This window comes from Melospiza melodia, chromosome 5, assembly GCF_035770615.1.
Source record: "Melospiza melodia melodia isolate bMelMel2 chromosome 5, bMelMel2.pri, whole genome shotgun sequence".
Lineage (NCBI taxonomy): Eukaryota > Metazoa > Chordata > Aves > Passeriformes > Passerellidae > Melospiza > Melospiza melodia.
Window position 1 is genome coordinate 16,830,427 of NC_086198.1, and position 72,089 is coordinate 16,902,515.

At 37.5% G+C, this 72,089-nt stretch overlaps 1 protein-coding gene across 1 annotated transcript; it reads right to left on the bottom strand.

The window, feature by feature from the left end:
• Positions 1-770: 770 nt before the first annotated feature.
• On the bottom strand, positions 771-38,438 carry TACR3 (tachykinin receptor 3). The gene is made up of 5 exons (XM_063157998.1): positions 37,963-38,438; positions 25,083-25,271; positions 23,216-23,366; positions 5,731-5,927; positions 771-2,875 (listed from the first exon to the last, which is right to left on the bottom strand). Exons 1-5 carry the CDS (start codon positions 38,436-38,438, stop codon positions 2,560-2,562), a joined length of 1,329 nt encoding a protein of 442 aa, XP_063014068.1. The 3' UTR covers positions 771-2,559.
• Positions 38,439-72,089: the final 33,651 nt, after the last annotated feature.

Here is a 72,089-nt window from a genome sequence, read left to right on the forward strand (position 1 = left end):
AATGCTTGTTCAGAAATAGTAATTCGTATGGAAGCTGCTGTCAGTCACAGCTTTTGCTGTGCTACTTGTTTAAGTGTGTAGCCCTGCATGTTCTTGGGGGCTGAGACACAGATTGATTTGCACCACATTATCACTGTAATGTTTTGTTAAAGCAGTGCTGTGATTACAGGGAGAGATGTCTCAATTTATTTTACAGGAATATCCTGTAACTTCAGAAGAACTATAGGAATGGTGAGGGTGTTTTGATACCTCTAGCCCATGAAATATAGAGATATTATCAACGGATTAGTTGTTCAGGACGTCCTATCATAAACACCTAAAGTGAAATTGTTTCACTAGAGGTACAAGTGTGAGGGGGCCACCATTGCTTTCTTGATATTTGACAATGAAAAATCCTAAATGTTACATGAAGATGATATTTTATACATTTATGCTGCTGTACTTTTATAAACAGCTTTTTAAAATTTATAGTCTACATTTAAAAACAATAAATTTATCAACACTGATTTTGTAATAGCCATTGTTAGAAAAGACTGTTTATTTAACAAGTATACATTTTCTCTATTTATGTTTCTCAGAAGTTGTACATGAGCAGACAGAGGACTTCACAGCATGTGTTTGTAGTACATCACCATCAGGTTAATATACTTAGCATCATTTTTTGTTTGTATGTGACTATCCTGGATCTTCTTAAAAGAGTTGCTAAAAACCTGGGAAGATTTAAAGTTCTTAAAACAGAGTATTTAAAGGGAAAAAATTCACAAGTATTTTATAGGCATTGCATGACACTTGCTGGATTACTACACACTAAAAAAAGACAAGGAGAAATGAGAGCATGACACTTGCAATGTTGGAAAATACCTGTTTTTTTAGAGAAGTAGTCTGTTGAAAAGCATGGACCAACATTTAAAATGGAAGTAATTAAGGAATGGATTGTTTCAGTGGGTTTAATATCAGGCCATAGATAGAAAAAGTGTGAGACTGGAATTGTGATTCGTTTTTGGAAGAGTACAATATTCTGTGATCAGGTTCTTCGGTTTTTCTGTACATGGAGAATTTAATGTATCAGGTTTATGTATTTGAGGATATTTGACCTTAGGATTTTGATTTAGTGATACCACAGTGCACTGCAATCACTATACAAGTACAAGCTAACGCTTAGCAGAACGTAACAATTGACTATGTACATGAATCACAATACAAATATGATTCTTGTTTTACTGATCTTGTTTGATATGCTCATGGTCACAATGCTGATCATCCCCGGTTGCTGGGATGTGGACTAAAGCCAGCTCAAGCCTTTCTCTCTCCAAATGTCGCTTTATTAATTGCTTACCTTTGGTACTGTGTTGGATTCAGCCAGATATACCCTGTCCTGTGCTGGTTTGGCTAACTGGGGAAGACATTCACACTCGTGTTTGTATTTTCATTAACTGTTTGACAACAAACATTCATAAAACCAGTCTATCCATACAACTGACACAGTCATTTAGCTAAAACTAAGGCTGCTCTCTGGTCCCTTTTTTTGTTACAATCAGCTTCCTCTGCAACAGTGATGGTAAGTGGATTTTGTCAGTGGAAACATGTCTGTGTAAGAATGCCTAGAATATTTTCAGAGGCAGGCACAGGAGTATTTTTACATGCATCAAGCTATGGAAAATTTGTGAAAAGAGCCCAAATTAGGGTTTTTTTCCCAGTGGACGTTTGTCATCTTGAGTCTTGTTACTTTATCTTCTGCAGAAAAGAGTCTGTTGCCACAGTCTTATTTTTTCATATATGAATCTCCAGTTTAAAATCTTTTGGCCTTTCTTATGTCAATCAGAAAGGTTCTGTTAAGGTCACTGAGACAGACCTTACCCATAGAACTAAGATACAAAGCTATGAGAGATTCATCCAAGCAACATATTCCCCTGAAAGTACAATCCCATTAGAATCTAATGTTTGCTAATATGCAAACTTTGGTAGAATTAACTTATCTCTTAGTCATGTTCTTATATATATTTGCAAAATTACTGTTGCAGACAGAGCTGAACTACATTCACGTGAACTTAATTTTATCTGTTTGTCTGGGAATGGAGCTAAATTGTGAAACAGCTTAATAGACTTGGGGCTCATTAGGTGTTCATTATAAATACATCTTTATAATCAAATATCACGTAATTTTGTTACTGTAGAATTAATACACTCGTAATGGAAAACACAGTACATTTCTGCTTCAATAAGTAAAGGAGCCTGTTACATTTTGGTAAGTCAAACATAAATGCCACTGGTCAGAGACAACTGAAACAAAGTTTTTAATGCCATTGGTTTATTCTGGATAATCCCTACAAACACTCTTGTGGCTGAGGTGCAACTATGCTTTTGGACGGAGATACACACATGTCTTCAAATTCCTTTTCCTCTCCAAAACAAAAAAAGGGAAGAGATTTCCCAAAAGTCTCACAATATTTATAGGTAGGGTTTATTAGTGGAATCTGGTTTGCTTTCCTGTGGTATGGATTCCGAGTCCCAAAGTGGGAGAACATTGTCCAGTGTTGCCCTTGTAGCAAAGAGAAATGTTTAGGAATAAACATCTGCTGATGTATGCAGTGAACTGATGAGGCTTGAGGCCGTGGAGACAGTCTTAGAATTCCTCTGTGAGCAACCATTGAAGTTCAGGTCTTTTGGAGCTGCTCTTTTCTTATGGCTGGCGTGCACGCTGTCTCCATCGTTGGTGTCCAACACCACGGTCATGCTGGAGTCCATCCTGGACACAGCGTAGAGGCTGCTCTGCCGTGTGGGGTGGAACCTGGCTGCCTTCAGCTCCAGCTCCTCATAGCTGGACACCTCAATGAAGGGGCACCAGCGCAGAGCTCGCTTGAAGCCAGCTCGGAACCTACGAGGAAAGAAGCCTGGTGAAAGCCTGGGCTTGCAAGGCCCCAGGCCTTCATCTGAAAGCACAGAGTGCTGCCAGGGTACTGACTGGCCAGTTATCCTGCCCCTAGGCCTGGATGGGCTGAAGTCAGAGTAGGACAAAAAAGATAGTGGTAACAACTCATCTCAATTTGATTTTCTATATGCTGTCCTGCATTTTAACAGTGGTGTTTTCCTTATAATGAATTTCCTGTCTTTTGCCTCTGCAAAGTAAACAAACACTAACTTTCACAGAACTGTCTTCACAGAAATTGTTTTGATTTGACCTCTAATGAGATCTGCACCTATATCTTTCAGCAAGGAACTTCGTAACTTTTCTGTCAAGTGCCATCCCAATTTCCAAATTTCAATATCCCTTCTGTGTTTCTCTCTAACAGGGATGCTTATATGGGAATGAGTTAATGACTAATAATTGTTCATGTGAAATATTTGGAAAATAATTTTTAATAATTAAGAGGATCCTAGAAAGTTGAAATCTAAATGTGAGCAATCTATAAACAGGCATTTTGAGGCTTTAGAGCATCAGTGTTTGCAATACTCCTACAGAGGCAGGGATTCACCATAAAGACCATTGTTACATTTTGTATGTATGCATTTCCAGAATAAAAGCTTAATATATTAATTAGAAAAGCAATTCTCTGTGTATCTGTGTATAAATGGAAAAAGAACACATTTTCACCTTGATCTAAAGCTTATCTTTCTCCCTTTTCTTGCTGCTCTTGTTCTGTTTAAACAATCAGCTCTGTTGTTTATCCTGTCTGTAAGTTTTTTGGAGCAGTGATTAAACTACCACAGTGATGACTGTAGGTAAAAATTCAGATCAAGTGTTTAGTTAAAGTTAACAGATCTCACAGAAGTGACTTTTCCTTCCTCAAATTTTTAAGTTTGCCATGGAGTTCTCACATGATGACAACCAAGCAGGTAGGTTGCTATTCAGCATTCTCTGTTTACATGCAGTTCATATTTTGGAAAAATACCGAAAGAGCCTCTAATGGAAATGGATTTAGGGACCGGAATTGTAAAACCAAACCATCTTTTAACTGTATTACTTTTCTTGGCACCTTCCATCCTCTTTCTAATTCAGGGCATGTTTTTTCTTCATCTTGAAATAATGCTCTCTTTATCTAGATATGTAATATCCTAATTAGCCTGGAAGATGATGCTGGGAATAGATGTTCTAACTGTCTGATACTAGATCCAGCAGAGGCATGAATTGATCTGACTCCCAGCAACAAGCTCTGTTTTCCTATTTAATGAAAAGGAAGCAGATATTCTGGTATCTTCATTTAAATATGGAACTTAATTATAAGAGCACTGACACCAGGATTTCATTCTTGCATCAAATTCTGAATAAGGTGACCTTTAGTATATCTCAAAATATTAATTTTTCTTTGACTGTATTCTTGAATCCAGACATTTAATTTTGCAGTTTGCAAGTGTCAACATAAGCCACATCAGAGATATTATTTTTTTATAAATACTTTTGTAATTGTGCCATAAAATGTTTTTGAAGAAAATGGGATTGGTTTAGAAGTTTTATGGTGGTAACTGAAAAAATGAGCCCTCATTTTTCCTTGTCTTTGATTTTGCAGACACTGGACACTTAGTGAAATCTGGTTTCTGTTGAAATTAATGGAAAATTTGCCATTTGAGTTAGTTTTGTTCTGCCATGCTAAAACTTTACCTTGTCTTTAAACAGTTGTAAGTGATGAAAAGCTCATCAGAAGGCTCTATGAATTTAGTCATTGCCTTGTGTTTTTAAAAGATCATGAATGGAATTGTTGTATGTTATCCTCATCAAGAAGGATGATGCCACTGTTTTTGCACCAATAAAAACTTGTTAGGATTTGTTCACTTCATTTTTGATTAGATTCCTTTTGACAAGTACTACATGATCTTTAGTTGGGGTTTAGGAATACCGTGCAATATTGCTATGAAGTTTGACAGTAATTAAACTTTGCACTGGCTGCGAAGTCAAAAGAGATTTAAAATAATATTTAAGATTACTTAATCAATACTGATTCATACTGACTGAGTTTGTGAAGTAATTAATTGTTCCTGGTGTTCTTTATCCAATAATGCTAGAAGAAATACTTGTGAATAGGATGGCTAGGATGATGTTTGTGTAGATCCTGGTCTTATAAAGTGAAATGAAAGATTTGAGTCTATTCTGGAATGCAGTAGTCTCAGGCTAGCAAGTATCTGTAAAATGTCACCAAACTCAATAGGTGCAGTACCTTTGAAATTCAGAGCATAATGTGCTGCTATCAAACCCTACTGTGATTTAGTGTTAAATAATGAGAATATAAATACTTGTATAATATTTATCAGCCTATTGCAGATCTTGGAGCGCAGTGTAAATCTAATGCTGAGATCTACAGAGCACAGTTAATCACGTTTTGTATTGCATTCTTCCAGCAAAACAAAATTTGGTATACAATTGGTGAACATACAGCTTGCACTCTATATCACTAATTAACATCTTCTTTATTTTTATATTTTGCAAACCAAAACCATTAAAATGCTATAGATTTTTTAAAAAAAATTTTGGGGGTGCACATGGAAAGGACTGGTTTCTGAAAACTGCAATTTGCTCTCAAATTTCAAGTAGCCCAGAATGTTTACTGGAAGTCTGCCTCTGGGTTTTTGGGGCTTCTTTTCAAGTACAAACCTTAAAAAAGGTTTTTTTTTTTTTTAAATTTTGTTTTTTCCCTGCTAACTGGAATCTGTTTAAGTGAAAAATCTGTGTCTTTTTTCCATTTAAGCAGTTTATGTTCTTAGTGAAGTTATGCACCTCATTTCATAACCAACTCTTACCTCTTATTAAGACAGCAGTAGATAATGGGATTGTACATTGTAGAGCTCATGGCAAGCCAAAAGCTGGCTAAATAGATTTGCTGAATGTATTTCCACCGGTTTAATTGTTGATAGATGCCAGTGACTATGAAGTAAATGTGGTAGGGCAGCCAGCAGATGGCAAATGTCAGCACAACCACAATCATCATTTTTACCACCTGAAAGAAATAATAATGGTATTAAGCCTTTTTAGTTTGGGCTAGCATTTCAACATCCGTTAATAATTTTCTTGTAATGAATTTTTAAAGTTAGTCAAAGGAGAGCTGAATATGCTTTTATATAGTTTTTCCTTTTAATCTGACTCTATTATTTTTTTCTTGACTGGAGATCCTCTTTTTGTGAAGAAACATAGCAAGAAAACCTTTCCTGACATTATTTGTATTGATTTTTGCAAGTAATGTATTTGGCTATATTAGATATCACTTCTTTTCTGTACATGTAACCATGGCATAAGGTAACAGAGTGTTTTATTCAGACACGTCATTTTGGCCTTTATTGAACTTGCTGTCTATTTTTGTTGTGGTCTGCAAGTCTATTTCTTGTCCCAAATTTTTAGATGTGATTTGAATATCGCTAAGTTGTAGGAAATGAGCAACTGCAGCATCCTGTGTAATTTCAGAGCCTAACAATTCCCTTGGCTGGTGATCCTTATTTGTTGTTTTCCGCAGGCATCACAACATCTGTTAGCTACCATAGTTTCCAGTGAGCACAAATGAAGAGGGGCTCTGCTTTGTGCTCCAAACACGTGAGGACAACTTGCAACGCATGTAAAAATTTCACTCCCGTTATTTCTCTTTTCAGTTATGTCAAATACTAGTCCAGCTACCATTTTCAGCACAATATGTCACATGTTTACACCACAGGTTTTCTTTTTGTAGCTGAAATGGAACTAGACATGATAGATCCATGCTGGGAAGTCTCTTGTTCATTTGTACTTGTGAATACTGAGGAATAACAGGGATCTCTATGAACAGTTCCTGTATTTTCTCTGTACAAAGTGCCATTTCATACTGTTTTTAGTTTTACCGAGGGAAAAATCCAAACAGCTGAAATTTGCCATACTTACATGTCTTTGTTTCATGTTTTTATGAAATTCCGACTAACATAATTAAATGATTTTACATAAAAATGTTATGGTATCCTCCTTAACTCTCATTACATCTTCCTATGGGAAGCATAAAGCAATTTTTCCTTTAATAGCTGGCACCAATTAACAATCTTTCTTGCTGGATGGGACTGTAATGTGCAAGATTTTGCTTATAAGAATGCTTATTGTTATATATATGCACTGATCATCATTTAAAGGCAAAAAAGAGGCATCTGGCCAAATATAAACATTTATAATAATTGGTTCTTCTGAAGCGCTTTTCATCAGTTAACTATAAATCATCCTGTGAGTAGGAAGATCAGTTTAATAAAGGAAGGCAACACACCAAAACATGATATCACTTTTACCTTTCACAGGTATGTCTGTGTATCTGTGTCTAGGCATATATAGAAGTTTATGTGACTCTATATGTGATTTATGGGGTAGGGGGGAAAAGGTTATTTATGATTTTATGTGGACAGAAATTTCTGGACTAAACTATGTATGTGAAGTGATGCATAAGATATGTTGTCAAATCAGTCTATCATTAAATGGCATTGCTATTTCATTGCTTTTGACGTAACTTCCACTGTTCTGCTGGGGACTTACACCTCTGCCTTGCACACATTGTATAGATGGAAGTCTTAATTCTGTAGTTTTACCATGTTACTTCAACTCCCTGTCATTGATTTACGGGTGCCCTTTGCATGTTGTTGTGTTTTTATAGATCTGTCAGGAATGATAAGTGTTACTTCAGCACCTTTCAGGACTTCTGTAATTTCAGAACACTTGAGAGTCTTCATTATTTATTTTGATATTTAATTAGCAGGCCTTGCAGTTCCAGCTGTGCATGTGAAACTGTTCCTAGAATTAGGAATATCATAGGTACTGAACGAAAGGATTTTGTGTCCAAATTTTCAGAGTGTAAACAGGTCAATCTGTATTTACAGCTTACAGTTCATCTGTGCAGTGCTTGAGAACCAAAACAGTAAAGCATCCCAGCAACAAATGTAGCTTAATCTGGTTGAGTTTAATGTGTTGTAGTTTAATCCATGTCACTCATGCCCCAGAGGTGCTAGAAATCACAGAAAGAGTCCATGTTGCCTGTTTGGCATACTCAATTGTGTAAATTTTTTTCCAAAGGAAAGTTGTTTGTCATTTTTCTGACATCCAAATGCTCATTGTCTAGTTTTCTGTGAGATATTGAAGGGCAAGGCAAGAAGAGTCTAGAGTCTGCTTAAAGGTCTCCTAAAGCTAATAAACCTTCACAAGCTGTACGAAAACCAGCTTTTAGATTTCAGCTGATGCACAAATTAAATTTGAAGGAATGAAGTTTCAGTTTAAATTACTATTAAATACAACATTTCAGGTTTTCTTCAAGGGACCAGAAATCCCAAACTAACTTTTACCCTGCAAAGAAAATCCAAAATTTTTCTTGTCACAATTTCAGGCAATTCAGTTCTAATTTTGAATGTTTTAAGTTTTGAAATGAAAGATGCCAAATCACCCCCAGAGAATTGCATCTTTCCCTGCAAGGTTACTCTTTTGTTTAAAACAAAATACTCATAGTTTAAAAGAGTGAGATTCGTATAAGGCTTTCTTTGCTGTTTCTCTCTGGAAATCCATGATTAAATATTAAGTCATCATCCTTCTGAAAGCAGGAATTTCTGAAGCAAATAGTCAAACTAGATAACAAGCTACAGATGATTTTAGATGGACATTAGTGTTTGATTTAATTTGTGAAGTAATGAGTCACTTGAATGACAGACAGTGAAGCACATTACATTCTTAATCATTCAGGTTTGCATGTCATTTTAAGTATTTATATAGTACAGTGCACTTATTGTCATATTTCCTAGGATTAGATAAGGGAGATGTTGGAAGTCTGTGTGGTGTAAAATTGTTGGAAACAGAAGGCAATTAAGGTTAAATTTGAAGTCAAATGCAAAAATTGTGAGAGGAATCAAAAAGACCTAGTCTGTTCTCATGTCATCATCTAAGAATGACTATGTGTTGGCAAAAATGGAGGGAAAAAAAAGAATCAGGAGGAGGAGGGAGATTATTTCCCATGTCCTTTTCCCTTTCAGAGAGAGGCACACACTGCAAGGCCATACCTTGCATTTTATGGCTGCAGTTCTTGTCTGTAGTGTTGGTCTTTCCAGTATAAAGTTTCATTTCTTCATTATATCAATAACTATGAACTGAAAGTGACTTCAAGGTCTTTAAACCCAGGGCACCTTGAGTTTACTTGGAATAAATTCTGATGAACAACTGCCTGTAAACCAACAGAGAAAGTAAAACAAACAGGCCCAGTAAGAATTTACCACAAAAACTTGATTGTCTTTTCCCAGTACACTGTGGTGTTTCATGAAGAAACCCCAGTGAGACTTTACAGGTCCAACTGTCGAATATAAAGGACCTTCAGTTGTTTTTTGACTGCTTAAACCTGTGACTGAAAAAAACCCAACTCTTTTTAATAGGTCTGTTCTGTTTCACTTTTTGAGATATTACTATTTTTCAGTTGCTTTTCCTTCTGTTCTGAGTTGCATAGAATTCATTAGAAAGGTTTTCTCTTGTGCATTAGGAAACATTTCTAAAGCAAGAAAATGACTGAATTCAGTTACTTAGCTTAAAATCTAGCTCTGTTCCTGCCACCATTTCACCATAGAGCTTTCCAAAATGTGAATTGCAGTCAAAATCTTTTGTCCCAGTGGCACCATTTTCTCCTGGTGTTCTGTTCAGTCTCCCTCTGTGTATATTGTGGGCAGCATGACTGGAGGAAAGAGGATTTTTTTCTGTTCTAGGCAATACTTTTGTTAAATGAGTTGTACTGAGTCTCCTAGTTGTGCAACCTTCATGCAAGTCTTGAGGCTCGATTTGTAAATGTAAAATCAAGGTATTTATTTTTATACGTTGGTTTTCATCAACCAGTTCTGCTGACACTGATGCACTGCTGCCTATGTCTAAGAAAAACTCTGTCTAGAAAAAGCTAATTTATGTGCTTTCTGGTCTTTATCCATTCCTTAAATCCTTTCTGAGTAAGAAACATTCTTTCATTAATGAATGTAATGAGAAAAACAATGTATATGAAAGAGCAAAACTGATGTAAGTTCGTTGGAATTGGAACTTGCAAGTTTGCTTTTGCTGTGAAACATTTGGAAAAGTAAAAGTGAAAAGGAGCTAATAGATTCTGCTGCACTTAGAAAAACCAGCAAGTACATTTATTTTTCCATACTGTTTTTATTTTGCATGAAGAATAGCTAGAAGAGTAGTCTGGTTTAAGATGTAGCATTGAGAGCAGCTCTTGAAATATTGGGAATAACATATACTGTTCTGAGAGACTCAGTTGCTGCTGGAGGAATATAGCAATTCACATTGCAAGGCAATGAATTGCCAGCAATACCTAAGACTTGGACCCTGCAATCATTTCCTTTTCAATCTTCTCTGCAGCTCCTTATTGCCTTTCTAAGGCATCTTTGATACTGCTGCTTATACAAGTACAGGAATTTGGCTTTTGATTTCATTTCCACTTATGTCACACAGAACAATTACTTTCAGAACTTTTACTCCTGGGTGTTATGCAGATATGAACGAGAAGCAAATGATTTAAGAACCCATGGAGTGTAAGAATGTCTTGTTTACCCTCTCCTGGATGTTTTTTATTCATGAACACAGCTTAAACGCAGTTCACAGATAATCCCTGGAATCATAACTTTGGCCCTGTACTCTTGGGAGAAGTAAAATACCACACTAATATTTCACAAAATATTTCTCCAAGCATGTTAGGATGCAGTCAGTAAATCCACTTCCCAGTCCTGGGGACATACATGGCACTTAGGCACCAGAGAGAAAGGAACACCAATATGCCTTTTGTTCTCCATGAAGCTTATTTGGAGTAAACTATCTCTCTTCTTCAAGAAATTTAGGATTCAAAGGTAATTCTTCTGGCAATAGTACAGAGATGGAGCTGACTTCTGAGGTACCAAGTGCTTTGACTCACTCAGGGATTTTCTGTATTCTTTCAGCCCATAGGAAAGGATGGATTATCAATAGTTGAAGGAGACGCACATTTAGGAGGAGAAAGTATGAGAATGCTTGGAAGTCTTTCAGCCAGACAAGGTATTTGCCAATTCCAGTGCTCCAGATGCTTGAGTCTTCTGACTTATGTTTTCCATCTGTTTTTCTCAGCTACTTGAAATAAAGACACTGTTTTTAATTTCAATTTGCATAATCCCTTGGTGCAAACAGAATTAATAACCATTTACTTTTTAGTTAAACTCAGAAGTTGAAAAATATATTCTTGTCTAGAGTGAAGTAGTTTTAAATTAGTTTGCTTTCTTCCAAATTCCCCAATGTCGGACTCCCCTCAAACCAAAGCAATTCTGACATTTTTTATGAATGGTCTTAGCTACTGCTGGTTTAAATTATTTCCCCCCAAAGCTTCATACAACACAGAAGGTTTGACAGGGATTTTGAGTTTCTCTCAGCGTGTCAAGAAATATCCGTTCCATTGCAAAGAAGAGGTAAATATTTTGCTCAGAGTTTTATTTTCCTTGAGAATATGTGATTTTACAAGCATCTGACTGGGGGTAAGGAGGAAAAGTTCCCACAAATTTTGCTACTTAATCAAAGAAGAGATGTCTCACTTTCGCACAGGAGATTGTTGAGTGTTAGGCAATAGGCTCATGTCTGCTACTCAGCCTAAGAGAGTTTTCTGTAAGCTAGACAGCAAGTAAAGGTAGGTGGCCTTGTATCATTGTCTTGGTCTTAAGCATTGAGTGGCATAAGAAGTTTATGTTCTTTAGAAAATGACTCTGAGTGCTTGTTGTGGGATTGGTGTTATTGGGCATGAGGGCATGATTATGCCCCTGAGATCTAGTTCTTGGAAAAAGTAGAAAAACTGATTGAGTGCTTTTGTGCTTAAGATTCATACCACCACTTATTTTACAATATTTTCCTTTTTACTGGGAGTGAATGATGGGGCAAATTCATTTCCATGCCTACAACCAAATATGTGATTTGGTGTGGGGGGAAATAAAATAATCTTTTTTTTTTTTTTTTTTTTTTTTTTCTGATAGGGGTAATTAATTCTGAAGTCCACTTTGACACAATTCTGAAAGTGTTCTGGAACCTTTAATCCTCATTGTAGGCTCAATGTTTAAATTAATTTTCCATGTAAGACTTCTGAAGGAATGGCACTAGTGAATGTTCTCTTTTGAAAATTATTCTTATGTATTGGACACTGCAATAACCAACTAATGCTATGATGAATTATGCCAATGATTTATGCAAAAGTTGCATACTATTCTACTTGTGTTTTACTTTATGTGGGCTCCTTATAATGAAACCTGTCCTCCTGAACCTAAAATGAAATGGGTACCTTTTGTTATGTTCAGAATAGGAACACAGACTCTTATTTCATATGGAAAGACTACTGTTGGAATTGTTTTATTTCCACCTTATTCACCTAGGGGAATCAAATAAGTGATTTATATAATTAGAAGCCATTTGAATGTCTACCATATTTCTCTAGAATTTTGGCACAAGAAAATAATGAGAAGTAATGCAGATTGTTTCCTACATAGTTTGAAAAACCTCTTCTCTTTTCTGTTGTTAAGAAAATAACTATGAATTATTCCTGAACTGTACTTATGTAAATTGCATGACTAAATTCTGTTAGAGAAAAACACAGTTAAAGCTATTTTTTAGTTGCCATCCTAATTACGCATTTGCAGTGGTAAGAGCATCTTCTCTTTCAAAGTCTGAAGAAAAAACTTCTATTACCACCTAAGAAAAAAAAAAGGGCAAAAAATTTTAATGTTGTTCCCCAGTCCATTTTCATATGAATTGACTTCAAATGAAACTGGTAATGTCAGTGATGTTGAGGTTTATATTTTGAATTTAATGCACCTAGTTTATTTTTGTCATTCTTCAAATGACTGTACAAGGTTGTGAATTTATTAGGAGAAATAGACTTGTAACTCGCATGCAGAATACTTTGGGAATACTTGGTCAATAAAAAGTGCTACGTGCTCTGGTCAATTATTGATGAAAAGTATCAGGCGTGTCATTATCTTGACAAGCATTTATTTTTGTCGAGACAAGCATTCCTTCAAGTAATAAAGTATCCACATGGCTTGGCCATAGTGGTCAATACATTGGTCATTATTGCACTGGTTTGATATTCCTGTGGTATCCCAGTTTGTGGAATAAAGTATAAGCTGACCCATGCCAGGGTGGCTGAAACTGTTTCCTAGGAAACCTGCTTTAAAACCTGGGGAAATAAATTACTTCTATCCAACCCCAGAAAATGAGTAATTAAATAAAGGTGCTTTGAATAGGTTGTAATACAGAATTATTAATTCTAAAGAATTATATTCTTGAGTAAAAGGATTGGATTTGTTAGGAGAAGGCATTAATAGACATAACACAGACACCCCTCTGTGTGGAGGTGCGTAGATTTCTGCTTGAACTCAGAAAAAACCTGTGCTGGAGTTACATTTTGTTTTGACATGAAGAGCATCCTGTAACAAATGCCAAAGTGTGTGGGTGTAGTACTGGAACTGCAGTTCTGTTCTGCTGAATATACAGGTCTTGGCTCTGCAGTCCTCCAAAATGAGTGATCTGCATCAGATTTCCTGGGCTTTCCACCACACAGATGCTTGGCAGTGTTCTGGAAAGCTCAGCAGACTGAAAACTCCTGCTAAAATTAATTTGTTCATGACTTCCTACAGGGATTTGATGAGGAAGTGGCTTCTTATGCACTCTCTCTCTGTATATATGTGTGTGTGTATATATATGTGTGTGTATGTATATGTATACACAAATGTGTTTTTATGCACCCATGTACACACAAGAATATTCATGTGATCATAATTTAGCATATGTAATGGGGTGACTTTGACTGCAGATTAGATGATACAACAAAAGACCTTTTGAAGTTTCCAAGGTTGGTTTATATGCTGGTGAAAAAATTTACATATAAATTGAAGAACACACTTTGTCCTGAATGTGGCATTTTAAGGTTATTGTTCTGGAGGGTCAGGTCCCAAACTTGAACTTGGAGAGAACTGCTAAGAAGAAGTGAAGTCTATCTTAAACTCAATTCCATCATTTGAAACATGAAGATCATAATCTCCATGTTGAAAATCTGAATGTTGAAAAAGAGATACCTGGCTTTCATTTCTCTTTCTCGTAGGAATCTTGGTTTTATTATTAACAAACATGTATAGTTGAATTCAGCAATGCATTTGAAAACACACTGAGTTCATTGTGAACTCAGTGAAGTTCACAATGAACTGAAGCATTGTTGAAATTTTTTGTCTCTTTACCTAGTGTTACTTCCATTCTTAAATATATGAGGCACTAGTAAGCAGAAATTTTTGCCCTAGGACTGTGCCTGGGCTTCATAATTCACATAAATTTTCTGCCGATAGTGATGGAAAATATAAAAATAATGAGAAACATCACAGCAACTGTAAGTGCACAATTTTGAGCCTAATCACTGACCATGCAGAACCAATCTCTTAAATCTGCTCCTGACCTGGAGATGTTGCCAGCTGTTCTATAAAAAAGTATTGACCAGAAAACTTTGTCAAAACCAGTAAATATGTAAACTGGCAAGGCTTATGTGCAGTATAAAGCCATTTTTAGTATTTACTCTGCTTTTATTTTGTTGTGATTGCTGCTTGAAGCATGGACGATGGGTGTGGAAAGATGTGTTTGTTCACAGGGCATAGCTGAGTTTTAGGACCTTGAGGCAATGAATGGAAGCTGGTACTGCTGCTGAGTGTTCTGTAGCTATTTGGAGATAGACAGCAGAGAAAAGCAATAATTCCAATAATTTTGTTATATTTCACTGTGTCAGTCATGTTCAGAGAATGATCAGGAGGATGTCTGACTTTATTTCTACCTCAGTAGGAAATCTTGTTCAAAGTTATGGGCAGATCATTAAAAAGAGAACAAATTGCTAGGAAAAAAATCTTGAAAAGGAGAATAGGTGAATCCTTTTTTTTTCTGAAGTTCTAAGACCATAAAACAGATCTGTAAAAAATATTTTGTGTTTAACATGCATTGACAGTAGTTCTCCTGTACTCACGCCCCAATTTTTCCCTCGGCAATTTCTAAGCATTTGAAGAGTGAGACTGTGAAATAGAAATCATGATTCACAATATTAATAGTTACTTTGCTCATTCCCTACATTTTCGGTGGGTTTTCAGTCTATATACTTGGTAATGGAGTTTACAGAACTTTTTAAAACATAAAACCAAAGATTAGTGGTTATTCTGCCTCATCCTAATGGAAAAAAAGGTGCCTCTTTGTGTGTATGTGTTTAAGGAGGGGGGGTCATACATTGTCATTAATGTGATGACTGTGCAAGAACTTAATTGTAAATGAAAAGCCTAAATCAGGCTTTCATGTTAGTGTTCTGTGTTCTTGTGGAGATTTTTGATAGCTATGGGAATATATTACTGATCAAAATAGTAACAACTATCTTATTCTGCAAGTATTTTCACCAGGAAAGATAATAATGTCATTTTCTGACCCTCAATACCCTTTGGAAGTTTAAGAAAAACTTAGAGAAAATAAGCTTAAAAAAAAAGTCCTATTCTGCAAACTTTTGCCTGCAATAGCAATTACTTGCAAATAGAGACTTTGACTTTAGTGTTAATAGCAACCTGGTGAGTCTGGCAGGGTATTTATCTTTATCATTATGGAACAACTGCTCAAAATGTTAGTGGAACACTTAACAGTTGCAGTTGGGTCCAATAACCTGGTTAATGGCCAGTCCTGGCTCACCTCTGCAGAGCCAAGGAGAAGGGCAGCAGGCAGGGTAAGCATCTGTGCTCTGTAGGAAGCACGTCACATCTCCTCGTGTAACTTAGTCCATCTGCATGGTTACAAACCCAATTTTAGGCATGTGTAGCACTTTGTTAAGTCAGGCTTAGCTTCATTAGCATTGGTTTGCATCTACCATATTAAGAAGGCTATTTCATACTTCCTGTGAATAGTCAGAGTTAAGGATATCATAGTGAGAGGTGCCCTGAAGCAGAATGAGAGGAAATCTATCTTTAGTTATTAATGTTTGTAAGTAATTTTACTGTTACATTTCACCACTGAGCTTGATTTGGGAAACACTTTCCACTGGAAAGGTAGTTGAGAGAAAAAAAATTATTGAAAGTATTTCATACTAATCTCTCTCTAATCTGGGGTATGTTCTCTACGCATCAATCTTAAGATCTACCTAATTTAATGTATTAGGAGTTTTGTACAGCAAAATAAAGGCATGCCAGATAAATTTGATGACAAGACACTTCTGAGCAACTGTGCTGCTGCAGAAGTGAGAAGGAACTGTGGGAGCAGAAAGGAAGTTTCACAGTGCTGTTCATATACTTTGTATGGTACCAGTAGTGATTGTGTCCCTAGGTGGGGTGCTGGCAGTCACAGATATCACAGAGCAGATAGAAACTGCTGGACTGGTACTGTGCTAGTTTTGATGGGTTGTTTTACACTGTACTTCCACAGGTATGATCGTACTCAGCAAATTCTGGGATTTGCTCAATTAAGGACTAATAAAATTATCTGATGTGAATTTGTTTGCCTGTTGTGAACAAAAGAGGAGGAGACAAATGTTATTGACTCATTATAGCAAGACCAGGCCATCCATTTCATGAAAGGAAAAAAATGAAATATTAGGATGTTCTAGATGAGGCATTCTCAGTAGAGAACAGGGAGTTACCCTTGTGCACGACCATAGTGACACTATGTTGCTGGCTTTCCTTGTCTGGTTTTGGTCACTTTTTGCATAAAGATGTTATATAAAAGAAAATTAGAAGCACTAGTTTAATTAATGTAACAAATGTAAACAAAGACTGAGAGAAGAAATGGACATAAAAAAAAATCTGTAAACATGACACCAATGAGGGATGTTAAGTAATTAATTAGGCTAACTGAAAATAACAGCATAGAGCTGTCTATAAAGAAATTTAGCTGGAAAACTGAACTCTATGGTTTGTGACATTTTTACAAGATGGAGGTTTAAGATGATATCAGAGGAATTCTCTAAGAGTTGTTTGTGGTGACCGGCCTGAAGGCTGGTTCCTGTTCTGTTTTCATTTAATGTTTTACCATTGAAAGAACACAAACTGACACTCAGTGAATAAGTGGAGAAAGCACTGGACAGCACAGTTTGAAATCTTCCAGTGTCTGGCAAACAAGGGATGAGTTTGTTTTCTAAAGAGCCTTTAAAACCATCTGAGAATTCCTTCTTCCTGTTTTCTTTTTCCTTACGTTAAGTAAGAAATGTGACATTGTCAAACACAAAACTTTCCATGACTCATTGATATGGAAATCTTCAAAAGTATTTAATTTTGAGAGTAGCTTCACAAAATCTGAGATACATGACTACGTGATTATAACCTCAGAGGAGACTGACTTAAAAGTATGAAATCATATAGTCAGATTAATCACTTCAGAAACTTTTTGGTCACTTTGATTTTTGCTTAGGGGAAACACAATGTATGACCATAAGCTGCCCCTTTGGTATTTTTGTTACACCCTCAGTTGCCTGAGGAATTAATTAGGGACATTTCTATGTAAGGACTGCAGTCTTAAAAAGCATCTCTGTTTCTATTGATTGTTGGCTGATACCAGAGCAGTGGAGTGCCCAGAAGTGGTGCTGGCTGGGGCGAGTTGTTCTTCAACCTCATATTGCTAAGCCTTTTTTCTTTTTGAATGTGCTGAACAATGATTGCTAAATTTGTCAATGTGGCTGCGCTCAAGAACACCTGTGGCTTTCAATCATGGTAGAGCTTTGGCCAGCAAGGTGCTCACAGTGCATCAGCATTTTGGATAAATGATAATTTAACTGTAGCTGTATGAAATTTCAGCTAGTCAAGCCATACAGCCACTCACACATTACAATATAAGCCATTGTGCTATGACTGTTAGATCAGTGAGATCACCTCTTCTTAAAATAGTGTTTATTTCTCCAGCTTAATCTTCTATGTTAGCTCTCTTTTAGTATTTATTTAGTCTGTTTTGTACTTTGTTTTCATTGCCACTCTCTGCAAAGTCAAAGAGAAGATGCATTTACAGAAGATGTGTATCGATGGACCAAAAAATTATACAGGCCCCTATTTTTGTCAGGAGATGCACAGTATTCCTAGCAAACTGAGCTTCTGCACCTCATTACCCCACAACAGGATGGGTAGGTTGTTTCACATATCACTCCCAGAAATGTAAGATCAGCTTAAGGGAAGAGGTGTGTCTGACCACCATGGCCGTCATTCCTGCCTGGGTGCACAAGCACAAATGAATCTTCAAGGTGGAAATGTTCGTGTCCCATGAATAAGTAAATGATGAGGATGGCACCATGGCAATGTAAGTTCTCCTCAGCAGACTGCTGTTGCATGGCAGGTTTGGGTGATCTGTAGTCCTAGAATGTATGTAGGGTGAAGATGCCTTCACTGTACATACAGGGTGTTTTAGGATTTGCTTCTCTTTGCACACTTAAACACGTCTGGTGAATATTTTGACATGTGCAGCCTTGGTAAACCATTACCCGAAAAAAGATCATAAAGTTGTGTTTCTTACTGTCTGACTTTTAAAAACTAGTCACAGGTGATGTTTCAGTGTATATAAGGGCATCAGCTGTCAAGATTGGGCTTTCCCTAGAAATCTGTATTACGAATTTGTGTAGAGTAATTGACTGCAGAGGGGAATTAATTGAATTTAGGATAATCAAGTTATATTTACTTTCTGCTGCATTAAACTTCTATTCCCTATGTCATTTTGAAAATGGCATATAAATATAAGGTAGTGGAGACTACAGTGCTGGTTCCCATGCTGGGATAAGCCAGAAGATGGGTTGCTTTAATAACTGGTTTTAAATAACTGACTGAAGATTTTAAATTTACCATGTATTTATGCAGTCCCATGAGAAAGCAATTACTTTCCAACCTTGAAGAAGTCTAAACAAATATGTAGGATAAAATTTAAGTTTCAAGATGGTGTAGGAAGTCACATGCAAGACAAACCCTTGGAGCCAGAGTATCAAAACATTTTGTTTCACATGGCTGGATGCAAACTTTCACAAAAGGTTTTATGAATGGAGCAATATCTAACCCTAGTCTGTCTGTCTAGGCTTAGTGTTGCTTGTTAACTAGAAGGATCTCTCATTTTAGAGTTAATTATTGGCTATCATCTGATCTGTGAGTTCATAGTGTAATATTTCATCACCTATTTATTTTGAATAAGCTTTATATTATGAGTATTGTTTTTTTCAAATCTGTCAGCCCATAATTAATTCAGTATTTCAAGACTTTTGATGCCGTACTGCAATGTTTTAGGCTTTGACTTCTTGGGGTTTTTTTTCCTTTCCTCTTTTTTCCTGCCTCTTCTCCACAATAAATTACTCCATAGAGAAGCAATTAATCTTTTTTTCTGGTCTGACCTGTTTGGCTACCTTTTAATGCCAGCAAAAGTATCATTATTTCTAACTAGTGCTTCTCTTTGTAAAGTGTGGTATAAAATACATATTAAAGTGTTTTCAGGTAATTTATTAATATGTGGTAAAAAAATAAAAAAGGAAAACCTGCATTTTTAGTGGCATTGAAAGCCAGTGAGAAATCAGGAGTATTTTTATGGCTACACTGCTATGTAAAAACAGGAGCATAAAGACATAGGACAGTTCCTTCTAAATCAGACAGCTGCCCATCTATCCTACTGTTCTGTCTCAGAGGCAGTAGAAGGTGCTGTTTACCCCATGAACCTGGCAATTTTCCATCTTCTATTTTCCTGATACTGTCCCAGCACCCAGGATTGTTTTAAAGAGGAGTGCATCTCTGATTCATCCTTTCAGTATCTACTTGGACTTTAGGGAGAAATTTTGGACATCAGGAAGGATTTCTTCATTGAAAGGGTTGTCAGTCATTGGAAAAGGCTGCCCAGAGACATGGTGGAGTCACTATATCTGAAAGTGTTCAAGAAATAAATGGACATGGCACTTAGTGTTGTGGTCTGATTGACAGTGGAGACCAGTCAGAGGTTGGACTCGTTGATCGTGGAGGTCTTTCCCAACCTTTTTCACCCCTATGATTCATGAATTTATTGCTTGTTAATTTTTCAAAACCCTTTCTGAAATCTGTGAGATCATGAGCATCTGGCAGGAGAACCTCTCAGATGCTCTTCACTGACTTTTAAATTACACTTTCTTAAAGTGCTCTCACTTCTACCAGCCTTGTGCTCCTCTCCTATTGGTTCTTGCATTTCAGGATTTGGTGACCAACAGTTCTTCAGTCACTTTATCCACTACCTTTGTGTTTCTCTAAACGCTGACACCTTGTCCCTTGGCCTCCTCATCTCCAAACTAAAAAGAGCTGGCCATTTTAATCACTTCATAAGTCCTTTGATCATTTTTAGGTGCCCTTCCTTGGACTTTCTCTAAATCTATGAAAAGGAGGGGTAAAAAAAAAAGAACATACCAGAGAAATATGTGTCAAGTGTTCATACTGGAGTTCTCACAAAGGCTGTGAGAAGCAAACATATGGGACTTTTTTTCTCATTTTATATTCAAAATTGAGTAAAAGAAATACATTGAAACAATGTGTCTTTTAATCAATCTTCATTGCTAAAATAAATTGAGATGACACCTCAAGCTGTGTTAAGAGAAGCAGAAAATGCAGAAGTATAAGTGTGGAGGAATGAAAATTACTGAAAAAGATGCCTGGTGACATACTATCACAAAGTAACAGTCATAAGTAAAAAGAACAGTAAAGAAAATACAAAAGTTAAGGAGAGCATTTTCTGCTGCTCTGTATTCTTCCCATTGTGGCCAGGCAATAGCATCTTTTGATGAGATAAATGTTCTTTTTTCAGCAATCTGTTGTATCAGAATTGTACCTCTTGATAAAAACAATACTAACTGATTTTACTTGCAGTACATTATTATTTCCTCATATGGTTTAAGTAAAGCTGAAAGAAGGATTGGAACTTTTTAGATAGCAAAAGCAGGGTGTGGAGGCAACATCTGAGAGCAAGGATTTGCAGTGGATATAAAGAACATTTTGGCCTAGCAAATCTTACAATAATATTATGAGACACTTGTACAAACTTGTTATGTGTGACACCACTGAGACTATAATTCCACATTATGAAAATAGGAATTGCAGGAGAAGAGATGATGTTCAGCTGGACATTAGTCAGTCTCATGCCAGGAGCTTTAAGAAGAAGGGATAATGGCTGCAAAGTCCCCGCATGTAGCAAATGTTCAGAAGTTCAAAAACTGATACCAGGCAGATTTAAATGGGACAGTCCCTGAGATATTTGAGCTGTGTGTCAAAGAAAAAAAAAAAGGGTTTTGTAGTTTCATCCAGTCCTGAATTTCTAAATATTTGGTCTTTGACCTTACTGATACTAAGGATGACTTTGTGTTGTCCAGCCTACAGTGTGTAGTGTGAAATTCTTTGAATCCTTCATCCCTTAATGATGGCTTTCAGGAGGATTCAGGACTGTATTGCCCAATCATATATCTGAAGTGATGAGACTATCTGTTGAACTACTAACAGCTTTGTCAAGCTTCAAATCTTTTGCCGCCAAACATTGTTTACTTTAAAGGTCTTGCATGATCCTGATCACTACCTTCTTAATATTAAATACCATTTCAAACAACCCTAATCGGACACCTTTGTGCTGTAACATTGCCTGATATGAAACAGTCAGCTTTTATATTTCTTCTTCATTATAAGTGCATAGGTTTTCCATATGTCTTGATACCTATATATTAAATAGCAAGAGAAACAGATTATTTCTTTGCCTGAAAGGGGCAAAGCACTAGCTCTGTTATGAGAGGCAGGCTGAGTTATGGCTTTATTTGAATTCCAGTCCGTTAGTTCCTCTCCATGAATAACCAATTATGATTCATCTTTCCAAATGCCAGTTATTTCATAAATCCTGTTGGAGAGCACAGCAGTGTAGCTAAAGTGCTGTCATGGAGCTCTACCCATAAAGTCACTGATGCAGTTATAATATTTCTGCACATAATTTAATTCCCCTGTTGCATGTCTTGAAGGTAGGCATCTCTTTACTCTCACATTTAAAATCCTTTAATTAGGGATGCTTTTCCTTGTCTCTTGTATATATTTAGAATTCTAAACAGGTGCTGTTTTTAAAGTATTCAAGGGATTTAATTGGGCTCTCTGTTTCATATCGTAAAAACCAGATTTGATCTTCAGAGACCTCTAGTTTCTATGTCACAAGGTGATTATTTTACTTAGTCATTTTGATAACAGGTCCTGCAGTTCTGGCATGTCCTGGTACTGCAATAATTTAATAACTTCCCTTCCACATTTGCTTTTGCAAGATGTATCTGTTACAGAAAGTTATTTCTGCAGTGTCCTGAAAGAAATGAAAATGTTAGTGTTCTCCAGAATTTGCAGGAGATCTCATGTTCTGTCAGGACCCAATATGCCCCACTCTGCTGTTGCTGCAGCCCAGTAGCATATTCCACTGTTCAAACATACAGCAACAGGAAGCAAACTGGGCAACTGAAAATGTGCTCATCATTGTGAATTAGAAGTTTGTATTAGGGTGCCATTTTTTCAAGTCTGAAAGGTTAAATACATTTTTGAATAAAAAATTGTGTCAGAAATAAAAATGTCAAGGCTGTCTTACTAAATAAGAAAAGTTAGGTTAAGAAAAAGAATGTTGTAGGAAAGAAACCTTCATTGCACTGCAACATTAGGAACTGGACATGGTCAAATAGTTAACAAGCAATCCCAAGTCTAGTTAGTTTAAGCAATACCTACAGTGAAAGGGATTGAAAGAAAATATCTGGGAAAACTTGTTTGCATTTCTCATAATAAAGTTATTGTTTAAAAATCTAATTTATATATTACAAGGAGGCTGATCAGTGCTTATCTCAAATTTGCATGGACCTTAATCACCTGACAGTTACAGCAAGATTCAGTTTTGTTTCAGTAGGATAATAATCTTACCTAACAAGAGCTAATGGTTTGCTAGCCCATTGTTCAAAAGTCAGTTTCTTACTCTCTGAAGGCTAAACTTTTTTGCCTTAGCTTCCACATAGCAGATGCTGTGTGTGCTGCTACATGTGGAGTAAGAAGTTAAAACCCAAATGTTTCCTTTATTTAATGACAAACATTAATGTTATGAAAAGAACAGCCAGTGAACAGAGAAGACAACTTGTCAAACTTAATCAAATTTTGTATTGAAGCTGATCTCTCATTACTGCTATTTCAAGTGATTTGATGTTTCTGAAAGAATTTACTGTGATATGTTGCAACACAATTGCAGATGATTTTATAAGTATTCACTTAGTGGGATTTACTGGAACAGTACCTTTCTCTTAGCTTTGAGCTGCTCGTGATATTTGTTGGATGTGTCGCCTGGTATTTCTCCTCCCCAGAGGGTAATTCCCACCATGGAATAAGTGATGCCCATGATGAGCAGTGGGAAGCAGTAGACCAGCACGATCACAATAACATGATACCTGCAATGAAAAGATAGTAAGGTGGTAAGTGCCTTCAGAGGAGCTATACCAATGGAATGGGCTGCTAGAAGTCAAGACTTCTATTTTAGCACAAAGCATGTTTTATATTAACTGGCTAGTCCTTGGTGTTTTCACTGTCTTTTTGAAAGTCTGGAATTGCACTGCAAATTTATGTACATTTTAATGCATGTGCTTTGTGGGGTGTCTAATGCTGAGCCTGGACTAGTGTATTATGAGTGACTCTATGGTTATTCTGATTAGCGACTGCAGAATAGGGTGGGTTTGTCCATAACTAGCTGAGTTGATTTAATTGCACAAACAAGTATCATGAGGGAAAGCTAGGCATTTGGAGCTCTAGTCTGGACTATAAAATAAAGAGGAAAGTAAGTATTTTAGTGATATATTGATGCAAAACCCCTGATAAGAGTCCTATCACCCACTGTTCTTCATATGGCCCATCTGTGCACACAGACAACACAAATCTGTGTGCAGTATAGTCACCACTGCTGATGTCAGCACTGGGAAAACAAAGATCATTTCTTTTGCCTCCTGCGAGTTCCTGGTTAAATGTCAACTTCAGATGAAATCCTAGTGAATGATAAGTGAAGAATCCCCAACAGTCACTGAGAGTGACCTTCCTGCCCTAAAGAGAAATGTCTGTGAGTGGCTCCTAAAGTGATAAAAATTATATGTGACTAGGATGTCTTTCACCTGCCTCATAAAGAGCAAAAGGTCAAATTTGATTCCAGATAGTTACAAAGACTTTCAGCCTTGAACACAATATTTTTCTTAAATGTCAGTGATGACATGAAAGGACAGATGCCTAAGTAGCCACTTATTCCTAACTCTACCAGAGGAACAAATAGGATATATTTAATTTAATTGACTGATATCCTCACATTCAGAAAGTGGAACCAGTTACAGGTTATCCAGTTTTTTCTTTTGGACTAATATCTGACATAAGTAACAGAATGAAGTGGCAAAATCCAGCCCTCCCATGGAGAATTCTAGAGAAAAAACCAGCTGATTAGGGCCTTCTCATTCTCTACAATTAACCTGAAAGTAGATTGTAGTGAGATGGATGTTTGTCTCTTCTCCCTAGTTACAAGAGAAGAAATAGCTTCAGGCTGTGCCAGGGAAGGTTTAGACTGACTATTAGGAAAATTTTATTCATGAGAAGGGTTGTCAAGCATTGGCACAGGCTGCCCAGAGAATCAATTGATTCACCATCCCTGGGTTTATTGAAAAAAACCTGTGAATGTGGCACTCAGGGACATGGTCTAGTGGCGGACTTGGTAGTGTAGGGTCAGTGGTTGAACTTGATGACCTTAGAAGTCTTTTCCAACCTAAATGATTCTAAGGAGAGACTAGAAAGCCTTTTTTTTTTCCTGGTTAGGATAAAGAGGAAGCTTGCTTTGAATTGCATGTTATGTTCCCAGTTCTGACCATCTCTGTCTGTATAGAAGTAGTGATCTTACATGCAGCAATGATGGTAAAAGTGCAGCACAGGAGGGAGCACACTCAGATGTGGAAGAGAATAAATTTGTTCTGTTTATCACACATAATGCTTTATCATCCATAGAAAACTGCATTTCTCAGTGATCAAAGCTGTTAGTTATTCTGCGTGTAGAGTATCTGCACAATGCCAGAGATTTTGCCAAGTCCATTGCAAGTCTCGACATCACCATGCACAAGTTTAAAAGAACAAAAGCTTACGTAAAATGCTGTTTTGGACCACCTGGCCATGCTACATAGCAAAGAGTTCTCCCAGGCATCACCTTGGTTATGGAGTATAGGCACTGGGGAAAGGCCAACAGGAATGCCAAAATCCATATGCTCCCAATGACCACCTTGGTAGCAGTTGCAGAGAGCCTAGGTTTCAAGGGATCAATAATGGCCATATATCTGTAAAAGAAAACAAAAACCTCTGTGTAAGAACTCTTCATAAATTTAAATGTATCTAGAATCAGCCAAAGCTTAGGGTAAAAGTGGAGATATTTGTCTTCCTGCAGTTCTGATGTTGCTGTGCTCTTTGTGTGGTTCTGCTCCAGTGAAGGCAGCACTGAAAGGAGAAGCAGGTTCATTGGATATTATTTTGCAGCCATGGGACACCCAGTTAATCATATGTACTATCAGTAGAGAAACTATTTTGCAAAAAGTTAGACAATTCTGTTACTGTACAGCCTGATGGAAAAGCACAATGCAGCTGAATCCTCTGTTACTTTGCTAGGTCATACAACATTTATTTCTTATACAAAATGTTGCAGCCAAGCTGTCAGGATTAATAGTCATCTGTCCCAAAGCTACAGGAATCTGCTAAGTCCACATGTATTTATTTCAGTAGAGAGAGACTGACTTCAGATTGTCTGCCAAAGAACACCAGAGCAACTGATTCATACAGAGAACTGAGAGAAAAGTCAGTTTAGAACTGGTAAAAGCATTAAGGGAAATAGATGCATAAAGCAAGAAAACATCTCATTTGCCTTCTCAGTTCCCATGCTCCCAGGAAGGATAGCATTCTTTGTCCTGGCCCGTAATTGTATTGGCAATTCAGGTATGCTGGTAACCTTAGAAGAACATGCAAAAAAAGAATCAAAATGTTTAAGTAATTACAATTAAAAGTTTAGAAAAAAAAGCAATGAGAAAAAGCATCTAAATCAACAGTAATAGAAAAACAAGTCTTGTTTTCTGTTTTTTTTTTTATTTCTGTTACAGATGCGAGGAATAAGGGAGACACAAAATTTGTATCAACCATTTTTTGATTAATATCTTGTGTTTGCTGCAATTGAAAGACTCATACTCATTTCAAATAAATGGAGTAATATATTTTAATTGTTACAGTACACATCTAGGTTCTTGGCAGACTTGTCCAAGGTTTTTACATATTGACATTAGCCATGAGACAATAACAATAATATTTATAAAATAATGTTTCTGATAAGAATTTGTGCAAGAATCTTTTACATCCATATTTACATGCTGTGGTACACAAATTTTACTCAAGATAGTCTTATTTTTTTGGAAATTTTATCTTTGACAGATGAGTAATTACAGAACAGATATTTGTTTTAGCAAAACTAACTCTGTTTATAGTTAATGATAAAATATGTGATAAATCCAACATTGGTCATAATAGTGCTATGCCTTTTCCAGTAGACATAACTGCCCTAGTATCTTAAAACATCTAAGTGCTGTCAGAAACAGGGAGCGATCTAAAACAGCTTCAGTTCAGTTCTGAATCATCAGTTTCCATATCTGGAATTTCAAGTTTGGTAATTTTTTGTTTTCACTGCACTTTGTTTTTTTTTCTCTGTAGGGTAACAGTTAGTTCCCCTCTCTTTCACGTGCCTTTGGCTTTTTATTGCGTTAGGTATTACATAGTATGAAATAGTTTTGAGTGCTGGGTGTCTTCTGTTTCTTGAGAACAGCAGTTGGATTGTTGCCCTCTTCTACCTGGTTCCTTTCTCCTCTGAAGAGTAAGTGCCACTTGGTAAAGAAGTCAAGTTTGTAGTCATGTGCCCTGTCTTTCAAATTGAGCTGGCTTTTGTGTGGACTGCCAAGCACTGTCCAAATATTTGAAGATCTTTACTTGTAGTAAGTGATAAGCTGTAAGCAAATACTAATCTCACATGCTTGTGAGATTCTTGAGGCTTCTCCTTCTAGCCTGGAATCATTCCTTCAAATTGCTACTTTTATTCAGATTGCACATTGCTATTATTTTATGTGCTATTGTCAGATTTCTGTTACATTCACATTATTCTTATTCCCAGTTATATTAATCTTACTCCCAATAGATACCAACAGTAGTTCTTGTTGCCTAAGATAAAATTTGGTTGTTTTATCTCCCTGTCTGCCCTTTAAAGACATGGATTGTTTGGGTGAAGTGACTCATACAGCTGTACTGATGGAAATTTTAACAACTGGCTGTCTGAGTAAAATAAGTCAAAGGCCAAGCATCAGATAAAAAGCACGCTATTTATTTTTAGAGTTCAAATTTGAATGATAAGCCAACAGCCTAGCTATTGCACAAGATTGACTACAAATATGTCGCAGGCAGTCATTCTAACAAGCAAAATGGAAAGGAAGTAGGGGAGCTTTGACTATTCCCTCAATAATCGCTTTGTTCTGGATAGATTTAGTGGAGAGTATTAACAGCTCTGTTCCAGAGCCTTTGATAACAAATCTAAGTTATTCTACTTTGCCGGTACACTAACAATTACAGTGTGTTCTGTAAGTGTAAGTTCTCTAAGTGGCTTTTCTTAGAAACAAAATTGCTTCATTAACATAGTGAGATATTGCTTTATAACTGCAATTATTACATTCACTCAGATTTGTCATACGTGTTTGGTAGCATTTTCTTAGGGAAACCATCATTGCCAGAAGTAAAGTAGAAAATGTGGATTGAGCCTTTATTGAAGGTCAAGAACTACCTCCACGTTTGAACAGAATCTGGATGTTATCTCTGTAGCCAAAAGAAGCCTTGAAAAGGAGTTCTTCCCGCACTGTTAGCTGTCATTTGCAAAGGAGGCACACATGCTCCTGCTTATGATTTTGTTTGCTGTAAATGTTATCTTGCCATTACAAGTATCTATGGCTAGTTTGTCTATCTCTTTAGGCTCAATCTGAAGTAGCGGTCACTAAATTTTTGGTTTGCTCTCACTTTTGATCTCTCTCCATTCAGCAAGGGTGCTTCCAGCAGGAATGAAAGCTCCTGCTAGCACAGGCTAGAGGTTCCATGCTTAGGTGTTGCTCAGAAAATCAGTGAGATAAGGAGGCTAAGGATAGGATAGTGGGTATGTATAATGAACATATTGCCCCTGAATATTACGATTGCTCTGTATGATATCCTTACATATATTAAGGATGGAAAAATGCCACTTACAAGGGGGAAGAGTAGACATGTTATCTGAATTGTGCAGTGAATGGTGCTGAACATGGTGTAGAAATAGAAGAAATGTTTGAATAGGCCAGGAGTGAAAGGGAGAATGATGAGATATATAGGATCTAGCAAAAGAACTGAGACTAGGGAGCAGTTTGTTGAATTAAAAAAATACGAGTGAAAAGAGAAAAATGAGAAACTAGTAGGAGAAGCAAAGAAAGGAGAATTGTAGAATAACAGCATATAGAAATTGTGTTGAGAGAGGAGAGAGTAAGAAAGGAAACTGGGGGTCATGTGAGAGCAAAAGACATGACCGAAATCAGCCCTAGCGTAGCAGAGATTCCAAGGTAAGTAGATGTGGTAAAAAACCAGAACATTTTGGCAGTGTGGCTTGGTGGCAAGCCCTTCTGCCTCTGCAGCTGTATGGGAGGGAACTCCCAGAGAGTTTTTCCTCTCTGTAATCAGCCAACCATAAACAACATGCAAAGGGAACAGCAGGACTTCTTGGGTGCTCCAATGTCATCTGTCTTACAGACTGTTCTGCTACTCCACAGTTCTTTCAAGTTGTCTGAGCTTCATCATAGAATCATAAAATAAGCTGAGTTGAAAGCAACTCATGAGAGTCAGAGTCCAACTCCTGACCCTGCACAGGACCATCCCCAAGAATCACACTGTGTGCCTGAGAGCATTATCCAGCTGACACAGGCTGTACTGTGCCCACTTCCCTGGGGAGCCTGTTCCAGTGCCCAAGCACCCTGACAGTGAAGAACCTTTTCCTGATACTTGAGCTAAACGTCTCCTGACTCAGCTTCATGCTGTTCCTCCAGGTCCTGTCACTGGTCAGGAGGGTGAGCAAATTGCTGCCTGCAGTGAGGTCTTCCCTCAGTTTCCTCCTCTGTAGGCTGAGCAATCCAAGTGACCTCAGCCACTCCTCATAAGGCTTCCCCTCCAGACCCTTCTCCAGCCTTGTGGTCCTCCTGTAGATGCTCTCTAGATAGAGTAATGCCTTTATGTTATAGTGCCCCAAATTTATGCAGTTGTTCTGAAGCCAGTGACAAATGCAGAAGCCCTCATAGGTTCACCATGTTCTGTGACATTTATATGCAGACCTTGTACCTCTCCACACCTCCTCTCTAGGGACAGTAAAAGGTGATAGGTATTTGAGCTGAAGTAGGATTTCTAATGGCTACAAGCAACTGAAGCCTTGTTACACCACTGAAAAGCATTCTGGAGCCACGCAGACATTTTTTCAGTGGGGTGCTGTGACAATTTGCTTTGCAGTCTTTGGACAGTTACTGTTCAGTCTGTCACTAGGCTTGAGCAGTGTGGTTCCCTGCTGAATAAAGGAGTCTGAACTCCCACTGAGGTGGTTTGATTTAAAGATGGGACTTGTAATGATTTCTCACTCCAGGGGGAGCTGCTGATAGTGCCACAGATAGTTTATTTTACCCAACAAAGCAGGGATGTACTGCTGAAAGGAATGAACTCATGATACTCATTTATCACAACAAGCAAAAATTATTATTACCCCACCCAACAAAACATTTATACTTGGAAAATAATTATAAGATGGAATATGCATATTTAGAAATGCAGGAATGGAAATATGTACAGGTAGAATTCAAGCTAGCACTTACAAGAATGTGGGTTGCTCAACAACTGCACCATGTTCTACCGTGTATGACTCCAAAGCATTTTAGGTAGCACTTTAGGTTCATATGCACATCATTAGCACATGATTTTTTGGTTTTTTTTGTGGCCATATGACATCCCACTGTCATCACTTCTCTTACACCTTTATCTTGTGTTAATCTTTATCCCTAATTGATTACTACTGAAGTCAGCAAGAGTCTTTCCACTGAGTTTAATGAGAAACCATTCAGGCTGCATGCTACAATGGCTGGTGCATCATGGTGTACTTGCTGCTGCACTCTTTTCGTAGCTGCTGGGGTCAGAACAGATCCAGTTCCCTTCTGAACTGCTCTGTTTGTCTAGAGTCTACAATTTAGACTCTTCTTTTCATGTGTCTTGGGTTCACCAAATCAAGAAAATCTGTTTTCTCAGAAATAGAGAGTCTTCTTTTGAATAACATTGATAAACTCTTTAAGCCAGTAGTTTTAATGGCTGCATAATCATATATCTCTCTTACAGTTTTCAAGTAATATGAGCCAAATAAATTTAGCTGCTAAATACTATAAAAGCTTGAGAAGTTTTTGTATTATGGTCCCAACAATAGAAAAGATTAAAAATAAACCTAATTTGTCTTTTTGTAAAATAGCATAGACTGGCTAATACAGCCAGGAAGACCTTTCGTCTTTAACACATCATTTAGAAAATTGTGGCAAAAATACACAAGATGTTATTAAAAGAAAATGATGTTCAAAATTGGATCCTGCAAATGCCCATTTGGAGACACAGCTGGAAGCCGTTAATCATCCTAATTGATTTGTTTCACCTGTTTACAATGTGTTTATAAACTCACATGGGGCAAAATGTAATCATCCCAGATTGTAACAGGAAATTGGAACTTGAAAAAGGAAGAGACTGAGAGAAAAATCATAATGCTTACATGTAAGTGACTCGTCAACAGGACACCACAGAGCATGCTTCTTTCATGAATACACAGAGGCTGTTATTCCCTCAAGACAGAAGCTGATCTTAGGACTTTCTATTTAGAATCAACTGGTATTTAAAAAACTTAAGGAAATTGCTGTGATTCCCTGCCCTTGTTTAGAACATTGGTGTGGAAAACCCTCCAAAATGTAAGCTATATAGGGTAGACTAAAGGTGATGGAATGAACTGAGATTTTAAAGGCATTTTTTTGTATTATGAAAACAAAATCTTTAAATTTGTATTCTTTAATCTCTATCTGCTACCTACTAGAGCAAGGCTCCTTCTTTTCTTGTGTGACTGGTTTGTATTCATTTATTTAGTCTGACTTTCTCTGCAGGAAGAGTGGCTGTGGGCATTTCTGTAGGACTGTAACTGGCTGTTGAGACAGACTGGTTTTGCTGCCCTGAAGGGCCTGTTGTGCAGTGTTCACCTTAAAGCTAATGCCATAAAGGAGGTGTGTGACAACATGACAGGTAACACATGGTACATTTGAGAATCAATATCCCAGGAGTATAATTTGGCCTTGATTTACCCAGAGGAATGTGTGTTGCTCTGGGTGAATGACTATTTGTGCTTTGAGCAGGGGGAAACAGTTTTTCTGAAATCAGAAGTAGCTTCCATTGCCTTGCTTACAAGCACCTCTTAACTAAAACCTAAAACCGGTAACATTGAAAGTTTCCAGGATGGCTGAGCTCTCATAAACAGTGCATTCTGCTTGAGGAGGATCTGATAACTGACAATGGGCTAGATTTTTATAAGTATGCAATTGATTTTATGCAATGTATTTTTTATCTATGAATATTGATAGAAAAGGCCTGTCTCATAAAATGACAGACTGACTTCCCCTGACAGAGAGGTTTCTGTTTCTCCTTTTCTTTTAATATCATCTATGTAGGCTATTGAGGACCAGTATCAGTGCAAGGTCTGTAGAAACAGCTCCAGCTGCATAACCACAGTTAGTTACATTTCTTCCACTGTCATCTAGATGGGTTCCTTCTTGTTTCTGCAGTTATCTTGAAATAATTTTATTTTAAGGAAAAACAGGTATGTGAATGATACAGCTTTATTTCCTGGTTGGTAAATCAGTCAGAAAAACATGCATGTAGGCAATAATATTTAAGAAAATCAGCAAATAAACAAAACAAACTGCTCTCCCCCAAAAAAATTCATCACCCCAACCCTTGACTAACTTTTAAAAGTACCACAGGCCACATTGCATAGTAAACCACAGAGCATATTTTAATAGTTTTCATTAAATTATAAATAAGAGTATGTATTTAAGGCTAAGATTCTGTCTAAAATGAACTTCTTGTTTGAACATAAGGTTAAAACTTAGTGGATGTTTCCTCTCTGGTACAAGAATTCTGGGGACTTGTTGCTGTTGTAAATGTTGCTTATATTTCTCAAGATATTGGTGTATCAACCTCTTTTTTTACAGCACCTTTTGAAAGAAACTTATTAAATAGAATATTTATTCAGTACACAACAAAAAAGAAAAAATAACTGTTACGCCTGTATTTTTTTTCCAGACTGCCCCAGTATGTTTCTAATAATTTAACCCTGACATGAATTTTGACCAAAACTGGAAAAAAGTCCTGTCTTTTTGCCCAATCACCGTGAAATTGTACCATTGCAAGAAAAGGTTTGTTTTTCCTAGGCCTCTGCATGCTAAATCCTGTTGCCATTGCTTCAAAGTGTTCTGCAGAAACTATCTCACCTCTTTACCAAGAGAGAAAGAGAATGATCAAGTCCAAAAACTATTTTAGACCCCCAGGTGAGTCCTTTGTGTTTCAGCTCTTGATATTTCAACCCTTAATGCCCTCCTATTGAACTTTCTCTCCAGTTCTGAGAATTTGTAGCTTTCAGAGGGCAGCCTAGATACTGGAACTCATAAATAAGATGTGCTTCATCTTCCAATACTCTTTGAGGAAGACAGAGAAATGGGGAAGGGATTTTCTCTTTGAATTCTATAGTTTGGCAAAGTAAGAATAGAAATAATAGCGATAATTTCTAAAGCATATCTTGCATTTTTTGCCCTTTGTGATGTGCAGTGACCAAGTCTAATTCCTGAAGTTGTGATTTTGAAGTGATCCATCAGTTTGAAAAAACATTGTGTTGCACTTTAGTATTGTAGTAGGGGTATGGCAGGTAGTTTTTTCTGTACTTATGTGGCACCAGAGGCTTTAGGAAAAGCCAGCTAACAGTAAATGGCATTTTATGGAAAAAAACAGAAGCACTATCAATTTCTTATGGTGAAAATATTCTCAGATATGAGTGGGAGGTCTCTAGCCTGTGAAGCACAAGAAACTTGAAAAAAACTCCATCTCATTTTTTGTTTTTCTTCTGATGCTCATCTCTCTCTCACAAGTCATCAGTGCAAATTCTCACTTCTTTGTAAATGAAAACCATTTATTTTGAGACATCCAAATCTGAGGGATAGGGAATGAGAGAGGGGCGAAAGGCTGCAGTTCTGTTTGAGCAGAGCTCCGTGCCAGGTGTGGCAGCTGGGCAGTGCAGGTTTCCTTCTGTCACTGCTTCAGCCTCCTCCGTTCACCAGTGAGCCAAGCACAAAACACCTCGTGCCAGGCTCACATTCAAGGTTGCAAATACCAAAAGATCTTGATGTGCATCTCCTGCTGACACTGCTGCCATATCATCACAACACAGGGTCATGCCCTGTGCACTCCGTGTCTTAAACTGCCAGAAATGTTTGAGATAATTTTTATACATACACATTTCCCTGTACTTTATGATTTCTGAGCACACAAGGTAGGTAACAGATACTTAACAACAGTCAGGTAATAGATGATTTGGAAGGACTATCAGTTTAAAATGCTTATGGTGCATGAAGGCCTTGAGCAATTTGTCCCAGGAATGGGAAATCAGGCAGAGTGTGATACCAAAATGTATTCTACTGGAAAGATAAGACATTTTTGTGCCAACTGCCTACTTCAGAATTTCAGTAACATTAATTTATAGGGCATGTGGTACTATTTTGTGACAATAATAACTGCTCTTACAGAATACATCTGGAGAGATTGAAGAGCCTAAGTGATGTTTTCAGGATGTGAGTGTGTATATATGATGAGTTTGGGTTTTATTTTATGAGGTGAATCCTGTGTTTGTCTCATGTCTATCTTCTGTTACAAGCTCATATCATTACTTTTGCTGAAGTCTGAGTATATAGAGGGATTATTAACAGCCATCAGTAACTGAAAAATGTCACAGAAAAAAGAGAAAACTGACACAGTATATGTGTGCTTCTGTAAATATATTAAAAGTGAGAAAATAAAATGGGAAACTAGAATGACAGGTATTGAATAAGGATAAACATATGCTTGCTAGAAACTAGGTAATACTAAGGTTCATAAAAAAAGAGAGAAGACTGTGCAAGCAGAGAAATAAAATTGGATATTAAATATAAAGTCAAATAAAGTGAAACAAATGTTTTCTGCCTTCAAAGACCAAAAACTTTCAGGTGTACTAGAAAGAAAAGAAACGGTAAGATATGAATAGGCTCAGCAACTACTCATGATTGCTATTAGAATAGTTTTAAGTCATGAGGAGTTGCTTTTATGAAGAGTTAAATTGATTGACATGTGAAAATCATTATGGAATTGCAGAGAGAAAAGTAACTGAGAAAGTAATACAGTAAATGTGCTAAAACCAGGGGAAAATGCATAGCACTAAGTGCTCTAATGAAGACGTGTTATTTTGTGCTATATTGCTGCATTCCCAAACTTCCACTGTAATCATCAAGCATCTGCAGAGAATTTTTAGGCCTACACACAAAACAGGTTGTATAATAATCTCTGGACTCAAAAGTTATTGCTGGCGTACCTGAGCCACCTTCTTTGCATGCTAAGATCTTGTAGGAAAGACAGCAGATCTTCAGTACTAGGTGGCCTAAATTCTGCATAATTTACTGTCATTAGTATGTCCAAGAACTGTACAGCAGTCACACACTGTATTGCCGTGATCACAGATGGAGTTTAGGATCATGGATGGACCCTTTAGGATCATGCACTGGTGAGTGACAAGGGCATATTGGCTCCTATTCTGTTTATCTTGGACTATTTACCAGTTTATCCCCATAACATAGCTAAAGGAACTGTTGCACTGGAAGTAATGGAACTGTGCAGTGTGAGCTACAGAAGAATGCAGGAATGAATGCCTGCAGCACAGTGTAAAATCCCTGCTGCTTCTGGTGCCTGAAACAACTTGGTTTGAGTACCTGTGCCATCTCTGCAGTAGACTGCAAACAGCCGGCTGGAAAAGAAGGAGAAAGCAGGGAAAAAAACCCACTAGGAAGGGTTGGTCAGAGGTGTGAATAAAGCCACATGAATTTGAGTCTGTGTTCAAGGAGCAGGATCTTCACTCTTGGATACTTTATTCATCAGCTCCAGATGCAGCTCACCCCCACTGCAGGAAGTGCGTAGTTCACAAAACTCTGTGTCAGCCCAGTAATCTCACAATTCACACATCTTAGAATGTCCCACAGAACCAGATGGGAAAGGAAACTTGTACTGCCCATGACCTCTGCTCAGTGATGTCCAGGTTCACAGTCACACATTTACACTCTATGAACATTAGGATGCTCTAAAGCAAGCAGTGGAGCATAACACAACATACTTTTTAGTGAGTTACTACTCATGACCTTTAGTATTTTGAGACGGTAACAATTTCTAAAGGAAAATCATCTGATTCCATCATTTCAGTTCCCTTAGCAGCTTTATCCAGATTTGTAGCTTTTGTTGTTTTAATTTTTTTTAATTAAAAGAATGTGTAAGGATGAGTTTACTGGGTTAAAATGGCTGAACTTTTACGAAAGGCAAACGGGGAACAAAAGTTTTAAAAGGCATCCACCCAGCAGATCTTTGCCCTGGAATAGGGCAGTCTGTACATCCAAGGACATTATTTGGGATCTGTTTTGACCCTTAGGTTTCCTCAGCTTGGCAGAATTGCTTTGCCGAGGTAGCCAGGGAATATTTAAAGGCACTGAATGCATCGGGTGTGATTCGGCATAAAAGGAATAGCAGTGAGAATAGGGAAGGAGGGATAGACTGCTCTTCTGTTTGTTTTACATGATGCTGCTTGGTACTACAGAGAGTTCACCTAAACACAGCTATGCCATTGTTCATTGAGAAGATATTCATTTGCCTTTGGAGGCAGGTAAACTTGGAGGATGTAACATAGTGATTTCTTCAGGGGATTTTCTGACAAGAACTAGATCAGAGCGAATAACAGTAGCTATTTACTCACCTCTGAGCACCAACATTTTGCACTGCTACACTAAGGAAAACATTTCCAATAGATGTGTCTGTCCATTGCACTTTAGTCAGTGTGGAGCAGAGCTATTTTCTCTCACTCTGGAAATGCATTTGGATTCCTAAGGAACTGTATTCACTTTTGTTCCCAATTTCCTAACATAAATTTAGGAACTACCAAAGTAGTAAGTACTACATCTCTGTGGATAATTTTGTCAGGAAAAAATGAAATAAAACATTAGTCAGAGCGTTCCTGTAACTGCTCAACTAATGACTTGATGAGCTGCAGCAGCAACTATTCAATATGCAGCTCTTGCTGTTAAATACTTCAGCTAAAGCCGTTTTATGTTCCTGAAAACCTCAAGCTAGATGACAGTCTTAAGCAGAACTCAAAAAGAGGATGAAAAAATCTTTGCCTGGTCAAAGGTGGTAGCATTGGTGTTACACAATCTTCTCAATTTTTAATGGGGATTGACATTTGAGAAGATACATCACTAGCAGGAGGAAAGTGTGCTGATTTCCTCACGTCTTCTCCCATCCTCAGAGCAGAAAAGTACAAGAGTTGCCAAGAATCTAATTTGCTCTTTCCTTTCTAGCTTTACAGAACTGAAATGCATTTAGCCGAGAGTGCCCCTGAAAATTTTCTATTAGTAGGGCAAACAGAAAAGTATTATTATGAACTTGTCCACAAGTACAAAAGGCACAACAATGTTTCCCAATCTTTTTACCTGGAAAAATGAGAAATAACATTTAAAAAGTGGATTGAATCTTATAAAACCTTAACTACCATCAGTTGGAAATACTGCAGTTCTGATAAGTCAATTCAGAAAATATGTATAATGTGATTTGAATATGTAGGAGTTTAGTGAATAATCTCAGTGCATTGCTAAGAGGAGTAAAAGACCTGAAATACAAATCAGTTAAAAAAAAAAAAAAAACCACAACAAACAAACAAACAAAAAACCCCCAGTAAGTTATCTCTCCAGCACAGCAAATGTGAAAACAATAATAAAGAAACATTTCCCAGGGGAGACTCAGAACAGTCTCTGAGAAACAGAGTCCATCAATGCATCTGTGTAGGAAACTGGCAACTACATCTTCCCTCTGCTGTATGGATGTTACAACTGTCTTATTCCATTATTGTCAGGACTACAAAGGTAAAGTTTTTCCCAGATGTTTTTGCTTTGAGAGTCACAAAGCTTTATTTTGCTTCAAGAAATCAGAAAAAACCTGAGTACTTTGAAACTATGTTCTTACCAGACTTCTAGATATGCACAGATGGTAATGTAAATAGTCTCATTAGTTAAAATCAGCAGGAACAAAGCATCTCAGAGCTGACTGTGAGAAAAGCTATTAAAAATGGGATCTGAAGTGATTTCTGAAGAGGAGGCAAATGCCTCTGCCATCTGCAGAAATACAGAAAAGAGGGAAATTTGAAATCCTCTCCCTTTACACACAGACACTCTGCAACGCCTTATCAGTATATATCAGATGCCTGGCTGAGAGACAGACTGTTTTCACAGTGGGAAGCAAAACCCTGAGTTGCTGTTACAGAATAAGTATTGAAAGATGGAGTGCAGCTGAAGTCAAACAGAGAGAGGAAATTTTGGTATAAAAGAAAGCAGTAGAATAAAAACAATGGAAACCTGAAGAAAAAAGACCAAAGACCAGGAGGAAAAGAATGTTAGGAAGAGATCCTAAAGAAGCACAGAGGAGCACAGTGAATGAGCTATTGAGATCTTTGCCTCTCATCACTATGATTGTTATCTCTGCATTTTTATTTTGGCAGAGAATCTGATCTCAGTCTCTCACCCCTACACTTTTCTCTTGTCTCACCTGTCCACAGCGATGGCTGTCATGGAGTAGATGCTGGCGAAGACAGCTGTGATTGGGAAGAAGTTGTGGAAGCGGCAGTAAGCCTCTCCAAAGTACCACTCGCTGTGCAGCGCGTAGATGAAGTTGATGAGAGTATTGAAAGCAGCCATGGAGGCATCAGAGAAGGCCAGATTCACCAGGAAGTAATTTGTCACCGTCCTCATGCGTTTGTGAGCCAGGATAATCCAGATGACAATCAGATTCCCAAAAACGGCCACTGCCACCACGCCGCCGTAAGCCAGAGACCACAGGGCAATGCGCCAGGAAGGTTGCACAAACTGATTGGAGAAATTGCCTGCTGAGGAAGCTACCGGGGCAGAAGCATTTGCTGCTGGTGCTTCCAGAGCCTGTCCCCAGGGATCTCCTGCTTCAACAAGGCTCACGTTCCACCTGCTGCTCGTGCTCATGTTCCACTTGGCTGTGGGGACCGAAGTCATCTTGGGTGTTTCTCTCCCCTCTTCCAGGAACGATGTAGCTCTCCCACCTCCCAGTCCCAACCCCCCCCCAAAATCCCCACCAACAGATAAGAAGAGGGAAGGAAGAGAAGGGGCAGTAAGGCAGCACAGCAGGTGCTGGAAAGGAGAGCTCTGTCAGAAAAAAATCTTTGGCTATGCTGTTCAAACTGTTAGAAATGCTCTAACAGACAAGTCAGGAGAGCTACCTCGGAGTAGAACAGCATCCTGTTTCTCCTCTGTACAGCCTCTTGCTTTTGATTTTGCTCAAGGAGAAGGGGACTGGGAGCCAAGGCACATTTTATAGGCTTGTGAGTTCCCAGCGTCACGAAGGGAGTGGAGCGATAAGCTCCATCGGCTGGTAAGCTAACAGCTCCTTCCCTCTGCTCTCCCTCCCCTTGTATGTCATTTGTTGCCAGCAGCAGGCACTTTCAGGAGCTGTGGAAAGCATCACAGGGAAAATGAATTCTCATCTCATTTATGTTGAGAGATTTGTTTTATATTGTCTTTCTTTAAGTTTCATTACTGTGCATCCTTTTTTAAATAGTCTATTTGCCCTGTGTTTGCAGTTCTAATCAGCTGGCTTAGTTGAAATTCCCAGGACTGAGGCTGCCTTTTTATTAAAGCTCTCTCCAGATGAATTTATTCCAGATCAATTCAGACATCCTTTTTTTGCTGCTCTCTTTTTATTTAGTACACACTTTCCTTGAAACCATTCTGTAAGTTACAGATTTAGAATAGTGATTCTTTCAGACAAACAAATACATTTTGCTGCTCTCTAATTTCACTTTTCATTCTGTAACATGTAATTGATATCAAGAAATATTTATAAGCTATTTGCATGTTCGGCAGTTACTGATTTTTAGTGAAACAGAATGCAACCCTAAACATAGGTGTCCCTAGTTATGGGTAAAATATTAGTGGTTTGTTTTCATTGTGTATTTGAAAAAAAAAAAGTTGTTTTCCCTGATTTGCATGTATTTCATGCTTAGTACTATTATTATTTTGAGCAACCAATATTTTGATATGCAGTGATTTCTAGAACGGTATAAAAGGGTAAATGAGGAAATTTAACACCCAATGTTTTCAAATCCAAAATCAGTTTCCTTGTTAATATGTTAACAACAGCTGGCATTAGGAATGCATGTTTTATGCAAGGATTGATTGCAAGGGACTTCAGCTAACAAACCTTTGTTATTCAATAGGCTGCAGTCTTAAGAAAATGTGTTTTAGTGCCAATCTTTCATGTTTCAACAATTTAGAGCTTCTACTTGTCATCAGCAGAGGTTTCAATTGTATCACAGCAGTGGGAGCTATTCAATGTCCCTATCAGCAATGACACATTCAGTACTTTTTAAAACAAAAGCTTCAAACAAAAATCAAATACTCCTGTATACCACTTCCTCCCTGATATATTTACCCAGTGGAAGCAGTGCCTGCATTTTAATTGTCAGGTTTTCACTGCAGTTTTAATTTGAATGAATGTAATTGTGGCTGTTTCTGTATGAGCTTTTACCAACTTATCCCAGCCTGAGCAGCTGCCCACATCAGGCTTAGAAGCTTTGCAGAAAACCACAGAAGCTCTGCTGTAAATCACCTGGTGCTACAGCCTGTCTAAAACCCACCCATGCACTGCAGATGCTTGTAACAGGAAAGTCACTGCAGTTAAAACCACAGTTCCATTTTGAATTCTAAATCTTCCAGCTGCCTCTTCTTTCTTCCTCTCCCTGGAGGCGAGCCTGAAGAAAGGCATGGTAGACAATCTCTGTGAGTTTGAGAAATGAAAACATTCAATTGCTGGTTCCAAAGAGTGAGGAACAATGGACTGACTAGTTACAGCAGAGTTGGACACTCAGCTCTTGATTCCAGCAGCTTCACTCAAGGTTTTCACATGGCTGTAAGCCAGAGAGTACAAACCCAGCCCTGTGCCCTGTACCATTCCACCTTTATGCCCAAACTAAGAACTCCAGACTTTATTCTTTTACTAAGCTGATGTGTTTTTCACATTTGTACACCAGTTGCACAAGTGCCCCACATTTTTCTGTTGCTTCCATCCATCTCTCCCAACCTCAGCTCTATTACTCCTTTCCCTTCATTTTAGCAGAGACAGGCATTTTATTTCTAGCACACAGTACTGACAAGCGTGCGGTAGAGTGTAAACTTACAGGAACAGAATCCTGTAGGGCACTGTGGTAATTTCCTCTGTATGGGGAGATAAAGGATCTGTGTTTGCACCACTTGCTGAAGTTCATGGAATCCCATTCTGGTCATGTTTGTAAACTCTGTCTCAGGTTTCCATGAAAAATGTGTAATATCCAGTAGTGCTGCAAACTAGGGACTGGATTTTGACTTTGAAAGCAGAAGTCTAATTTCTTGTTCTGGAATGAAGCTTGTTCTAGCTTTGCTGTGAAAAATTGCTGGCCACTGCACTCCAAGTGTTCAGGAGAGACCATTCCCATGTCTTTCCCTAATCATCTATGGTCCCCCCAAGGGAATTTGTTCTCAATGCATTCCCAGTCACAATGTGAGAAGACAGTACAAGGTAACATCTCCTTATTCTAGCAGAACTATAGGTAAACCGAGTCCTTGAGACTTACTTTAAACACAAATCAGGAAGCTTTTTGTAGTCTGTGCTTGTGAAATGTCAGCCAGGCCCCCAACACAGGAGTGTCAGCTTTGCAGTGTAGAAATCAAAGTCTCATTGATTCTGTCTTCCTCTTCAGAGGTATGCTGAGAAAATAAGTCTTCCCTGTAGGGAAATTTTTGTATACTATGCTCCTCCCCATCTCCTCTCCCCCATAAATGAGAAGAAAAACCGTGAGGTACCATTAGCATAAAAGGACAACGTAGATTTTTTAATTAGTCATTTGCTCAGTAAGATGGATGTGATCAGCCTGCAGCATGTATCTGAAACTGGCAAAAGAGGTGGCTGAATATCTGGACTTGTTTTTTTTTGAGAAGTGGAAAACTGAACAGCACAGGACAAATGTTGGGCATCTGGATCAGTCTCCCATGGGGAATATTTATAACTCCTTTTGGAGATGACTAAATATTTGCTAGAATAAATTCTCTGTGTTCTGGTTTTCATTCTTACTGAAACCACAGAGAAATAATTGGAGCAAAGCCAGATTTTCCTACATCCAAAGGGCTACAGCAAAAAATAGGGTGATCTGCCCTTGCTAACATTTTACTAAACTAAATAAGAAAATATGTTGGGCAGCCAGTCATTAATTGAATCTTGTCTATGGAGGAAACTCATATATATAGGGATGTCAGCTGTGCTTCTCCATTAAAATTTATATTGGTTACACATGTACGGATTGAAATTTAGTCAGCTGGAGGCCATCAGCATTGAGTTTCTCAAAAAAGTTCCATAGCAACTTTGGTGAACACATTTGTGTTCATAACTTCTGAGTAGCATAATCTGCCTCACTGGGATGCACCTTATGCAAAGGAGTAGTACAAAAAAACAAGGATCTGTGTTTTTTCTCAGTCTCTCATAGACAATAGAGGGTAACTGTGCTGGTGTTTTCTTCCAGAACTGTTACAGGTATTTGTTATCTTATGTTAACTTTTGACCATTCCAGTTTATGCCTATTTGCGGTTGGAATGTTTAATTTTCCACTCTGTAAGGCTACTCAGTTTTAGAGTTACTTTCTTCTGGCCATCTGATGTCTTTTATTTCCTGATGGTCATTTGCCCCTTTGCTTTTCCACTGACAGCTACTTTGTACTTTTAAACTGTGGTTAAACTTGTCACTATTAGCAGCTCCCCAATCCTAGCTTCACAGAAACACTAGGAAATCGATAAGAAATATCCAATGTGTGAACAGAAAAGTAGCTGTGATTGTCTCTACTTCTTCCTTTGTGTTATACAGTTTGAAGCTATTTTTTCACAGTTCCAGCTTAGCTGGCTCCTACTTAGCCAGAGCAGAAGCTTAGCTCCTGACTTAGCATCTTGACTACAAGGTAGATTTAGAAGTTATTCTTAGTTGTTTATGAGATTATGATTTAATTTTCTACACGTCTTCTGATGTGCTTGAAGTTTTGTTTGAAATTTTTCTTTCACTAAATTTTTCTGTGTGCTGTGAGAGTGAGAGACAGAGAATATCATCATCATTGCACAAATAGGGATTTGTGGTAAAACAGCAGCCTGCACAGTATCTCTGTTTAGCAGAAGTGATAATGGCATCAATTAAGATGTTTTACAAGGCCTGTCCTCTGTCCTTTCTTTTGAATATAGAAGAGAGGGCATTGTGAAGTTTGCTTTTTGGTTTTGGATTTGCTTGCTTGATTAGGCTTAGCCTAATTACCTCTTTCCCTGCCTCCTTCCTCCAGTGCCCCGCTGGAGGAAATGATCCTTCAGCAGGAGCAGTTTTTATTCTTCAGATTTGATAGCTCCTGTTCATCAGTCAGTCATGAAAAGGTTTAGCTGGGGCAGCAGAATTTATGCAATTTAAGGATGCTCAGCACTGCCCTATTTATCATGGCTGTGTGTTTGCATTGTGCTGCTCTCATGACAGTGCCAAACCACCTAGATCTTTAACAGTTTGCTTTTATTTGTGTAGCTTAAAACATAAGTGGAAAATTTAATAATTCTTTGATAAAACTTGAAAACTTCTGATAATTGTTTATGAGTGCAAAAGTGTTATTCCTGTCACCAACTGCAAGTGACTCAGTAGGATATTTAGCAGCTTCACAGGCATCCAAGTAAGGATATCGCAGCAAAGGGGAAAGACCAAAACCAGAAATACAGTGTGTGGCTCTTCATCATGGCTAGAGGGGGCCAAAGGGTGAGGAAAATCAGAGCCAAATAAATGATTAGAGACAAGTTTTCTTCTGGAATATGATGCTGACATGCAACTTTGCTGAACTATTTTTAGAATAAAGTAAAACTCAATATGTCTAGAGATGAGTTATGAGAAACAAAAAGTAAATAGTAATGAAGACTTATGAATTTCAGATAATACAAATTATTTTGTATGAGAAAACTTTTTTCTTCCTCAGTGAAAGATTTCTTCAGCCATTGAGAGTTTGATCTTCTGATCCTCCTGAAAGGCTAAATACATGTGTTTTCCATTGTCTTCAGCGTAGCTTATTTCTCTGTTCTTTAGCTGCTACACATAGGATGTGACTGAAGGTGCTAAATTGCTGGCATGGTGAGGTGCCTGTGCCAAAATGTAATTTGTAGGGCACAGTGTTTCTGTGAAAAGTAATTCTTATTCATTTGCTTTCCTGGTCAGGTAGGGCTTTGAGATGAAAATATATTATACAAAGTGTGACACTATCAATTTTTGGGAAGAAACGAAGTGGATTGATTCAAGTGGTTCTTCTACCTGACAGCAGTATATCTGGAGAGGAGGTAAAGGCAAAGTGAAATGGACCATGGTGTAATTAACATTTTCTTAGGTTATTGTGATTAGTCTTCTTTCCTGCTATTATTTTCCTCTTTACATTCTTTGTGACAGTTCTTGACACAAATTAATGGGTAACCTTCACTGATACTTTTTCCCCCCTAGCTGCTGTACATTCTCTATTTTCTCTAGTGGGAGACAATTTATTTGCAATTGTAAATCCAGGCACCTCTTCCGTTTCTTCTTTCTCCAACCTCTCAAGTGCCTGTCTAATGTCATAGGTGAGATGAACTGACTTCTGTGTGTGCACTGAATACATGTATGCCCATATTCTTCTCTTCTTTTAAATTGCTTTAATAACTTTTTTAAAAGTTACATTTAATGACAGAATTATATATTGGATCTTGTAGGTTCGGAACCTACAGCCTTGAAATTAATGGGTAGCTGCTGTAGCCACCTGAAATTGCAAGGCCACTGAAGTCAATTGAAAAGACACCTACTGGCAAAAAAAACATTTCCTCTGTCTCCTACAGGGCTCTTTCCAGCAATTTGTTGCCTTACAAACATCCAAATTAAGGGAGATTTTACTGGTGATTTTTCTCACTCTTGAAGTTACTTACTCAGTTGTATACCTATATTGCATATAATAAACACACATATTGCTTATAATTTACATACAAACTCTTACATAATAAAATGTGTGTTTTAAGGTCTGGAGCAAGTTGAAAAGGCATGAATGGAACTGCAGTAATTCAGTGCTGAGTAATATCAGAAAATAAGATTTTCTAGTAGCTTTACCCATGTTATTTATAGAGCATCAGTGACACATCTATGTTTCACTGTTACCTGGAAAGTGAAACAGATAGGCTTTTTGACTTGTTTTTTTAATAACAGGAGATATCATCTTACCATTGTGGTGTCAAGAGAATATTCTGTATTTTTTTCCTTAACTAAAATAAATGTTTTTATGGATTGATTTTATCTAAAGCACTACAGGAAATCCACAGATTTAAAATACTATATGGACAGTATTTATAAAAAGTAAAATATCAATTCATCTACTTTAGAAAACGAATTGGAATGTTTGTATGGAACTGTGTTCTGTCAGCATAGAAATATTTGGTTGCTCTTTGTTATACAAGAAAAAAAAGGAAAAACAGTACAAATTTACACATGATGTTACTATGTTTTTATGACTTTTGACCAAAAATTACTTTACATTCTAAGTGCTAGAGCAGGATCAGAGTAAAGGGAATTTTGTAATTGCTTGTGTCGTGGGCACATGGTAATTTGGAAAAGCTGTGTCTGCCAATGTGTAATAAATATAGGAGAGAACCTCTGGCAACATAGGAAACTTTTGTCTTGAAATATATCTATTTTGCATGGGAAGTAAAGGATAAAATGAAAATATTCTCAGCTATTCTCTCAAATGTGCAGTACCACTTATGTTCTCTTCTACATTTTGAAATTTGATTTGTGCCGTGCTGTTTTTAGAATCCAGGTTTTTCATCTGAGATAAAAGTGGAAAGGAGATCTGAACTTGGCTTTTCCACATTTTGAACCACTGTTGTGGCCTAAATGGTGACAATGTCTTGTCATATCTTGTGCATTTGCCTGTGTGACTGTCAGTGGAAAAGAAATTGCTGTCAAAACTGATGCACAAGGATTATGTTATTCTTATGACATTTTATCACACACCTTCTATTTCTAAACTTAGAGTTTCTTAAGCCAAAAGTTCTGCTAGTTAGTTGATGTTCAGTTAAATAATTCATTTATTTTTCCAAAATCCCATATGAATCACCTCTGTAAACTTTTATGGAGCCTATTACTGAAATTGTTATGTCTTAAGAACTAGTATTTATTACTGGAAGTTTATTTGTTGCCAAATGTATTTTTTTTTCTTCTCCCTAATATTAAGGTTGTTTCTCTGTTATGTGACCTTTCTTCTTCCTTTGGAATTGGAATGAAAGGAAAAGCAGCTACTTCCATATCAGTGAAATTCAATTTGTGGCTTCAAGAAGTCAGTATCTTGCACCTTTTCTGCAAACCACTGCACTATCCTGTTTCTGCTATGACATATATTTACAAAGGAATTCCTATTAATTTGATTTTCTGTATTCATGTTGAAAGAGATTATTTAAGTGAGAACAAGAGTTCAAGTGACCTAACCTTTCTCAATAATTCAGGAAGTTCCAGAGGTATTGTAAGGCATCAGAAAGGAAGGCAATTAATTTTCTGAGGTGAAATGACTTAGGCTAATCTATTTTTTGTGGATGACATATATCACTAGATAAGTTTTGAAGAAGCAGTAGCAAAGAGGGAGGGACAGGCATGAAAGCAAAATGTAGTAACTAAATATAATTTGTAAAGAATGCCTCTTATTAATTTGGCTCTAAGAATTAGCATTCAGATTTGGTGACTAATGACTTTTGAACATCAAAGAAGGTACTTAGATTTTTGTCATAATGTTCTTTTAAGATTATTTTTATTAATTTTCAAGTAATGGGCCCCTTCTGGTCCTCATTGCTGGTTTTAGAAAAAAGCCACAACTTTTATGTGGAAATTATAAAAAAGCCAGTAGATAGCCTTGCTGCTGCTTTCCTGACGCCAGATTCAAGGCAGGTGGGTTGACAGTGTGCCATTGTGTTAACAGTGATGGTATTTGATCCTCTGGCATTTTAATTAACCATATTAATCTGGCAACAACAATGTTTTCCTTAAAGAATACCATTCCTTTAGGGTTGGCAACAGGTAGCAGTATCTTGCTAAAAATGCTTTCTAGCTTTACTGGATTTCTTTTAAAATAAAGATGAACATCTTTTCCTGTCTAGGTAAACAGGAAAGGAGGAGGCTCACAGCCTGAATTTTTCACACATTTGCACACCCCTGTTCACATAAACAAATACAGACAAGGATGTTTTGAAGATAATTTCTGTCTCTTATAGTTGAATAAGATGTTTGACTACAAGTGACAAATGAAAATGAGTTCTTACAAGTTCTTAGTTCTTACAAACTAAGCTTCACTGTAGAAAAACACATGCAACTACCCTTGTCTGATTCAATGGCTCTTACAAGAGAATAGCTGATAAAAAGACTATAAAAGGAGGTTGGGGAACTGGAATTGTAAAAATTAAAATGTAAGTCTTCCTTACCTTTCCTGCGGCAGACAGAAAAAAAAATCTTTTGATTAAATCCCTTACATTCCCTTCAGGTTATTGTCTGAAAATAATTTGTTCTCGTGTAGCAAGCACTGGGGATTGAAGCTATTTTTTAAATCTTTTCCTCTTTTAAAACCAGATGGTGGGTTTTGATAAAATGTTTGTTGTCTCCCTAAATTGTTCATATAATCTAATTTTGTTGAGTAGAATTTGTAGTGGTAGGAATTATGTGTAGAGGTAGCATTTGTAGGATGGAGAAACTAACTTCTTGTGTCTGACTTCATGTATTCAGGGTTTTATCTAATACAGATTTATCTGGTGGAGAAAGGGCCCTCCATCTCTCCTGCTGTAGAGCACACATTTTCTTTTATGGATGATAAAGATAGGGAAGTCTCGGGCTGGCATACAAATTCCAGCATTGCCCTAATGAAATACTGCTGTCTTAGAAAGATGAACTAATGTTCCCTGCTGCAAAGCAATGTTTTTCCTTCATGTTCTTGTTCCTTACTGAGTTAGTGTGTGGGATGCCCAAGAAGGAAAAGCAAGGGGCAATTGGAGTCTGAACCTGTGGAAGCAGACAATGACAGCTACTAAAACCAATTTGCATTCACTACAAAAAGAGAAAACTGGAGAGAGAGAATCCAAAGGAAGGACTAAAGGGTAAAAGAAAAATCACTGAATAGCAGATTGGAATAGGTGATTGGAAAGAAAGCATTGAAGATAATTGGAAACTGAACCAAATTGTTTGGGGAATGAGGGAGAGGAGGAAAGACTGAAACAGTGCTTTTGTCTGTGGTTACATTACGGCTTGTATAATGATGAATTTTGACAGCATCCGTAATGATGGATGCAGTTTTATCTGTCATCACAGAGCAGCCTTGTTTGGGCCCCTGTCTTTCAGCAGCAGAATTTTATTCATCCTCCATTACCACAGAGTCCAGATGCTTCTCATGTCTCCAGACTTCAAATGAAAGCATTTGACTTGCAGACAGTTGAAATTGTTTCTTTTGTGAAATACTGCAAAGCATTCTGCATGGGGGTGGGTTTTTTATTGTTTGGTTTTTATTTTTTATTTAAATCTAAACTTTTGAGACTTTCCACTTGAGAAAAAAAAATAAATCTCCAGTTCTGTGTTGCTATTTTTATTTTGATTCAGGAAAAAAAACATATTGGAATTTCTCATAGCTGTACATTGGAGGCTGGGGTTTTTTTGCATAGTATCGAGCTTGTGACATCTCTTTACCGGCAGCCCAAACTAATAATGTCAGTTGTGTTTTGATAATATGGGCATTAAAAAAGGATTTTCTTTATCCAATTGCAACTCCCTCATCACAACTGCCATTAATCTGCAGCAATCAACTGTGTTTTTCACTGCTGTCACCTCTTGTTTGAAAAGAGCAAACTGTTCTTTTTGTAAAGCAAAGTGCAACCTGGCATTGCAGGTTTATATGACTGACAAATTCATATTGATATGCTAATCAATGTATGTTGTCACCTTTGTGCCAAGCTCTTTCCCATCACAATGCCTCTTTGTCCCATAGGCTTTGTTTTTTTGCAAGATGCTTTGCTAACGCAATTAATCATCTAATCCAGGAAATCTTCTCCTGGCATGGAAAACTGACATCATCTTTTCTGCTGTATAAACTCTGCATCTTTTGTCTATGGTGGAATCTTAGATATATCTGCAGTGTATTTTATCATTATAAATTGTTACCAACCCCAGCTCCAAATCCCATGCAAAGGTGCTACTACATATATATACACATATATACATATATATATATATATATATATATATATATATATGCTTTTCTATCTTTACCATTTGCTTCACTAAGCAATTGGTCCAGTGGAAATCTCTCCTTCAATCCAATGATGTTAAGTCTTGAAAAGCACATGTTTAGATAATTCTAAAATCTATACATAGTATTTCCTGGTTGGCACAGAATGTATGATACTAGATTTAGAGATAAAAACCTTCAATTTTTAAAAGAAAGGAAGCTCAGTGAAGTAAATTACTCTCCTGGATTTCTGCTGCAATGAAAACGTTATTCAATAGTAGCCACAGAGGGTTTCAAAAAGAGTGATGATGCTGCTGGTTTTTTTAATCCAATAAAAGATGCCTCAATAGTTCCAGATAAGTACAGATAAGACTCTTGAAAGGTGGGTTTTTGGGTGAAGAGCTGGCCACCAGGTCTTTTCCAGTACAAAGTTGGGTAAAGCTGAAGTCTCTACATGACAATGATGAGCTGCAGCTCCCTATGTCAGAGATATAAAGAACTGAAGCAGTGTATTACAGTCTTTCCCCCAGTTTGCCATTCTAATTTTGTTCTGTGGTATCCTGGGAACTTACTGAGGAGATCAGATTTGGGTTACTATTCTTAATAGTCATGATGAGACCTTGCAAAAGTGGTTTTATTTATACTTTTGTTAGATCCAAAAGTAAATAATATCCAGCCCCAAAAAAGTACTGCATCTTGTCTCTTGAATTTGTGGCCTGATAATTTCTTTGGACTCTTCCTAATACTGTTGTTTATAAAACTGAAGAAATCAGCGTTCTTTACATTCTCCAAACCCTGTTAAGATGTATTAGTTTTGTTTCTCTTGCAAGCAGAGGATTTATAATATTTTTAAACCTTCCCAATTGTAAACTACACCATAAGTCTCATTCCTGTTAAATATTGTTGCCTTTCTCTGCAAATCTTATCATTACCTGTATCTTTTTTTTTGAATGTTTATAGTTGTACATAGCTGCATCTGTATATTAATAAAGCAGTATAATTGTGTTTTGTTCTTTATACCCTTTCTGGTAGTTAATGTGAAGAGGTAATATATGAATTAACATGAATAGTTAATATGTGAATTTTGGTTGCTACAAGCCAATACTCTCTAAGAGTCAAGCAGCCATTTAAAGCCTACATAGTGGGCCCATAGCCACAGGGAAAAACTCTATTCTGTGCAAGTTTTTATTGACTCTTTTGGTAGTAAAGGTTTGCTCTATACATGCTGTGTTGTTATTTACAGGATTTAAAATTTCTTCCACTAAAATAATATTTTAAAAAGTCTTGCAGAAGGCAATTTGAAGAAGTGCAAATATACCCTGAGAAAGCAGAAGCCAAATCAGAAGGATTTTCACTGGACCACCTTTGCCTTCCAAGATCAGAATCCTGACTTCTGGATTCTTGGTATAATTGTTCTTGTGTTAGGGAATTGCAAAGGATGGGTGGCCAGAGAGAGAGAGAGCATAGGAGTCTGGCTGTAGAAATCTTTGAAGCAGCCATCCCTTGGGAGAATTCATAGATTAGGATAAATGAGACAGAGGAATTGCCCTGGTAGAAGAAGGCTGGGGCACTGTCAATTAATTTCTTTTAGAATTATCTATGTATCAGCTAATGAGATAAGAAAGGACAGGGTTTTGTTGTATGATGAGTTGGTCATTTATGACTGAGGCAGTAACGACTTCACCTGTTTGTATTTTCTTGGATTATGAAGAGAAAATATAGGCAGTCCTGTAAGACTTAAAAAAAAAGGAACATCACTAGATTTTTAAAACCTGTAAAATATCACTTCCTAGTACAGGCCACCGAGTTTTTACAATAATTTTTTATAAAAATTAGAGGATTTCTTCTAAATCCTGTAAGATTTTTCTAGTTGGGGTGAATTTTTAAATTAGATTCTTAGTAGGCTTTGGCTGGTGGTTTCAGCAGTATCTTTCAGAATTACAGAAAACACAAAATGTAGAAGAAAACTGCTGAATCATCATAGAATGGCTTGGGTAGGAAGAGATCTTAAAAGTCATCTAGTACTGACCTCTCACTATAGGCAGGGACCCCTTCTGCTTGACCAGGTTGCTCAAAGCCCGATCCAGCCTGGCCTTGAACACAACCAGGGGTGGGGTATCTGTAGCTTTTTTGGGCAACCTTGTTTTTGGTTCCAGTTCATCACCCTCACATTAAAAGGTTTCTTCCTAATATCCAATCTAAACCTACCCTCTTAGTTTGAAGGCATTCCCTCTTATCCTGTCACTACATGCTCTTGTTAGAAGTCTCTCTCAAGTTTTCCTGTAAACCACTTTTAAGTACTTGAAGGTATCCCTGGAGCCTTCTCCAGACTGAACAACCCCAACTCTCAGCCTTTTGTTGGTAGTTTAAAGTTTCTGGAGGATGATCATCATGAGTAAAATGCATAATTCCTCTATAAGAAATATGCATTATGGTAGATGAAAAGCAAGCAACAGCTTTAAGTGAGAAGTCTCCAAACTGGTAGAACTATGGATTAGAAATTGATGAATCTACTCTTTATTTGGCAAAATCAACACAGAAACAAAGAGGAGAATATACAGTTAGTTCCTCATTAATTATGACATAGGAGGTCAGAAGTGGTGTTTCCCATCAGGGCTCAGTATTTGGGCAGGTCTTGTTTAATACTTTTATTGCAAAACTGGATGGGGTTGAGCGCATTCCAACTGAGTTTGTAGACAATGCTGGGTTGGGTAGGAATGTTGATCTGCTGGAGGGTTAGAAGGGTCTGCAGAGGAATCTCAACAGGCTGGATCAGTGGGCCAAGGCCAGTTGTATGAGGTTCTACAAGGCCAAGTGCTGAGTCCTGCCCTTGGGTCACAGCAGCCCCAGGCAGTGCCACAGGCAGGGACAGAGTGCCTGGGGAGCTGCCCAGTGGAAAAGGACCCAGGGGTGCTGGTGACAGCAGCTGAACATGGGCCAGGGTGTGCCCAGGGGACCAGGAAGGCCAAAGGCATCCTGGCCTGTGTCTGTGGCCAGAAGGATGAGGAAGCCACATTTCAAATTCTATGTTCAGTTCTGAGCCCCTCACTGCAAGAAGCACATTGAGGTGCTGGAGCATGTCCAGCAGGCATGCTGGAGGGCAACAGAGCTGGGGAGGGTCTGGAGCGCAGGTTCTCTGAGGAGCAGCTGAGGGAGCTGGAGGTGTGTTTAGCCTGGAGAAATGGAAGCTTAGGCAGAGGGAACCTTCTTACCACTCTGCAACTGCCTGAAAGAGGTTGTAGATAGGTGGGGGTCATTATCTTCCCCCAAGTAACAAACAATTTGACAAGAGGGCATGGCCTCAACTTCAGCAATGGGAGGTTTAGGTTTGATATTAAGAAACATTTCTTCAAGCATTAGAACAGGTTTCCCAGAGAAGTGGTGGAATCACCAACTGCTAACTCTGGAGGTGTTTGCAAGATGGGTAGGTGTGGCATTTGGTGGCATGGCTTAGTGGTGACTTAGTGGTACTTGGTAACAGTTGGACTTGATATTAGAGGTATTTTCCAACTTTTTGATTCTATGATAATCAGGCTGATTGATTACTTTCATATTTTAATCTGCCTTGTATCTGTAAAATAAAGTCTGTGCCAGAAACACATTGACTGTGTAACTGTTATTCTCTTGGGATAAGAATCTAAGAATTACACTGACAAGAGAAAACTGAAGAGAGACTAAATGACAAGGGGAAAAAATAGCATTTGCTTCAGAAGGGCAGGAGGCTGTTTACATTTATGTCTGTCATACCTAATTCTTAAAGGTCAATACAGTTTCTTTTTAAGAAAACAATCAATTAAGTAATACAGCAATAAGACATCAAACACTGTAAAAACTATATGCTGTAATCGAAGAAGAATGCTGACATTTTCCAAGTGATGTTGGGGGAATCAATGGAAAACACCGAAGAGGGGAAATTATGTATTTTCAAACATTAATAGGAGTTAGTGATATTTTCAGGAGAGTGACAGTATTTGCAGTTCAGTAATGGCATTCATTTCAGGCCTTTGGATCTGAATTTTGATTTAGAGCACCTGAAGTGAGCCGTTTACCAGCCCAGCTAGTCCAGTGGCAGCTAACAAAATTCTGTAAGAAACTGCTCAGGAGGTCTTGTTTGTATATGAGCCTGAAACTAACAAAATCATTAGCAGTTATTCAGATAATCTCGAAAGCATGTAAATTGAGGTACAGGGTCTTCTTGTAAGAGAGTACTTCATTTTTGGCAGTTGATGAAATGTTCTGGTTTTGTTAGTCTGTTTTTACCCCTTGGGAAAACACACCCTAGTAATTCCTTTCAAAGTCTCTGATATGGACATCAGTGAATAAATTGGCCAGCCTGGGAGGGTTCTCCATTGTTCTTACAGTGACTTGTGTGTGGCACTTCCTTGCTGAAGGCAGCACTTCCAGCTCCTTCCAGACACCTCTAAGATTGGTGCTAATGAGGGAGAAGGAGAGCTGAGGAAATGCAAAGGTGCTAGGCTTGAGGAAGAAACAGCTGATGGATATATAGAAGCACAAAGCACAGAGCTCACTGTGGGGCTGCTGTCCACTAAAGCAAGTCTCTGGAAAAGTAGCAGAATTGATTTCAAAGAAGGACCTTCCACCACCAAGCTCTTATTAATAATAGTCAAACTTTTATTAAATGTTAGTCAAGCTACTTATTCTCTTTTGTAAAACTGGCAGTATTTTTTTTCTCTAAATATGAGTATTTTGAAAATAGCTGCCTGAGAGCACTGGGAAACATAGAGCAGAAACATTCTATTTTGTTGTTAATGAAGTTTACCATGGTGTCTAAATGGCTGTGCTTGGACATGTATAGGCCATTTAGGACAGCAACAGCATTCTGAATGAAGCCACCTTTCACAAAGTCACCCATTGCTTGTCCTTTGATGCTGTTTTAATTCAACAGTTCTGGTTCATAGGAAGATTTTTTGAAAAGCGGTATGACAGTCTGTCTTTTAAATGCTTTGTTTCTGCAGCTGAAGTAGAAAAATAAACTTGTAAACAGTGATTCACGGTAATTATCTGAATGGCTTTCCAGCAGAGATTTATGTTAGAAATATGTGAAAGTCAAAGCATGAAAAAAAGGTTAAAGAAAATACCTCTAGGTTGTGTTCTTCAGGCATTTATCTAATGATCACTTCCTTTGAATGCTTGTTTTGTAACGTAAATTACTAATGTTTATAAAGCTTTTTGGAAAATATGACTATAAAGAGTGTGCAAGTGCTCACTGTTATTATTACACATGAATCATTGCATTAACAAAAGCAATGACTTTTCTCAGGCATGGAGCCAATCCCTCTCACACTGGATTTGATAGGATGCATCTTACAATTTCAATGAGGATTTGAATACATCAATTTGGCAAGGTTCAGTCCATTTCACTGCTCCTCATTTCATCCCAATCCATTTCATTTTAGTCACTTCATTTCAGAATTTTTATCACTCCACATTTAATGTTTGATTAAAAAACCACTGCTTTAAACAAGCTTTTCAAGGTGTTGCATTCTGGCTGCACTGACATCCTTTGTGTTTGTTCTACCAAAGCTAGCAGAGTGCCTGTCTGACTTTACCAGTCTGTTATGTGTAGTAACTTTTTATGGAGGCTATTAGGAGGCTGTTCAGATATCACTGTGCTGTGTAAATTCCTTCTTCCTCTGTAATTTTCTTAGCAGACATTATTTTTCCTGTATAGATATGCTATCAGTCAGCTGTCTCTTAGTCCCAGCATTTTTATCATTCATATACAGGAAAGTTTAGTGGTGTTAATTCAACCCTTTGTCAAAACCACGCCAAAGGGTTGTGAGCTAGATGTGTGCTTCAAGAGCATGAGGTGTCTTTTCCCTCATGGTGTTACCTTACAGGAGTATTAAAAATACTGCCTGTTTTACTCAAGTACAACAATATCAGTTAGCACCCAGAGCCTTTTTGTGAAACTTGTGGGACTGAGCAGGATATTCGGGCGTATGGCGCAGAGAGCTGTGGGCTGTGCAAAGAATCTTTGTGTGCACATTGGAACATTTGCCTTGCTTGTCTGAAGTTACTTATCTGACGTGTTTTGTCATGCAGAGTGCTGAAGTCGGTCCCTTCCTCACATTTATTGTACCATTGTTGCCTGGAGCAGCCCCATGTTAGAAAACAATGGGGAGACCATATAGAAATATCTGCTTGGTAAACTGAGATCTAGGCTGGAACAATGGTGATAGAAATTTTATTTTAATTTTTGTTGTACAATTTGTTTATCTCTCCTTAGGCCTCTCTCCACATCTCTGTGCATGACCTGAAAGGCATAAAATTCCCATTATGACATCCATAAGGTATCTGAATCCACTTCTATTTCTATTGTTTGTGAAGCCTAGTTTTTACTTCAGTTTGCTCTAAAGATCATGGAACAACACTAAACCCCCTTAATTTCTGGACCATAAAAAGCTTGACACTGACTACATAGGGCTTTACATTTTCTTACTTTAATCCACAGAAAATAGCAGGAAATTAAAGTAAAGCTCTTTTAAGTGTGAATTTTTAAAAGTTATAGTAATTTCTTATAGACTAAAATATATTTGCGTCTAAAGAATTTTTACATTTTTTTAGAATACATAATCTTTCAACATTTTTGGAAAGAAGTATCTTTTCCTGGGATAGCACCTATCCATGTATGTGTCCAGTCAAGATAACAGGACCTTAGTCTTTTAGCACTCATTGATTGCTTGGGCAGTGGTTTTGCTCCCTTTCATGTTCAAGATAAAAAATTTCAGAAGATATATTTGTATCGAAAAAGAAAAGAGCTTGTGTCTTGCATTTGAAGCCACACATTACAGACCAAACACAGGATATCACAGGATCAAATGGAAGCTGCATTTCAGTCTCCACAGATACATAATTAGCAAGGACTAGAGGGCAGTGCAGAAAAGCAATGAGTTAAGCTATTGGACAGAAAAAATAATATTTAATATTTGGTAATTAGTGCAAATGAAGTCATGCTGAACTACCAACTATGGCAACCATACATAGCTGTATAAATTATTAATAAAGTTTACTGATTTGAAGATAGGAGTTGAAGAATAATTTAGGAAGCTCTTTTTCTTCAAGGGGATGAAATGATGGTAGCTGTTCACCTTGTTTCTGCCATGCTATGGTTATAAGTTATCAAATACATTGTTAGAATTGGCCCTTATTTCAGCACCAAAGATGATCACTTGTGTTTAGTTTGTTGGGTGGGGATCTCTGCAAACACATCTTACTCCACTACTTGTAGAAATTCTTGTAAGACTTGAAACACAACTAACAACAAATACCAAGGCAGGATTTGGAAACTCAGAATGCAAGTGGAACTGACAAAAAAATACCTCTTTATACTTTAAGAAGTAAACAGAATTTAAATTGATTTCTATCTGTCATTGTTGGCCAATGGAAACAACACAGTGGGCTGAAGTGATGGGCTTTTCACAGCTTTAATTCCTTGAGTTGATTGGCTGAGAAGTTCCCAGTAAATAAGAACTTGAAAAAGAAACAGGGGAACTTGAAGCACAGCACAAGACAGCTGTCGGTGCTGCTAAGGAGTTAAAGAATCACAGCTGGAGATAATTCAGAGGTACTGCCTTATGTGTTCTGCTTAACCCTTGGCACCAATCCACACTCTACACCACAGCTTTCTGAACAGCTCTAAAGATGGATAGAAGATAGTTGTGAGAGATAAGTGAAAAGAAAAATAGCTGCAATCAGCGGTCTTCTGATTCCTGAGTGCCCTAAGCTCTTGAGAGTACACCGTTATTATAAGACCTAGTTTCTTTTCTGTTCAATACCATTTTCATGTAGTTCCTTTGGAATAAACTACAGCAGAATAACTGTCTGTAATTTGCATCCAGCTCTTACTCTGGCAAACATCAGGATGAGTTTTGCTGCTTTGGCAATGGAAGTCTTGATAGGTCCTTAGCTCTGCTCTGGAGGTAAGAATTAGTAATGACTCCAGTGGAAAGGGGTGAGCAATGTAAGAGCTACCAGGGAAGTAAATGAGCATCAGCTGAGCAACTTATTGTTCAAGAAGAGGGGCAAGAGTATAAACAATCCACATTAAGCAAGTGTGTAAGAATAGAGTGGTCCCAAATTTGTTGACTGGGCAGAGCTGGGAGCCCAGTGTATTACTGAAAACTTCCACTTACTACTTTTCTCTATGCTCAATATCAAAGCTGGACTACCAAAAAAAAAAAAAAAAAAAAAAAAACAACAAAACCCCCACTATTCCTGGTGTGTTCTGTTAAAAGAGATACATCAGCACCATCTCTTTATGTGTCTTGATTTCCTTCCAAGAGAGAGCATGGAGGCTCTATTGTAGCAGTTCCTAGAATAGAGTGTGATGTGCACTGTACTGCCAAGCCTGCTGCAGACAAAAGTCATTCTCTGCATGAACTGAATGCTCACATGCACTAGCTGGTTTTGTCTGATGGCTACAAAGTCCTTGCATTTTTGTCTCTTAAAAGGAAAAACTAAGTGAAATTTAAACATAATTTATTAACTGAATCCTGTCTTATTCTACAGATTTTTCTGCAAAAATTGCACCAGAAGTGTCTCCTTTCTGGTGCTGAGACCCTTCTGTTCATTTTACTTTATAATATCTTGTTTATTCTATTTATGATGATTACTTATGGGTTTTATTCTTAAAAAATATTGAATGTAGATATTCCCTGAATGGGAACATTTTTATTTTCCATTCAAAGGGTATCTGAATTCAATTTATCTCTTCTCACCTTTTGGGTACTGTAAAAATTTAATTGGTCTCTTAATTTATATCTGCATCTCAGTTTTATTTACTCATTTTTGAAGGGTCAAAGGTAATCAATGATGAGCTTTTTAAAATGAGAAAATGAGTGTATCTGGTAATTTCTACAATGCTTCAATATAAGATTGACTAGATTTAGAAGTACTTTCAGTAACAAAAGGTACTACACTAGTAAAGATAAGGTGGTTATTTCTTCTACTTCTCCAGTTGGGAAGACTGGGAGACTCCTACTGTGACTAATCCAAAATTACTGCCAGTGTGCTTTTAAAGATTTCTTGTGCATTTCCATGACACTATAATAAGGGCCAACAAAAGCAGCTACATGATGCACATATCATTTGCATCAAATGCAAATGTGACCTGTGGTTAAAAATACAAATAGGTCTAGAAAGTTGTTGATAAGAGCAGGGAGAGCATAAAATTAATTCTAAGACCTTTTCTACTTGGATCTACAACCTGAAATATTATCCTAAGAGCTAGTGCATGATAAACAATGTTTCTGATTTCTAATTCTGTAACAGAATTTATGCTTTTCAGTCAGTCTCATTGCTGTTAATCCTGATCATGTATTAGCCAGTTGGCTATGAGTCCTAATCTACACAGTGTGCAATTGCTGTGAAATCCAGTATCTTGCTGGGAGCTGTAGTGAGTTGAGCCTCTCTCCAGCTTCCTGAAAGTCTGGATCATGGTGCTGCTCTGGACTTCCACTCTTCTGTTGAAACTGGACCAGTGTCCACTAAAGGACTGAAGAAGTAGCAAAGCTGGAACAGGGTGGGCTTGTGGCACAGAGATAAGAGCACTTGTTTGCATGATCTGTGTCAGACACCTCAGTGTTCATCTCTGTATTTCATTAAGTGCTCAATTTAATGTGTATCACAGAAACAAGTGTTGCTTGGAATGGAAGAGGTTGCAATAGAACAAGCTAGTGTCTTAGTATATGTTGAGGTCATGGAAGAGAATGGTCAGCCCTGGATGTATTAAGTATATATTTCGGTAGTTGGAGAATACACCTTGTGAAGCGTTTGCTCCCTAGGGCTAGAACATGACTGAGCAGGAAGGAAAACATGTGATAAGATTTGATAAAACACCTAATTACATACATATTTTTATGCAAAACTGAGGACTGATGTTCTAGAAAGTGATGTGGATGCACAGAAAGCTGTGCAAAGTTCATGAAAGATGCACCTTGTTTCTTGTGCCACCTTCTTGTTTTTGTGCCTAATCTGTGTTCTTAACAAATTACTGTGCATGATCACTACCTTGAAGACAAAAAGGATTTTGAACAATTTGTAAATTCCCATTCATAAATAACACTGCTCACCTTGTATTTGCCATGCTGCCTACATGTGAGAACTAGTTTGTTGTTAGAACTGATTTTTTTTCAAATCAAGAAAGTTAGCTTAGCTAGTTGTCTTGATTTATTCTGTGTAATCCCAACTGCAGACAGTAATTTTGTATGTGACCATTGAGAGGAGTAAGTCTGTACTACCCTTGACAATCTCTGGAAGACTAGCAGCAATTTCTGACATTTCATGCATTTCCAAGTATTAGGTTTGATAACAGATTTTAAACAAACAAACATTTTTTTTTTAAAGATATGAGTTTGGGTTAGAATAGGAAAAAATGAGTGCCGTTGCTCAGTAATCCATTTTTTCCCCCTGCTTCGGGCCTGATCTATAGCAGCACTAGGGATTTTTCTTTCTTTTAAGTAAGCATGCAACTGAACCCTTGCAAGTGTCAAGACTGAAACATTTCATACACAGAATAATTCCTCCAAAGATGTCACTTGCTGAAAAGCTCAAAACATATTTACATGTTTGTTCTTGGAGTAAACTTTGCCTTCAAGAGAGTAAAAAAAGGTTTTTAACAAAATATTTTTTGGCCTCACCTGGAGTTCAAATAAACTACAATTTCAATTCTATCATCAGTCCTTGACACTAATGCTAACTACATATTTTAGCATTAGTGCCTTTAAGACTTCAAGAACCAAAACAGTCTTTGGATCTAAAACTGACCTGATATAAGGGAGAAAATTGACAATGGTTGACAGGTGGCCCAGAGAGACTGTGAAAGAATGAAATTTTGGTGTTTTGGTGTTGTTGGTAATTTTTTGAGTATTCTCCCTTACTTTCATCCATAGCTGCATGCATTGCTGGTCTGAGATTTAACAAGTGGAGTTAGGATGATATGGTGTTAATTTGTGGGAAGAAAGGACAGTTTGAAATTGGACAAAGAGAAGGATAAATTAATTAAGATGCTGACACTTACTACTGTCTGAAGCAAATGAAATTAAGTAAAAGATGTTTGATTTTTAGCTGGGAGGAAGTAGTGCTAATAGTCTTTACTTGAGTAATTATGGCAATAGAAGATTCCTGCTGTGATCAGTATTTATTAGATGGTAATATTTCAGTAATACTCCATATTGCTGTTAAAATCTAATTGGTGGTGCTTTTATGAATAAAGCCAAAAGCATGTTCAAAGGGTGGTGTTAACTGATGTTCCCAATAAGCCATTTAGAAGATTTTTTTGCTTTCTAAGTATGTTTCAGCCTTTTGCTGTTCTTGTAATGCTTTGAAAAAAAATGCCTAAATTCTTGCCGGCACTATTCACTTAGGTTTTTTTCTTCCGAATAATCAGTAGGCCAGATGGAAGAGTTGTGATTAACTGATCTATTCTTTTTCAGAATATCTCAAATGACTGGGTTCTATACATGAATTCACTCAAGAAAGTAGATGACCTCCCTCCAAGACAGGACCATGTGTTTTTGAAAAATCAGTTTCACTCCAATAACTCCAAGTCCATCTGCATTCTCAGGTAACCTACTACAAATATTTGTTTCCTTGACCACTCCGATTGGTGGTCTCATTACCTAGGTATACCCTCTCAAAAAGGTCTGTTCCTGTCTTCCCGTCAGGATTGCAATTTGGAGTATCCTCTACCAACAGATGTTAAATCCACAACATCCCTCTTAATGTCCCTCATTTTGTCCTTGGCAGGTTACCTGCCTGATCAAACTGTTCCCTCTATTATTACCATTCTCAAAGCCTATGCACAAGTTTTCAAACATTTTAGTGACTTCAGTCCTTTCAGACTGAAATCTTTGATTCTTCTCTGACTTGTATTAATGATCCAGTGGATTAAAAAAAAGAAGAAGAAAAATTTGTTTATTACTTTAAATAACAAGAATGTCAACTTTCTGTGAGGACTCTTGACCTATTCTCTTGACAGATCTCCCATGACTCGGCTATTTCTTGACTTAGGTAGTTCACTATGTTAAGACCATTGTCCATTAACTTAGTTATTTTTTTAAATTATACTTTGAAGTTCAAATCCCTTAGAAGGGGAAAAGAATATTTTTTGGCATTGAAGCAGATGCAGGGGTGTGGAAAGAACAACTATTTCTTTCTAATAATTTCACATCACAAGTTGGACCATATATAGGTGTAAAAAAATTAAAAAGAAGTTGTATGAATTTAATATATAATATTAGAGATCACATCATCCACATCTGTGTTAATCACTGACAGCATCCTGAGTGTATTATAGAGAGATTAGCAGCTATTTCCCAAACATAATGCTTTTTCTGTAACACTGAACTCAGTCATGCCTTCTTTTCCAACAACAGTGAATAAGCAGAGATAGTTTAGTCCCTTGTGACAGAGTGAAGGCTGAGGGATCTGGGAACATTCACTTCAATTTGAGAAACTATGTGCTGGGATCCCACTTTTTCTGCAGTGTAGGAAAAGTGACCTGAACCCTACATCACACATCCAAAGAGAATAAGGTCATTTTGTGTAAAGATTAATTAGGCAGCAGGGATTTCCCCATGACCTCACAATCCTTGCACATCTTCTGCCTCTCAATGGCCAAACAGGCTGGAGTTAGAGCTACTGGGTCAGAGTTGGGTCAGAGCTAGGAGTTCAGTGCATGGGAATGTGGTTTAGGAGTTCTAAGATATAGGGAGCTTGCTTCAGGGATTAGTGAAAATAATTGTGTTGAGGGACTAGTGTGCAGTGTAGGGTTAGAGATAAGGGTTGAAACCTAACTGAGGTGGTCTGCAATCACCATCTCACTCTACTGCCCTGATGACTCAAATCCACATGATTTGTTTTCATATACTGAATCATCAGTTTGATGCTCTGAAGGGACCTGAGAACTTCTGAGGTATCAACAGTGAATGGAACCTTTTACACAAAATTCCCTGTAGCTAATTCTTCTTTGTGTGAACATCCATTCTGAAGGTAGAAAGAGGTTTTATATGACTACATACAAATGAAGAAACAAGGTATTGGAATACAGTGGAATCTGGTATACGGGATCAAAACTGACAAGAAAATAAGTTGATTTATGAGTGGTAGTGGGTTCCCTTCCACTAAACAGGTAGACTGAACCAATCTGCCAGGAAAGAAGAGAATGCAGATGAAAGGAAATCAGGCAGCTGGTGTGTGTCTGATCCAAGAGTGCACGAATCAGATGGTTGATCCTCTGAGAGGAAGGGAAGGACCAGGTATCTATGTACAGCAGAGATGAGAAAGGAGAAAGAGTAACTGGTAACATTATTACAATTACAACAGAATTTTAAAGCATTGCCATGAAATGGGTTCAAAGCCACACAGGTCACCTACTATGGTTCAATTCTGTTCTGTATCAGTTTATTTGTTGGGAGATAAATGTGAAATTGCAATTAATTTGCAATTGATGCTTAAGGCTGTTTGTCAATAGTATATATTGATTCAACTAAGTTAGCTTTAAGGCTGATTTAGGTTTAGTTGATCTAACATTTAGGCTCAAGCAAGATATTCCAAGATCTAGGCAGGAATGATATCTTACCTTCCAATAAATTTTCTGTGATACTGATTTTCAGTGTGTTTCAGCATATGAAAAAATACCAGAGGTTATGTCTAATAGTTCTTCTGTAAACTAGAAATAACGATTGTTTTGCATCATTTCATAAATAGGATTGTACTTTGCCAATAGAAATTTTATTACTTATTGATAAAAATATAAAAGATGGAGAGAAGGTAGGGATAAAAGAAATCACTGCTTTGTATGAACAAGCTTGAATAGGGCTGCAGTAATAACCTAGCCAGAACAGTTAATGTAACAGGCAACAAGTAACATCAGTCTGTCTGGAAATTAGTATTAGAAACAGTTTTATTAAATGTCTCTTTATGTAAGCACTCAGAGAGGGTATTGATAATAGTTTAATGAAAGCTGAAGGTAGTACTGAAATGATGAAAGAGGTGCTCACAGTAGTTGAAGGAGAGAAAATGTTAATTTTAGGAAAATGCACATTTATAATATAAGAAAATAAAAAAGGTGAATGTTGGCCAAAAAAAAACCAAAAGAGAAGGTAATTTATATAGCTGAGGAGGATCTCATCAATGCCTTACAAAAACTCACATACACAAATCAGAAGAGACTCACATGAAAAGCAGTTCAGCAAAGGAGATCTTGGGTGACAGAAGTGTGGTAGAAAACGATGGCTTAAGGTGATGCTGCAAATACAACCCATTCAAAGCTGACTTGCCATCCAACAGCATCTAAGGTAGGCGACTCTTTGTATGGCACTGATGTGACAACTCAGAACAATATATTATCAGAGTAATAACAAAACATGGGCATTTCAAAGACTCTGGAAACCATCCTGTGCTGCTCCATTCTGTGCTAGTAAATTCAAGAGTGCATAAAATAGAGGTAAATTTTGGCAAAAAAAAAGAAAAAAAAAATTAAGATGCCAGGACTGTTCCCCATAGCTACTCTAAAACTGATGTACATGTGTTGAAATTGCTTATGGCAGGTTGAAAATAAAGAAAAAAACCAAAAACATACACAGAGCTAAGCTATGTAATTCCTTGCCACAGGCTATTGCAGATATTAAAAGTTTTCTGGTGTTCAGAACTGATTGCCTACATTAATAGAGGAAAAAATGATCTAGGATATTAAATGAAAGATGTCAACTGTGGTCAGTAAATTTCAGAATAAAAAAACTAAAAGCTAGATGTCAATTCTTGGGTAATATATTTCTCATTTTCTTTCTGCTTTTCCTTAGGAATCCTCTATTGGTGTTACTGAATACAGTATACCGACCTAGACAGACTGTTCATATAACATTTTGTGGTTGGTTCCATTTTCTCACTAAATCTTCTTAAACCTAAAGCTGTACTTTATCTAAACTTAGCAAGTGATCTCCACCATTGCAAATCTTCCTTTTTAGCTCCCAGGGCTCATTGAAGTGGTTACTGAATCCATGTGGTCCATAAAACAATGGGATACCAGTTTTTCCCTAAATGGTCTCTTTTAAAAGGAGGACATTTTCTGGGAGAATGAGACTATAAATAATCAAAAATAGCCTTAATTTAATATGCATTTTTTGGCAACAATTGGGAAAAAAATATTATTCTAATATGTCACACATCCCTTTCTTGCAAGTTTCTGTTTTCCTATGCTCCTGATTTCTTAAAAATTGACATAAAAGTGATGTACTGGACCTAGCTCTGGGAACTGCAGATGAGGTGAAGGTGGAAGTGCTTAATACCTTCTTTGCCTCAGTGTTTAGTGGGAAGATGGCTTGTCCTCAGAACAACTGTCCTCCTGTGCTGGCAGATGGTGTCAGGGAGCAGAATGGGGCCCCTGTTATCCAGGAGGAGGCAGTCAGAACTGCTGAGCACTTGGATGTTCATAAATCCATGGGACCAGATGGGAACCATCCCAGGGTGATGAGGGAGCTGGCAGATGAGGAAACTGCTCCCAATCATTTACCAGTCGTCCTGGCTCACTGGGGAGGTTCCAGAACACTGGAAGCTGGCCAATGTGACCACCCATTCACAAAAAGGGTGAGAAAGTTTTCACAGAAAGAGTGATAAAGTACTGGAGTGATCTGCTTGGGGAAGTGGTGGAGTCACCATCCCTGCATGTGTTTAACAAGAGACTGGATGTGGCATCCAGTGCCATGGTTTAGTTGAGGTGTTGGGGCAGGGGTTGGACTCCATGATATTGAAGCTATCTTCCAACCTAGATATTCTGTGATTCTATGAATTAATAAACTTAGAAAAAATGTTCCAGGTTTATAGGCCCTTAATATTTCTTGAGGAATATTGTGCTTTATTTTGAATAAAATAGCATAGCTGTGATGGATGCTTAAAAATTCTTGTCCTGCAAAGAACATTCTGCTTTTCTGGATGAATTTAGAAGCATCTGATGTAGACAATATCCTAGGAAAACTAATTTCTTTTTAGTCCTGTGGTACAGCACAAGTATCCTTTGATCTCTGGCAGAATTATTGCATAGACAGTACTTACTTTGTTGCAGTTCATAAGCTCATTTTTCACTAATTCCATTTGTATTGCTACATTGAGGCATTATGTCCCCAGGATTTTCAAAACAAAAAATAAAGCTTGTAAACTTCAGGTTGACTCTGGTAGTCGTTCTGAAATGATGCCAAATATTATTGTATATGATCTTACCAGTGACCTGCCTTCCTGGCTTCTTAATATAATGTGATCTTCATTTACAAAAATTAACTGTATTAAAGTGAGCTGAACTGAACACTTTGTGGTGACTCATCTGATAGAAATGGCACCCTCAGTGGTGCAAATGATAGACTGTAAATTCTATGTTAAAATTTCATGTCCTTTTGTGTGTGTTTTTTCTCAAATTTCTTATCCTAAACTGTTGTGTATTTGGAAAGCTTCTGTTTCTTTCTAAAATGGAAAGAACAAAAAGGCTTTATTGGGGTGGATAAAAAGAGCTGTGATCTGTTATATTTTCATTGATAATCAGATTGAATTTCTTGAAAAGAAATATGTTGCTGAAACAGTGATTGCCTCAGTATACTTTTGGTTTAAGAGACAAATTTTACCATTTTCTATTATGAGGTTAACTTTTATCTGAACAGGAAATTCACTAATTTTTACTAGCTTAGTGGTAGGATTACTTCCAGAATCATCAGGGAAAAAAAGTATTCTCCTTTTAAATGATACTCTGCAATTAAATTTAAGTGAAATCTAGAGTGAAGTATGTGTACAGAAAATTAATGAATACTAGTGTCAAATATAAAAGAATATGTATTTAAAAATCAGTCCAGTAGTGAGAGGGTTGAAAGAGTTGAGGGTGAAAATATTTTTTGTTTGCTGTAGGCAGCAATTGATTAGGGTATACCTCACTTTCCAGTTAGTGGATAGAAAAACCCATAGAAATCCAGATAGGGAAGTTTTCACACAGACAAACAAAAATCTGATGTTAATCAGAGAAAGAGCAGAGGTTTAGAGGGATCAATATTCAGATCTGGCATTCCACACTCCCACCTCCTTATTGCTGGAGAAGGGTTTGTGACAATCCAATCCTTTGAAACACTGCAAAAATAAGTCTTTACATTTATGTGTTTCAAAAAAGATTAGGGGGAAGGGGGGAGAAATGTTTCTCTAATGGAGTCCGAATCCCTAAAGGTATCTCAAGTGTCCATTAAAGATCCATGGGGAGACTGAAATAAAATCCCTAAAGACCCAATTGATTTTCAAGGACAGTCCACTCCAGTCAGACAACTGAGAGATCCACCTGAACGTGGTGGGTGTGTTCTGTCTGTAACTTTTCAATTTAGCAGTGAATATGCACCGTGAGTTTTATATTTAGTAGAAAATTACCAGTGATAAGAAAACACACTTAGACTGTCAGAAGCTGAGCTGTTAGAGAAAATGATTATTTCCATTTGTTGTCAGAATGTTTCCTCTGTCCCTTGCCAAGGTAACTGCTTATGAATGCCTGCTGTGAGTGACCCCGGAGGTAGGTCCTGCTGAGCACAGGGGAGTGCATTCCTCCGTGTGGAGTGAACTGTGCTCTGATTTGCCAAAGGATGGAGCACAGGGAAGAGCTGAATAAGTAAGAGGGAAAATGAAGACTGCCTAGTTCCTTTGTGCTTAGGAACAAACATCATCCCAAGCATTTTCTTCACTACTGGTCTCAGGATGATGGCTCCATGAAATGAACAATCATGGAAAGTTAACAAGCAGCGTTGTTATTGGATGGTCACCTGCCATTCATGTTTGTTCTGTCTGTGCTGAAAAGTTAAAATTTACCCTGCATAGCAGGTAAAGACACTGTCCAGCCCTGAAGGTGCTGAAGGCCGAGTGTTTGCTTAGTCCCAGGAGAAAACTTTTATTTGAGCAAACCCTCAATGGTTACACTCTAGGGACACTTCCAACAAAAGGACATGGGGTGCTAGTGGAATTGTGCCTGATTTCCTCTGAGCTTACCATCTTAACTAAGAATGTACATTTTAATTTAGCACATTTTAACTGTGCTAAAATACAGATAGGAGCTCCTTACTCCATGTGTCGGGGATACAAAGACCATTTAAGTACCATAGGAATGAAAGGAAGAGCAAAAGACCAGGAATTTTCTGTCTGGAAAAGGGAAAACAGAAGGGAAAGGTGATAAGAATGCATGGAAAAGAGGAATAGGGAATAATTCCTTTAAGGTTTGTCGTTAAAGTATTAGTTTTTCTTCCAAGAAATCAGGATAAAACGAAACTACAAAGAGATTAAAAAAGGCAGAGAAATTTCTTTGTGCCTTCTGTAATGAAACTGGGGAGCTCTGCTGCAATGTGTTGTAAAGACCAGTGTTTACATGGATGCAGAAAGGCAACTAGAAAGCTTTGTAGATGAAAAAGAGCTGTTGGCCTGTTGTCAAGAGCTGATAAATTATAAAGATATTATACCTCAAACCCCAGAACTTATGAATGAAGTTCACTAGATGATTTTTCAGGTCCCTTCCAACCCAAGTCTTTCTGTGACTATATGAATTTCTTGCACCACAAGTGATTTGTGTGACCAAATGACTATATGGGGAAGGAAAAATACCTTTGTTTTCTTACAGTCTTTCTCAGGCATTTGCTGTTGCCTGCAGTCAGAGCAGTTGGATGTTGGGTGAGGCTGTCACTGTGCAAGCTAAGCCCTTCTCTGAGACAGATTTCTTATGGTGAACTCAGATCTCTAAACAGTAACAAATGCAATGAGAGTACTCACTGTAGTTTCCATGATCTTTCACACAGCTGTAGCTGTAGTTCTGTCCTGGCATGTCTGTGACTGCAGCCCCTTAGATCATGCACGTGGGATCTTGGGAGGGCATGAAGAGGAGATGTGAACTTGAGCAAGGAGGGAGTGAAAACAAAGTTATGGGACTACTAGTGCATGAAGTAATCTCTGCACTTACTGACATTTTGCAAGGTCAGTAAGCTTGCTGCTGCTTAAACAGAAAGCTCAGCTGTTGCTTTTTTCCTCTGGTTTGACTTTATTGTCTTGTGTCAAGATTCTAGAAAGCTGTGAGCAAAATTTCTGTCTAAAGCCTCCAAGGCTGGCATCTTCTGTTTTAAGATAGACAAATATTTTTATGAACTTTTAATTCAGTATATTTATTAGACATACAATGTCCCAGATCACAAAGTAATAAACCATATACAGACACTTACCAGCTTTCCAGCTAATTATTGGAGAAATCTGATTTTGATTTCTGCTGTACTGATTGCTACTTTTCTTCCTATTAGAAAAATTGCTTACCACCTGTGCCTCGGCAGTTCTGTTGATACCGTCGGTGTTGCATTTCTTCTAAACTTGGCTATGTTGCAATGCTGAGAGCACTTGCTAGCTTTGAATTAGGAAGTTCTTCCTCCTGTTTTCATTCCTATGCAAAGGTACATGAAATTGTGTCATTTGAAACTCCCTTGCATATGTTTATGTCAAGTCAAGATACATTTCTTGAACCAACATGGTGGAGTGAATTAGATAACTCAGATCAACACTTGTCATGCTTATGATCTCTAAATAGCTTATCTTACCCCTCTCCTTTTCTGTTACCTGCTGTAAAATGTACTTCACAGTCCACTTCTGACAGTTATGGGCAGTCATGCCTGCAGTATGAAACCCATCTACAAAAGTAGACGGTACAGTGAAAAAGGGAAGAGAAACTGAGATCTCTGTGTTTGATTTCCACTAATGCCAGAGGCCATTTGTGCTTTGCACGTACAGAGCACTTCATGAAACCATTTTTCAGATATATGTAGCCCCTCTTTTTTCATTTATATTGTAGATACAAATTTTGTAATTTCCTCAAGAAATCAATGTTGAAATCGAGATTAAATTATTTCAATTTTTTTTCCTCCTTTAATATACTACAGTGTTGTTAAGAAGATTTCAGTTATTCACCACTATTCATCTCAGTTAGAAATTGAAAGAGTACTCAGGGAGAGAAAGTTGTCTAACTAAAGTCACGTTTATATTTTGTCCCAGGAGAATATTCTGGCTATCTTGGACCTACAGATGTAAACAGTTATTAAAATGCTGCACACATTTCAATAATACAGTTAACCTTGGTATTAGGCATGAAGAAGAACATACTGTAGTATGAATAAGTAGTAATAAAATCACTTAGCCATTCTCTTTTCTGCACACACCTTTTATTTTTTTCTTAAGGTTGAAGCTGCTGTTGCAAATATACTCTATTTACCTGCTCATGTAAATTCATGTATGAATAACTGTGCAGTTATTGCTAAAAGTAAGAGAACTTCTTTTAAATGCTTTTCCCTACTGTGCTGGCAGTCTCTAGCATCTGCATGTCAGAAAACAAAGTTTAAGGGTGAATTGAAAAAAGTTTCACATGGTCTAATCAAAATTGTGCTCTCTTTTCTTGCCAGCTTACAGGAGTAGTTTGCAGTGATTTCTAACAATGCCTGTGTACCTTCCAAACATTACAGATAAATGTAATTGTAATGTTCTTTCAGTATACTGGTCTCCAGTAGGTATCTCAGCTTAAAATTGGGTCCACTGCAGAGTTATTGGAAGGAGCAAACATCCTGTCTGCTTGATATTCTGAACTATTTTTCAGAAATAATTTTTATATTTATAAAGATCTTGAGAACTGAAGTTTGGCAGGTGTTCAGATTGAGTCCATTCTGCTCTTGTGTTCAAATCTCACATTCCTAAAATAATTAGAGAAGATTTGAGTGAAATTCTGAATGCTATAAATGTTTTCGACTTGACACAGTGACAACTTTACAAGGCTCCCTGCAAGGTCTGAGCTAATTTTAGATGTAATTAAATAGATGTATTTAACTGATTGTGTCTAATTAACACCAGAAGATTTGGCTGGAGCTTTTATAACACTGAATTCATGTAAGGTACTTTATTATTTTGGTATAAATCTAAACCAGCTTAAACCATTTTCAGTATCTCTAGATCAACTGGATACTAAAAAGAAGTAATCTCTAACTTGCATATACTATTACATGAGCCATTGTTCAATAAAGCATGAAATGAACACAGTTGTGCTACAATATACTCAAAAGTGACTTTTATTTTAAAACTTACAGGATGATGTCCTGTATTCTGCATCCAGTGAGGGGAATTAATTTCAAATGTTTATAATATTTTAATTTCCTAAAAGGAAAAAATGAAAATACCATGAAAGATTTTTGCTGCTGAAACACTTCATAGTCACAGAATGGTTTGGGTTGGAAGGGACCTCAAAGATTGTCCAGTTCCAACATTGCCTTTATCCAATTCAAACAGAAATATTATATGTCTATCTCCTAAACAAAAGTAAAATTTTTGTCATGAACTTAGTTACTAAAACTGAATTTCATAATAAGGTCATTAATTGTTTCTGTGCATTGCCTGCTAATGATCTTGTGAAATACACAATTGAAAATAAGCGTGGAAACACAACTGTGCTCGGGCTGGAGAGGGGCTCACCTTCTTCTACTTTTGAGAGGTAAAATGTTTATGCAAACATTGTAACACACACTGAGATGAAAGTACTTTACCAGTCATGCATAAACACTCTGGTCAGTCCTTTCTAGGTCCTTGAAAACTGTAGGGACAAACTGTACAGAATGCCATATGAAGACTTTTTGTCCTCATCAGCTCTGCAGTGCAATTCACCCATGCAACAGCAAATAGATAATCTAGGGAGGGGCATTAAGGGAGTTTAGCAGGAAAGCAAAATTTGAGACATTTGATACTGGCTTGTTTTTTTTTTTTTTTCTGGTGGTTTCTTCATGCTTTTCCTTTATGTCTGGCTGGAAAATGGGAGCACAGTACAGAATGACTGATAAGATTCTGCATGGTGGGAGTAAAAGAATTTATATGATCAGGGCCTTAAGTTGCCCTTAGCTGGTTTTTAACACTTTACCAGAGTGATATCTTGAGAGCTATCAGTGATTCAGGTGCTAAACCTCAGTGCTTTCCTTATGTTTTCTCTGTGACTTATTAGGCATAAGTCACGTGGTGCCAGGTGTCGATACCAATAGCCAATTTTCATCCAAAAATAAAACTATCACAGAGCTAGCAGGTGGCAGAACTGTCTCTCAGGAATGCTTGCTTAATGCAGATCATGTAGCACAGGAGAGAGGATGTACCTTACTCATGTGCAACCTTATATGCATGGTAAAAACCATAATTACCTGTTACAGAATAAGATGTTCTGGTTTGAAAGCAAAACCCGTGAGAGACTCCAAGTCAGAAATACAATTTATTAGGAAAAGGGGAAAAAAACCAAAATACATGCAATAGTACAAAAGAAAAGAACCACTGACAAAGTCACAATACAACCTGACACTGTTAGTCAGGGTCTTGGTAGCAGTTCAGTTGGAATTGTGGCTGCAGTCCTCCTGGAATGACAGATGTGGTTCTGTTGGAGCGGTGATTCTGTAGAAGGCTGTAGTCTTTCTCTGAAGATCCAGTGGAAAAGGCAGCTGTTCCTTTGGGAATCTAGTGTAAAGGCTGTTCTGGTGTCCCAAAACCTCAGATTTTATCCAATTAGGAATGCTTGGCTCCTCCCTCTGGGCGGAGCATCCCACAATGGGATGCTGTAATTTTTATCAGTCATGCAGCGACATTCAATAGCCTGTTAACAGCAGATGTCTCCCCAGAGGGAGGATTAGTTGTGCAAGAGATAAAGAAAACTGCCCTATTAACAGAAGATAACTGCCTACCTCTAACAGATGGCAAATAGAATATATATTGCCTTGCAATCTAGGACAGGTGTAAACAGATACCCTGCTCATTTGTGTACCTGTGGCCAGCAAAGACAATCTCATTTGATTTTGGATACCTGAAAGGTGGATTTCTACATCCGAGGTGGTTGTCTAAGCTTGCTGTGCAGCCAAATCAGAGTTAGCACTTCCAGGCTGTGGTGCTTCAGTGAAGCTGAATCATCCTCAAGAGTATCCTGTTGCTCCAGTCTGATTGAGAGAGTTTCAATGAGCATCTTTGGAAATAACTACACTCAAATACATGGTGCTGTTGGTATTCCTCTGACAGAAGGTAATCTTCTACCTCATTGCTCAAGTTTGTGTGCTCAAGACTATTGTCCTAGTCTCGCAGTAACTCAGCCATGCGTACAATACTTATTTAGATAATACCAAGGGGTGGGTTTTTTATTGTGGAACTTTAAATGAATTGAGAGATGTATGGTAGCAAGACCTATTAGTAAGATTATGCATTCTGGGCAATATAGGAAAGTCTAAAATGTGAGAACAATTATTTATTGGAAAAGTATAATACCTTCCCATTTTTTTTA

What these genes read in the sequence shown, in the direction of transcription:
- TACR3 (XM_063157998.1), bottom strand. Translation starts at nt 38,438, where the DNA reads ATGACTTCGGTCCCCACAGCCAAGTGGAACATGAGCACGAGCAGCAGG. An exon ending in ACAGCCATCGCTGTGGACAG is followed by an intron (nt 25,272 to 37,962) that starts GTGAGACAAGAG and finishes TTTCTTTTACAG; the next exon opens with ATATATGGCCATTATTGATC. An exon ending in AGCTCAAAGCTAAGAGAAAG is followed by an intron (nt 5,928 to 23,215) that starts GTACTGTTCCAG and finishes TATTTCTTTCAG; the next exon opens with GTGGTAAAAATGATGATTGT.